The 72,089-nt window shown below is 37.8% G+C and overlaps 1 protein-coding gene and 1 long non-coding RNA gene across 2 annotated transcripts; one reads left to right on the top strand and one right to left on the bottom strand.

The window, feature by feature from the left end:
- The first annotated feature begins 27,081 nt into the window (after positions 1 to 27,081).
- LOC5573817 (protein Wnt-4) lies at positions 27,082 to 61,921 on the top strand. The gene is made up of 5 exons (XM_021847306.1): positions 27,082 to 27,583; positions 59,368 to 59,620; positions 60,491 to 60,748; positions 60,815 to 61,027; positions 61,233 to 61,921. Exons 1-5 carry the CDS (start codon positions 27,486 to 27,488, stop codon positions 61,467 to 61,469), a joined length of 1,059 nt encoding a protein of 352 aa, XP_021702998.1. The 5' UTR covers positions 27,082 to 27,485; the 3' UTR covers positions 61,470 to 61,921.
- On the bottom strand, positions 54,600 to 55,416 carry LOC110677005. Its single transcript, XR_002500894.1, has 2 exons — positions 55,187 to 55,416; positions 54,600 to 55,105 (listed from the first exon to the last, which is right to left on the bottom strand). It is a non-coding gene; the product is annotated as an uncharacterized LOC110677005 (long non-coding RNA).
- Positions 61,922 to 72,089: the final 10,168 nt, after the last annotated feature.

The raw sequence follows: 72,089 nt of genomic DNA, 5'->3' as shown, positions 1-72,089 counted from the left end.
ATGACGTCGTCCCAGTTGATCTTAGACGCCCATATGTTTTGCATTAGGATTCTATCGTGAATTAAATAGAACGTTATCAATCCTAATGGGTCGAAGAGACTAATAGCGACCCGTAATACTTCTCGTTTTGTGGGAACATGTCCTTCGGCCACAATGTTTTGCAGACTTTCTCGAAACTGCATGGAATACGTAAAGTTGTCACTTGAAGGGATCCAACTCATTCCTAGGACGGATTCCGCATATTCTTCGTTTCCTGCTGGAAACAGTTTCTCCATCGCCGTTGACTGGGATCCTACCGATTCAGCTAGTTCTGCTTTGTTGGACAGGAAATTCCGAATTTCAAATCCACCTCTTGCGTAAATTTCTTTCACCTCTCGGCCGACTGTAACCGCTTCTTCTATCGTCCCGAAACTGTCTAGATAATCCTCAACATAATGATGGCGAGTAATTGCTTCGGCAGCTCTAGGAAACTCACTTGCAAATTTCCGCGCGTTCTGGTTTTTTACATATTGGGCCGAACTTGGAAAACAGGTGGACCCAAATATTGCCACGTCCATTACAAATGTTGACGGTTCCAAATGTGGTCGATCTCGCCAGAGGAATCGTTGAAATTGTCGATCCATTTCCCGTATCTTGATGCGGTGAAACATTTCCTTGATATCAGCAGCCAAGGCATACTGAAACAGACGGAAATGGCTTAGTACTGACGGTAGCGACACCAGCATATCCGGTCCTTTCAGCAAAGAAGAATTGAATGAAACACCATTTACAGTGGTTCTCGCGTCCATAATCAGCCGAACCTTATTCTTCCTTGGATTGACCACTACTCCAAGTGGCAGATACCAACATTTCTCCGGGCTTGTTGTGGCAAGCTCATCCTCCGTAGCTTCATGTGCATACTGTTTCTCCACGTAATCTCGTATCGTTGTTCGCACACACTCGTAAAGCGGTTCATCCATCGAGAGCTTTCGCTCCAGGCCACAAAGCCGCCTATAGGCCATACCGTAACTGTTGAGCAGCTGTACGTAGTCCGTCTTCCAAATAAGACCGGTTTCAAATCCGGTAGAAATTCTCCGTGTGGTCGCTTCTAGTATTTCACGTGCACGACGATCTTCATCTGACTCTAACTGAGATATTGGCGATATTATGCCAGCATTATCCAAAACTACATAATTTCTGACCAATTGGTTTAACTCTTGATCTTGATTGGTCCATCCTCCAACATGAAACCCACAAGTAATCGGTCCTTCACCGTTCGGTGAGCACCCATAGATACTCCAACCTAGACGACATTTGGCTGCCATGGGATGCCCCCAATCGCCTTCTCGAATCTTCAACGGTATTGTGAGCTTCAAGTTGTCAAGACCAATGAGTAGCTTTGGCGCAAGCTTCTCGTAATCCTTAATCGGAAGCCCTCGAAGGTGGGAGTAAAGCTACTCATTGGTCTTGAGGAGTAATTCGTTAATTGTAGAACACGTCATTAGGAATACATGTAATGTCAAAAATAGGCAAGGTTTTTAGCCATTCAACGAATAGGTTAACTGCACTACTGAATTATATCAACTGATTTTTGTAGCATTTAAAGCGAAGCCTCTATCTTGAGATCGTCCTTCTTTAGAGCATTGGTAGTTCTTTATATTTGGTTTTTACGCCCTCAGAAAAAAAAATCAATGTTTTAGAGGCTAAGCTAAACGGTTTCATATAACTGATTTTTCAGCTGCGACAAAATTGTGACATCCAAGCCACGGGTAAAAATCAAACTACAGCATTATCACTAATAAAAGAAGACATACGTTCAGAGAGCATTATACGATTGATTAAAGCGAGATCACTCTATGGTGGCAAATTGTATACTCCTCATATTACTCCTACATGAAGCGATACGAATAAGTACTCAAATCTAAAAGTGTGGCTTGGAAGGCGCCGGTCGGAATTCGGAAGTGATTCAATTCTATTGTTTAGAGTCGAAGATGACACATTGGATTTATCGAGTCCAAATTTGAGTTTTTTTTTTGTGAAATTGTATTCTTCAAATTATGCCAAACGGCCGTTATGCCGAATGGCCATTATGCCAAATGGTCATTATGCCAAATGGCGTTATGCCAAACGGCATTATGCCAAATGGCATTATGCCAAATGGCATTATGCCAAATGGGGTAGAGCCCCAAATATGAAGCTTTCAAAAATTCCACTGACAAAATGAATCAAAAGCGCCAGCCAAGAATAGGATCCAACCCTACTTGTGCAAGTTCTATTTTAGCTCAAATTTCAAATGACTCATATTCCCAATTCCCAATAACATTCTCAAAGATTTTTTTTTCTCAATTTTTAATGTCGAGGACTTGTAATGTAAAATCACGAGACACTTCTTGTTGGGAACCACCCTACCCAATCTCTCCTCATAGTTGGTGCTGACAGGCATCGCTACCAAAATGTTTGCGTTTCAATATTTCCTCTAGTTCTTAATAAAAAATTGCGAGAATAACTAGCCTTATGCCTGCAAAATCATTCCATAACTAGAATAAAAGAAACCAGCCATGTGAACAGTTGTGTCGAGGAAGATATTTTACTGCCTTAACTAAATATAGTAACTTAATCGTTAAATTCAATAAAGTTCAGTCCGGAGTATGGTGTTTAAGTGCTAAATAGTCTAGTTTTTCTTGTGCTCAACCGAATCAACTCAAGCTGTCAGAGAATTGTCCCAATTCCAAAAGCCCAAGGCGACCCACGATCGACCAACCCGCCAAAAATTCGGAACGGCATCCTCAGCTATCGATCACTTCTGATTAACAGGTATGAGAATACGTACAAATTCTTATAAATAATTAGGTAGTCATTTGCTAAGTCAATAAGAATCCTTTAGGAATCTACCGATTGTGTTAGAATATTAATTTAGATATCCCACGAAATCCTGCAGATTATTGCAAAAAGTAAACAAAAGTTTAGTGCCTGATCGAAATTTCGCTAGGTTATAACTAAACTAATGTCAAAACAGCCAGGTATATTTCATTGACTCTAATAAAAACTCAAATAAAATCCACCTAGAACCTTTTGGGAGATTTATAAGACATAATAATGTCAGGAAATAACGGTAGCAGTAGCGGATTCGGTTCTAAGGGGGGTTTGGCAAAATTTGAAATACTTTTTGAGAAGATATTTTTGATAAAAAATTGAGTTGAAGAATTTGAGTAAGGTACCGTGGGGTAAGTGGATACAGAAAAATCAATAGTCAACTTCATTGTTATGTACAGCTAACCTGAATAACGTAATTCAATTTTTTTTTTCTGTGGATAGCAAATGAGACACTAATATTCTTCAAAACGTAATTTGTTTTGATTTTTCTGATTGTTATGTATTGAGTACCTATGAGGGACTTGAAATTTTGTGCCAAATGATCAATCTGTCTCACCATGGTGGGGTAAGCGGATCATCAACAAAAACAAATCTACTCTAAAAACAAAAAGTTTAGGTTGAAATTGCAATATTCACTTTTACAATTTACAAGTTTGCTTGTGTTAGTGTACGTATAGTACCAGTTTTGCAATATTGGTGTATTGATATTTAACTACTGCACTTCTGCACTTTAAAACCATGTCTTCAGCACACGGACGCCTAAATCGAAAGAGGACGATTATTGGCAATGGCCGTGCATTCCCAATTTTCCCACATGCCGTCATTCTTTCTTTATCTCGTATTAGCTCATTTCTCCAGCCATTTCTTATCATTGGTAGCGAAGAAATACATTCACAGCGGTACTGGACCCTATCACTACTGTGGTAATTCTACTGTTCTTACACAAGAAACGTGAAGGGTACGAAATTCAACATAAATACAAAACAAAAATCAACAATTTGTAACTAAACGGTTGAAAATCGAACATATATTCTTAACTAGTCGTAGACAAAAAACTGCCGCCATCTGCCAGTTCATGGGTTATCCAGGAGTTTACAAAATACTGTTTTTGTTCTGTTTTTACTAAGAGTATGATTAAATCAATCAATTTTGCTAGTTAATTATGTATATTAAATTTGTTATCATTTAGCTTTGAAAACATGAAAACATTTTTTTTTTCGTTCGGAAACATGGACAAAATTGATTTGTCTGTTTTTAATAAAGCGTCATGCAGCGCCATCCTCGTCAGTTTGCAAGTGCAAGTATTTTCGGAAGAAATGTGAAAAATGTCTCATTTAACACCTTTGCACAACAATTTTTTTGCTGGGACGTTCCTGTCGAAAGATAAAACTAATCAAGCTCATTTTTAACTTATCTAGATCAAATCCAAATGAGTCAAAATGTAGTACAAATTATTCCAAAATACTTTGTCGAAGACACATCCAAAGTACTAGAGGTTATGGCCGTCAAAACATTGATCTACCCCAGTGCGTGTGGGGGTAGGTGTTTTAAACAATCCTCGAATCCTATAGATACAGTGCCCCCAGATTCGTATCTTATTTCGATTGATTCCATCACACACTGTTATCCACTCGATCAAATAAGAAGTGTAACAGAAGTTGATAAACAGACTTTCATGATGTGTTGCATGATTGTTACCGAGCGCGATAAGTGAGAGATCTTCTCAATTTTCTCAGAAGTTAATCCCTGGCCAGAAGAATAAAAAGAAACTTCGCTCGTAAAAAAAATCTGTTGCTACTACTTGAGCAAAAACTGCTCTAGATTTTCTGATCGAGATTGTATCATAACGAATTTGAGTTTGGCTTGCTTGTTTCGCTTGATTATAATTATGTATTATACTCATCATTATCTACTGGACTATTTCTCATTTACAGAGATATTTTCACGTTTTCTCAGTTCAACTTGACAAAATAAAAGTTACACCATCCCATCCTATGAAGTTGATTCGTCAAATATCGCCTTAAAAACCCACGATATCGCATTTTCAAGTTGATTTTCTGCTCATGGCGATTCTGAAAACATCAAAACAACCTGAAAATCATACTAAAATTATGAAGAATTCTTATAAATCACTTACGCCTTTTGCCCACCTTTTGTTGTCTTGCATGTTATTTTGGGACCGATGAACATTTTCCACTTTTGACAACGAAAGATTTCTGGGAATAAGCTCCACCCTATTCTGGTATGAGTCTATGAAGATGGTGAAATCGAAAGTGTTGCAAAGGGATTCGTATATTCCCACACCCACCTGTTTTTTATTGCACTTGCTATCTTCAACTGATAAGGACTACCATATTCCTAGAAAACTCGCCAAAGGTTTTGAGGTTTAATTCATACCCATATTGGTATGTTCCACACCTCCGGAGAACCGGTTCCCTGAAGAAACATGTGACTTTGTTTTGTGTAAGTTACAAATTAGTCAAAAATGTCAATAAACAAACATTCCCATGACGGGAAACCATTCATCGTTCGTCAAACCAGAGTCCTACACCTTCGCGGTTGTGACAAGTGTTCGTTCGTTCACACTTGATGCATTTATGGTCGGTAAACAGTACCCGCGATGAAGGCAATGATCTCATTTCCCTTTAGTTAAATAGGTAGGTACACAGATATTATAGGCCGTCGTTGGTCGGTCGAAGCAAATGCCAAGCGTGACATTGAGAAACAGGAAGTGCTCACCTCGATTTGTTGGAACGGATGGATCCTAGAGTTTCGTGGAATTCTTTGCTTATGGATACAAGAATTATCGATGCGTTAGAGAGATTTTGTTCATGGTATTGATTTTTTTTTGTTTTAATTACATTACATTGATTTCTTATATCTAGGTGTTCTGTGTTATTAGACAACACTATCATCCTAATTTTATAAAACAAATTTAAGATTTTATTAACAACATAGGGAAAGTGTACCAGTTATGGCCATAGTGGTTCCCTATTTGGTCATATGTGCAGATTCGAAAACTTTCACATTTTTAATATTTTTGAATGTTTTAACATCAAGATACATCCTTTATCTTACTCCTAAAACACACAAAAAATTGCAAAATGTGAATAAATTCAAGTTATCATGTATGGCGAAATAGGGAACCACTATGGCCATAACTGGTACACCTACCCTACTACATTTCATTTGCCGTAGCAGTTCAGATTTTCACAAGAGAGTTGATTTCACCTGCTTATAAGAGAAAAAAATAACGTTTTCAATTTACTTAACCTAACTTAATCTAAACATATAACGCATTAATTGTGACAATAGAAGATTGTAACGATTGTTGCCTGAAATAATTTATTATTTTAATTGACATTTGTTCCAATGTTTCAGCATTGTATATTCTATATAACTCATTAGTACCACACCGGGGAGGAAGCTTCAAAATCATTTTCAAAATTTTACTTTGAATTTTCTGCAGAGCTCTCTTCCTGGTATTACAACTAGTCTTTCTTCCTGGTATTTCAAGCTAGTCCATATTGGTACAGCATACATCATGAGCCCTAGATATTTAACTTCATCTGACCAATTTATTGGAACCCCTCTCATCGTGACTACATGTCTACTTGAAGGTTTTAAATAAAAAGCTTTTGGTTTATATGGGAATATTGTTAGTTGAGTTTTGGAAGCATTAGGAGAAATCTTCCATTTTTGCAAGTATGAAGAAAAAATATCCAAACTTTTTTGCAATCGTCCTTTGGCGAAGAGGCCTGTGTCATCCGCAAACAAGGATTTTTGAAATCCCTGAGGTAACGCAGGTAAGTCAGATGTGAAAATATTGTATCATATTGGTCACAAAATGCTGCCTTGTGGAAAACCAGCTCTTACAGGAAGTCTTTCAGATCTGGAGTTCTGATAATTAACCTGAAGTGTACGATTTGACAGATAACTTTGAATTATTCTAACAGTGTGTGTTGGAAAACTAAAGTTTTTCATTTTACGATCAAACCTTCATGACAAACACTGTCGAATACTTTTTCTATGTCAAGAAGAGTAAGACCAATAGAATAGCCTTCAGATTTGTTGGAAGGGATCAAATTTGTTATACGTAAAAGTTTATGAGTGGTCGAATTTCCATGGTGGAATCTGAACTGTTCATTTGCAAAAATTGAATTTTCGTTGATGTGGGCCGCAGTTCAAAATGACCTTTTCAAAGTTCAAAGTATTGATCAAAATCTTGTTCATCAGACCATGTTTTGCCGTTACAATATTGTATGAAAAACAATCAATGCGTAATTTATTTTGTTCGGCTCTGTAGTTACGATGATGCTCCCATACAACTTTAAAAAGATCCCGTTCAATTTTATGGTATGATTCGCATGAATCAAAATCATAGCAAATTAAATAGAAATAGGGTGCTGACGTTTATTGCAGCAGTCGCTCACGACAACGATGGTCAGTCGTCGTATTTACCTTCCCATACCAGAAGACCTTACCCATGTCAAATATCCAGCTCGAACTTGGTCACAATTTCGCGCAAAGCCAATTCCAAAATTCTGCGCATTTTTCCATTTACTCGCTTAAACACGGGTTTCTTTTTATAGCATTCGCATCCTTACCACCCAAAACACCGTTTTCCGAATCATGTGGGACATTAAATTTTAATTGCCTTCGAACTCCCTAGCTACCGGTCGGAACGTGGACGAATGGATCACATCGCAGGTTAGTCCCCACTGGGATACGAAATAAACGTTTATGATTCTTTGTTCCCTACTACTGACTGGTCAGCCACGCGTCCCCTCCTTGGCTGAATTTGATTGTTGCTCCTGATCCAGATCTGCCGATGACAGCGGCTGCAAATTTGCAGCGAACATTATGATGACTGCTTACGTAATCAACTCAGCTGTTGAAAACTACGGCGACCGTTCTCAGGTCATTTGAAATGTCCATCCCCACTATCGGTGACCAAATAACGTCTAGAGTAGATAATGAAAAGCGCATAAAAACTCCAATTAAGCTTTTTCATTCTGGTCCGTTATGTTAACATTTAGTTTATCCCAATTTATCAGTCGTTTTTCGTTTTGTTTGACTTTTAACGCTGGAATCTCATCTCGCAAGGAACTTGCCTTGAAGGTACTGAGGCCCGTTCACAATTTCTCGGATATTAAGTCTATTGGTGCCGCAAAACAAAAAAAAAACACAAAATACAATCCATTCCGGAGAGACCAAGACGCGAACGTGTCAATATGTACTTGGTGATAAATATATATGAAGCCCTTCTGACCCTATCTCCACGAAACGAACGGCCCACACAAGTCCAGTTTTCTCAAAAAGCTGACAAAACCCAATGTTTAAATATGTTTTAGTTGAAAAACAAAATCAAACATTCATCTGCGATAAAAGATGGGCCCCAAAACAGGGTCTGCAACCCTAGAACATGTTTTATAACACCTGTCGTGGTGAAATATTGATAATGCGTAATTTTTACCTCAATTTTTTAAATCCGATCCACTGTGCGGCCTACAAATGCGTCCGTCTTGGGGGTGTTGGCCAGTTGGCGGCGGTGGTCTATAAAGCTATGTTGACACATTGAAAAGATTGACAACCTTTGTTGGTCGTGACAGACATTCCTCCGGACCGGATCCCCATGCATGTGAACACTATGAGATATGGCATGTGGCACCGTTGCGTTGTTGCACCCATCGGCCCAAGACACACGGAACGAATGGATTCCTGGAGTCGAATGCGTGGTCAATTAAATGCTTTGTTTTTCTACGCTGTCAAGTTCAGAGAGCGAACATCTTATGGTCCAATGGTAACGTTAAAAGTGATGATTTCGAGATGTTTCCCTGATGCTTTGGGAGATGACCATCTGTATTGAGAAGCCTAAGCGATTACAAGTTTTAAAGCAAATTTAATGGGCAGTTAAATTGTTGAAGGATATTACCATTCTCTCGTATTGTAATATTTAAAACTGTTTGAAACGCGTGATTCCTAGTGCCCTAGAGCTTTGTTTTAAATTTGTTTGAAATTATTGTTTATAACAATCCACTGTACTGTTTGTTGTAAGTAATACTTTGATACAACGATAGTACTACCTATTTCAATTTCTTTCCTATATCGTTCAATAAGTTATAAGTTTTAAATATTATGCAACATTGACCCACGCATAGAAAACGGACTAACACAGTTGGAAACTCGAATCATGGACCTATAAGTTCTTGTGCGTTTCTTGGGAAGTATCTGCATCAGAGCGCCCCAGAAAAAAAAGAAACAGTTTTGTATAACATTAAACTATCTAAATGATATAAAATTTCAAAAATATTAAATATTTTTTTTCGGAAACCTAAACTTTATATCCATTAAAAAAAATCGTGATATAAGATGGACAAACTATTGCCAAGGGGCTGCTGGAGTTTTTATTAAAAAAAACTATTTGTTCAGGAAAAACTCATGCAGGGAATTATTGGTGTTATTTCTGGCGGCATTGCAAAAGAAATCTGAATAATCATACATCGCTGAAAGAATTTCGTTCAGTAATCTTTGGAATTACCTATACTTATGTTCTGGATTTGTTCTGCAAACGGTCAATGCGTATTTTTACTGCCCAGCACGTGCTCATAACGGTTTTACTGTGATACTGACGTTTATGTTTCAATTCTTAGCTGGTGTCAACCACGCCACATCAAATTTCTCAGCATCTTGTGTCACACCAGAATGTCGCAAGCAATATCATAGCATCTCTCTCCTCTCTTGCAACAAGAGAAATAGGTGTAAAATGATTTAACTAGATGATGATCCTATTTGTACAGGCATCCCAATACAAAAGTAAACGTAAATAGTTAAAACAAATCCACATTCAAAACACAATTCAATTCAAAATTGATAGGAAGATATGTTTTGCATCAATGCAGAGCATTTTTTTATGGGTGTTGGAAATTTTCCCCATTTATTCATTTTACACTTGCCTCCCTGCAAGAGCTTTCGCATCCCTTGTGTAGCCATCATTTCTAAGGGTATGCGATATGCAGCTTTTTCATGTCGATACGAAACGAAACGATACACGAAATTCCTAGCATTGATGATGATGAAACAAAACGATATATAAAATTTTTCATGAAGCTTGATACGAAATCAGATTTGGCATGGAAACTCATATAGAATTCAACGGATATATTTTCCAACATTATTTGTCTTGATTTCATTTAATCAAGAAATTATCAATAATCAATGAAGATATGGAGGCCTTGTAAAACTACACTCCCTTGCAAAAGTTTGGGTTCACCCCCTAAAACATATAAAAAAGTGTTTTGTTCATATCTCTGTCATTACACGTCCAACTGAAACTCTCTATGGCACATTGGAAAATCGCAATCTTATATTCTTTGAAAACCACTCACGAAATTTTGGCGGAAGAATCTGAAAAATAATTCAAAATCAATAAAGCAGCCATTCAAGTAATCGTGCAAAAGTTTGGGATTTCAGATTTTTCAAACAAAATTTTGTAAGTAGTTTTCGATAATTATAAGATTACGATTACAGTGACACATTGATTTAAAATTTTGGTCGATCTAATGCTGAGAAAATTAACCATGTTTTTTCAGTGTGTTGTTTGAAAAATGTAACAACATTAAGTAAAAAATTTAGTAGAGAAAATTGAAAATAAAATGCTTTTGGAAGAAAAAAAACTACGAAGTAAGAATAGTTCATTGCCTTTAAAAGGCGCCATAAAGAGTTTGAATTGGACTTGTAAACACAGATATATAGACATTGACGTAGCTAGGATTTTTTCTGGAGGGGACCTAGGGAGGTCCTAGCAATATCTTTTTTAACAGAAGTTTGTCGGTAATGTAATGAAATTTTCACGATGTTCGTAATTTCAATATTCGCATGGATTTGTATTGTTTTAATTAACTCTCATACCATTGCATTTTAGCGATGTTTGTAAATTTCAACTTTTAATATGGACTACATTCATTCTTTGTTTAATCCAGTAAAATGAATACTTCACGAATTCTTCCAAGAAACTTACAAAGAATATTCCCTGTGATTCTTCCACGAATTTTCCAGGTATTCAACTATGTGCTTTTGAGAGATTTCACTGAGAATTCCCACTGAAAATAAATCCCAAGATTAGTAGTTATTAGTCAACCATATTTTCCTGCGGTTTCTTAGGCCTTCTGATCTTACCAGATTTTTATCGTAGAGTCTCAATCGAATTGTTTGAAAAATCTCTTAAATAATTCCACTAGAGAATTTCAAGAATTCAAAATACTCCAGAAAGGCCCAAAAAACACGTACACAAAACATGTTAATTCCAATTGTTAGTTTGATACGTCAAGTTCTTTCTTTATAATTTGTTTAGGATTTTCTCGAATTACTGAGGATGAATCCACGAAATAGTACCGAAAATTTAGGAGTCTCGCCGATATTGTCTTTCAAATCACCAAGCCAGGATTCTTTCCATAAATTCTTCAAAATGTTCACCAACAGTTTTTCCAACTTTGCTGTGAGGTTTTTCCTAAAGCTTCTCTTCAGATTCCATTAACATATTTTTCAGAAAATCTCTCGACAAAAAATTTCCAGGAATGTATGCGAAATTGAATGATTCTTGCATGTGTTACTCTAAGGATTCCTCTAATATTTTACACCAGGTTCTTTTAGGTTCTAGATTCTTTTATCTAAAAATACCTTAATATTTGTTAAGGGATTTCTTCACAAATAGCTTCACGAACCACTCCATAAAAATACTTGCTATCAAGTAGGCTGTTGAAAAATGAAATACGACATTCATGCCGGAAAATTCAAGGACTCAATTAAGAATTTCAGAAACTTTTTGACCAAACTCCTTACGATATAACAATAAACGCGAAACTATTAACGGTACTTTTAGAAGCATTGCCAAATATGTTTTATGGTAAATTTCGTTTTGTCAAACTTTCTGAATACTGGAGAATTTTTTGCAATACCTTTGAAAATTTGTTGAGGAGTACCTGATGAAATTTCAGATATTAGGAATAATTCGTATAAGAACGTACCTTCCTTAGCCGAGTGGTTAGAGTCCGTGGCTAAAAAGCAAAGCCATGCTGAAGGTGTCTGGATTCGATTCCCGGTCGGTCCAGGATCTTTTCGTAATGGAAATTTCCTTGACTTCCCTTAGCTTAGCTTAGCTTAGACTGACTACACATATCAATGGTTGCTATTCCGTGATTGACCGAAGTCAGTGAAAATGCACAAAGAATCAACTAGAAGATCGGCTGGGATTGACCATAATCTTCTTCAGTGTGCATAATTCAGTGCTTCTATTTATACATGGTCAATAACGGCACCGGCCACGTCCTTGCAGTCAGGTGGGATTGGGGGAAGGAATGTTAGTGTGTAACCTTTGCTATTTGGAGACCGTGTTTGCCTCTGCATCTCCACAAAGGTTACTGGGAGGGATGTTTGTTAATGGGAAGGATCGTTGGGTCACAGGATTCACTTTGATAAGCGATTAGACCATGATAAATAATTATTGGTGAGATATAAACATGTTTATATATAAATATAATATTTTCATTTGATATGAACAATATTTATGTAGAGAAAAAATATGCCGACACTTGACGTGACGAACCATTCAAAGTTTGTTGAATAAAATGAACCTTTCGCAAGTCTACAGTCGTAGTGTAGAACCACTCAAAGTTTTTTATAATTACAAAAATAAAGGTAAAAGGAAAAAGGTGTTTTGAAAAAAAAAAAAAAAGATATAAATAATTCATGAATCAGAGTTTATGTCGACACTCACAGTGACGAACGTTTCAAATTTTGTTGAAAAATCACATTTACGTCTCACCGTTGTAACGATTAAAGGTGCAATCATACATTTTTATAGATTAGAAACAGTAGCATGAAACGAGCTCACCAATTGATCCATCATCCTTAAGCAACAACAATCCACTGTCAGCTTCACTCGTTTGCTCGGCTATATAAAAGCACTCAGAGCAAATAGGCGCGCGACCCAAGAGGGAAAACAACTGACGACTGCTCGGGCTTTCTTGACGCACTGCCCAGGAGCAAGCGTCAAGGTCGAAGGATCAAACAAAACTTAAGGATCACGCCACTTTTTCACTCGACCGACGCGCGACATGTTTGATCCCACCCTCATCGCCGGCCCCGCAGGAGCAATCGTCAAGGTCGAAGGATGAAACACAACTCTGGAAATTTCCTTGACTTCCCTGGGCATAAAGTATCATCGTACCTGCCACATGATATACGAATGCGAAAAATGGCAACTTTGGCAAAGAAAGCTCTCGGTTAATAACTGTGGAAATGCTTATAAGAACACTAAGCTGAGAAGCCGGCTCTATCCCAGTGAGGACGTAATACCAAGAAGAAAAAGAAGTAGTATAAGAACTCTGCAATTTAGCATGAAGTCCTAGAATTTACCTTTTTCTTTAGATTATTTAAGGTATTTCTTTTTGGTGTATGATAATATTTTTGTATGAAGTTCCTCTAGAAAGTGTCGAAACAACGAAAGATAAGTTATATGTTTATAACCTTTTCTCCAGCGGTGAATGATTTCAGGTAATTAACACCTCTAATAAATAAAAAAAACAAGTAAAATGTTTATTTTGGATTCCCCAGAGCTCTGCCAGGAAGCCTCTAGGAATTCCGCTCTGGATTTACAAAAAAAATGAAGAATTGGAAGAACTGGAATAGAATCGAGTTAAGGAACAACGAGTTAGAGAGGTTTCGACTTACAGAGGTTTCAAAGCATGCTAGGTTGAAGGGACTGCGCATTCCATCGAGTTTGGGGAAATACAGAGATAAAGAATATCGAGTAAGGGAAAGTTGACTGTGCTTGTGGACGGTCCTGATGTAGTGGTTAGAACACACGCCTTTCACGCCAAGAAACTGGGATCGATTGTTTAAAGTAAAATTTTCCATATCAAAGAGTGGCATAAATAACTCTGCTACAAATCTGTTGGAAATTAGTCAAACTGGTTTTGTTATATTTGAAGGATATAAAACATTCGTTTACTTGGAAAAAAATAGTTTAGAGTTCAAGCAATAGGTTTATTCATGCGAAATTATTTTAAAAAATGAAGAAAAATCATAGAAAAAAATTATTGCTGGAATAAAGAAAAACTTTGAATGATTTTTTCTTGGACTTTTCCACAATATGTTAAATTTTTGCCATCCAAAATCCTTTAAAATATTGCTTATAAATTAAGCCATATTTTTCGTTTGAAAATCCCGCTAGCTAATATCTAAGAAATTGTTTTAGTAATTTTTGTCCATTTTGCAATCAATTTTGTCAACTATGGGGAAGGCACAAATTTTCGACCTACACGAATTCTGTGCCAATTTTCGGATTTTCATGCAAAGTAGGCCGATATCGTATGAATATGTATAGAACTAGTGATGGGTCGAAAATTGGTGCTCTACCCCTATTATATTAGTTTTAGTTGAAATATGGATTTTTATAGTAAATTTTTAAAAAGGAATACCTCATCACCTGACATCTTAAGCAGGGCATCCTTCAAAACATGGGAAACATAATGCAGTAAATATGGTGCTTTATGATAAAACATTCAAAACAACATTCTTCAGGAAATACGAATTTAAGTAATCGGATTTCCAGGTTATTGATACTCTTTTGTAACACGGTATTTTTTGCAACAGAGATATCGAATACTTACGCGTATTGCACACAACGCTGGTACCATCGGTAATCAATCGAGTGGCAGCCGGATGGTTAATCTAAGAACAACCACACTGATGTTGTGTAAGAGGTTTTTGCATAATTGTTGAACAAAATAAATTAAAAACTTTTTAGTAACTTTTTAATAAAAAAGTAACTACTGTAAAAAGTAGCAACTGAAGATTTTTCGTCACTAATAAGAGTCATGTAAATTGGTTCCGAAAATGTTGCTTTTCGTTAGAATCCTGTATATTTTTTTTCATTTTTTTATCATTCAAATTCTGGAAAGAGAGGCTGGCCAACCCCCCTGCTCCTCGCCATCCATTCGTGAAATCATCTTGCTCTCATCGTTTGCAACGTTTCCATTGAACGCGCACATCATTCTCGCTTCCTTCAATACAACCAAAGGCTGTATGTGGTCGCATCACATTCGACCCGATTCCAATGAAAGCTAAACTCACGCTATCGCACACGTCGAATGGAAGGCTCATCGTGTATAGGGCTGGGCGCTCACATTATACAGCACTGAAACAAAAGATGCGCTTCAATATTTAACGCTTTCCTTCAGATATGGTAGGTGCACAGTAGGCCGTCCCTTATTTTTGGTAAAAAAAAAATCAGGTAAAAATTTGAAGTCCGTACACGGACGCTAAATGGTCCCCCAACGACCCTAAAGGTATTATGTGTAAATGACCCCCTTGCGCCAAATCGAGCTCGCTGCTCTAGTGTACGCAACATGAGTACAAAAATCTAAGAGTAACAAATTAGTAATCAGCATAATAATTTTAAGAAAATTAATATTTTATACTGTGGACATCTTCATAACACTGCACGCTGACATAAAATTCAAAACTACAAAGAGATCGTTCAAATATTACGTAACGCAACCATGAGAGGGAGGGAGTATTCCATAGTGTTACGGTCCATGCAAAAAAAAAATCATTCATAAGCTGCACGGGGAGGAATGAAGGTGACTAAAATTGGTAAATTTTGCGTTACGTATTATTTGAATCATCCCAAGGAAAACAAACTTCTATGTTGATTATTAACGCGCGCAGGACAATTTGATACTGGTGGCTTTTCGTATTCACGTTGCGTGCACTAGAGCAGCGAGCTCGATTTGCGCACGGTGTCATCTGCGCCTAATACCTTCAGGGCCGTTGGGGGACTACTTAGAGTCCACGTACGGACTTCAAACTTTTACCTAATTTTTTTTTACCAAAACGAGCACTTTACAAATATGAACTTATAACATTTAGCAATTATTAATTATTATTGACCATTTTGCATGTGAATATCATTGGGCGATTTTGAATCGATGTTGTCATTCCGATTGATCGATTTTTCGAAACGATGTTTTGAGCACCTAAAATCGGGTGAATCGATTCTCTTCATTCAAGGTTTTATTTGATTCATTTTGTTGAAATCGATAAATATTTCTTAATTAGTTGGTGGAAAAGAAATCAAATTTTGAAAAAGTTTTGAAGTAGTCAATCTGGTTGATTGATTTTCAAAACTGACTTGGATGAAAAACGTTGAAATCGATGCAAATGCATTTGGTCTAATTTCAAACTTTATAAATTTCAATTTGCATTCGATTTCAATCGATTCAAAAACATCGATGTAAGCGATTCGATTAAATCGGTGAATCGATTCGACAGTTCAAATGTGAATCGATTCAGTAACATCGATGTTCAGAACAAATTAACCCAACGCTAGTGGCGATTCTCAAACGAAGGTACGAAGACACTCATTACGATAATTATGTTTAATTTGACATTACGATAATTATGTTGTTTCTTACGAATTCTTGGATGTCGGATGGATTTCAGCTATTTATAAAGTAATTCTAAATTTTATGTAAGAATTCGGACATTCCAGGTTCTCTAATTTCCATTGCAATTTGGGAATCCATATTGTCATTCTGGGTTTCCGATAGGCATTCTAGTTTTGTTATAACAATTCTGGGGTTCCAAAGTCTGTAAGAATCTGTTAATCTTCAGTGAGATTCCTGCAAATTCTGGTCCGAATCTTTGAAATTTTTGTAAACTTTAGATCCCTTTGATTTCCAGTTCCGTTGGGATTTCAGAGAAAATCTTCGATTATAGTATAAACGTTTGAATGTCTGAATGTAAAACAAATTCCTTAATTCAACCATTATTGTGAGAATTCCAGAGATACTACCAGGAAACCTACCGAAATAACGAGAATACCACAGAAATACTAAGAATCCCATATCCATCTTCGGAGTTCAAGATGCTGTTTAAAATCACAGAGGAAGCTCAAAATTATATTTCATCAAATTCTCAGTACTGGAATCTTTAAAATGCTAGGAACTTTCTTCTTCTTCTTGGCATGACGTCCTCACTGGAACAGAGCCTGCTTCTCAGCTTAGTGTTCTTATGAGCACTTCCACAGTTATTGACTGATAGCTTTCTTTGCCAATTTTGCCATTTTTGCATTCGTATATCGTGTGGCAGGTGCGATAATACTCTATGCCCAGGGAAGTCGAGGAAATTTTCATTATGAAAAGATCCTGGACCGACCGAGAATTGAACCCAGACACCTTCAGCATGGCTCTGCTTTGTAGCCGCGGACTCTAACCACTCGGCTAAGGAAGGCCCCAATGCTAGGAACTTTATTATTCCATAATTGCTGTAATCTCAAGACTCTCCATAGGATACAGATTTCTAACTAAAATTCCAAAAATCTCAGAAAAATCATTGTTGTCAAAACATCATAAAATTCACATGCGTTCACATGAAAGGGAATGTCAGATTTATCGCAAATTTACACTTCAAATCGTGTAAAACTACAAAACCTACATGAATTTGTGTTCATGATCGATTACACGATGTATAGCGGAAATGTAGTAATTTTCATATTTTCACATGATTTGTCGTGTACATGTTCGAAAGCTTTTTATTCATACCAAAAGTGTAGTGAGCTTTGTGGATTTTGTTTTTAAGTAGATGCTACATTAGACTGATGCAAATTTTGAAACTTTTGCTCCCCCATGCTTAAACGGAGTCAATTATGCTAAAAATCATTCTCTCAAAATTTAAAGTGATTTGGAAGAAATTTGGTTGTGCACACGCCATTTGCAGTTTATATGTAAATTACTATGAAAAGGCAAAGCTATTGTGTTCAGTCCTCTAAATGCTTGAAATAATAATCTATGGAAAAGTGAACAAACTCTTTTCATGTGATATCTTCCCAGCTACAACTTTGCCGAAGACCACATTTTGATGGAACGTAAGGATAATTTGTTGTTATTGATGACAATGTCTAAACCATGCTGAGATGATCATTCGATTACTTTCAGAGCAACACTGCTTTTCTGCTGTAGAACATAGTAATCTAGACAACTTTGATCTGCCCAAGTAACTAGATAGCACTTTAATTCGCCCTCCGTGCTAATAAAAGGCTATTATAGAGCTGATAAGCCCTACATTAGCCGTATAACAGCCCTATAAGGCCAAAAAGGCGAATTAGCGGGCTAGTGGTTACTTGGGTATTCTACCCACCTGGAAGCACCACTGTTGCCTGCCAGGCAGTTGGTCCAGCATGCAAAATGGATATCCAGTTTATGATTATGAATAGAAATTTATCCTGACGTCCAATCAAAATGTGGTCTTCGGCAAAGTTGTAGCTGAAAATATTTCACTCGAGAAGATTGTGCTCATTTTTCCTTAAAACATTATGACGAAGAGATAGAGGGTTGAACACAAAAGAATGGCGTTTTCCATAGTAATTTTCATATAAACTTCAATTAGTCTGTGCACAGTCAAATTTCTTCCGATTCATTTCAAACTTTGGGCGAATGCTATTTACCATAATATAAGCCTTTTAAGCATAAAGGAGCATAAATTTCAAAATTTGTATCACTCTAATGCTACATGCAGTCAAGTTCAACGATTTTTATTCATACCACCCACTGTCACGAATTCAGGTTAACAGACAGAGACCACTTTAGGAATCCTTCGTCAGCGATTATCAGGCTGGTTTTTGTGAGGACTGCTCGACAACGGAGCAGATGTTTACCTTGCGAATGATCTTAGATTAGTTCCGGGAGTATAACTTCCGGTAAGACTAGTAAGACTCACCACTGTTTTTTGATTTCGAGGCAGCATACGATTTAGTGAAAATAAATTGGCTGTCGCGGATAGGCTGCTACGCTGGATGGTTCGAATTCAAGTGTTCGTATCAGAGATGCATTTGAACGCTTTCTGTTCATGATATGTTCAAAACTTGTGCTCACGAGAGCCGTGTTCAAGTTCAAACAGTTTGCGATGTTTGATCACAGTGCGCTGTTCATCTCATGGCAACCGTTGCCGCCATTATTTGTTTGTCTATTATGTGGTGCACTGGACACAGAACCATTTCAATTCAACGTTGGATTCCTAGTAAGTAAAACATCATTGTTTGTAACAAGTAAAAAAATATTTTAGACTATCATTTCTATTTCAGCATTATACTTTTTAAAAAATGAATAACCCTTGAAAAGGACGAAATTACTGGTTGAACAATATCAATGTTTCAGACAGTATTTCTAAGCCTGAGAGCTTCGGGATGTCATGCGCTGTTTCCCTTGGCACCATGTATTCGGGTTAGTGGATTCTGTCTAGCCGCAAAATATAATAATTATTGTTTTGTTGATTTTATGAATAAAACGTATGCTATACATATTTGAAAATTGCCACCACCCGTTAAGAATTTTCCTTGTCATTTTTTGAACACTATCCGAATGTTGTTTTGTCCTGACATAAAAATTGACGTTCATCTCACTTTTTAATTAAACTACGATTTTCCCACACCGGTGCTGACCCTATGACTACCATCCGATTTTTAACATCGTGTGTTCAAAGGGCACAAGCTCAGTTTATGTGCGAATAGATATTAGAGTGTTCTGAAATTATTGACGCCTCATATGTGAGATTCCGGAGCATTTATCCCTGTTGTAATTTGACCCTGATCGTACTAGCCAATACAGTTCACCGGTCGTCACCCAATCATTGAATCCGTGGTGTACCAAAATCTTGGTAAATGGTATGGTCAAGCTCTAAGGTCGAAAAACGTAATTGCTAGCATGTCAAAAATTCTGGAGACCACAACTCCATGATCAATCTAGTCATCGTGTGTGTGTTCAAGAAAGTGAACATGAACACGAGTGCAATCAAAGGATCATTTGTGAACGCTCACAGAACATGAGCGTTCAAAATGCATCTCTGGTTCGTATTGCAGATGAGGTGTCAACCTCGCAGAGAGACGCACATTCGAATTTGCTATTCAAGATTGCACTCGAGGGTGCCAATAGAGATCTGGTGTGCAGGAAATGTCACTATCATCACACGGTCACATATAAGGCGCTTGCAGCAAACAAAAGTGTGACCACCGGCCCCCTTGGATTTTGCTGGGTAACGGTTTGAAATGGAAAACATGTTACGAAACGTTTCCCAGCAAAATCAAAGGGTTCCGTTGGGCACACTAAACAAAGGTTGCAAGTGCCCTATTCTCCATGGCTTTGCGGACAACATCAACCTTATGAAAATCGCAGGTCAGTGGAGAAGGCCTTCAGGCCTTTGAAGAGGGAGACAACGAGGATAGGTCTGACCATTTTCCGCGAGGTGAAAAGAGGAATTGCGGTTGCGAATAGAGCCTTTTATGTAAACAGATTAGGTCCCGCAACTTGCCTACGGAAACAAAATTCACCCTGATTGGGTTTTCCGGTGGCTCCCTACGGACACGAAGCATGCACGTTGAAAGAGACAGACCGGAAAGCATTCATGTATTTAGATAACATCTACATAGATAACACTGAATCAACAATTTCACGCCACAATACTCGGTTCGTGGCCGTATCTCTCCATCCTCCGTTCTGCCCCACGCTCGCCAAATCGATACGCACTTGATCCGCCCACCTAGCTCGCTGCGTTCCACGCCTTCTTGTACCGACCGGATCCAAAGCGAACACCATCTTTGCAGGGTTGCTGTCCGGCATTCTTGCAACATGCCCTGCCCATCGTATCCTTCCAGCTTTGGCCACCTTCTGGATACTGGGTTCGCCGTAGAGTTGGGCGAGCTCGTAGTTCATCCTTCGCCGCCACACACCGTTTTCCTGCACACCGCCGAAGATCGTCCTAAGCACCGGACGTTCGAAGACTCCAAATGCTTGCAAGTGCTCCTCGAGCATCGTCTACGTTTCATGCCCGTAGAGGACTACCGGCCTTATGAGCGTTTTGTACATGTTACAATTGGTGCGGACGTGAATCTTTTTCGCCTCCGTATTTCACGGCTAACGTTATTGTCAGCCGTCAGCAAGGATCCAAGGTAGACGAACTCGTCGACCACCTCGAACGTATCCCCGTCTATCGTAACACAGCTACCTAGGCAAGCCCTGTCGCGCTCGGCCCCACCAGCTAGCATGTACTTTGTCTTGGCCGCATTCACCACCAGTCCAACTTTTGCTGCCTCGCGTTTCAGGCGGGTGTACAGGTCTCCCACCTTTTCAAATGTTCGGCCGACGATTTCCATATCATCCGCGAAGCAAACAAATTAACTGGATCTCGTAAAAATCGTACCCCGGCTGTTAACCCCGGCTCTCCGCATAACACCTTCTAGCGCAATATTGAACAACAGGCACGAAAGTCCATCACCTTGCCGTAGTCCCCGGCGGGATCCAAACGAACTGGAGTGTTCGCCTGAAACCTTCACACAATTATGCACACCTTCCATCGTTGCTCTTATCAGTCTCGTGAGCTTCCCGGGAAAGCTGTTCTCGTCCATGATTTTCCATAGCTCTACGCGGTCGATACTGTCGTATGCCGCCTTGAAATCGATGAAAAGGTGATGCGTTGGGACCTGGTATTCACGACGTTTTTGGAGGATTTACCGTACAGTAAAAATCTGGTCCGTTGTCGATCGGCCGTCAACGAAACCAGCTTGATAACTTCCCACGAATTCGTTTACTACAGGTGACAGACGACGGAAGATGATCTGGGATAATACTTTCAAAACCGCATTTAGAATGGTGATCGCTCGAAAGTTCCCACAATCTAACTTGTCGCCTTTCTTGTAGATGGGGCATATTACCCCTTCCTTCCACTCCTCCGGTAGCTGTTCTGTTTCCCAGATTGTGCCTATCAGCTGGAGCAGACAAATGGCCAGCCTCTCCGGACCCATATTTATGAGTTCAGCTCCGATACAATCCTTACTAGCAGCTTTATTGTTCTTGAGCTGGCATCCTTAACCTCCCACAAAGTGGAGGCTGGTTGGTTTCCATCTTCCGCAGTACTGACGAAGGCATTTCCTCCGTAGTCCCGTCCTTCATTGCCTGTGCTATCAGCGCCATTCAGGTGCTCGTCGAAGTGCTGCTTCCACCTTTGGATCACCTCACGCTCGTCCGTCAGAATGCTCCCATCCTTATCCCTGCACATCTCGGCTCGCGGCACAAAGCCGTTGCGGGATGCGTTGAGCTTCTGATAGAACTTACGCGTTTCGTGAGACCGGCACAGCTGTTCCATCTCCTCGCACCCCGTCTCCTCCAGGCGACGTTTTTTCTCTCGAAAGAGGCGGGTCTGCTTATTCCGATGCCGATTCCGTTTATAGCGTTCCACGTTCTGCCGGGTCCCTTGCTGCAGCATGACCGCCCGCGCTGCATTCTTCTCCTCCAAAACCTCCTGGCACTCCTCGTCGAACCAATCGTTCCGTCGACTCCGTCCCACGTACCCGACGTTGCTCTCAGCTACATCGTTGAGGGCTGCTTTTACTATTCTCCAGCAGTCCTCAAGAGGGGCTTCGTCCAGCTCACCCTCTTCCGGTAATGCAGCCTCGAGGTGCTGCGCATATGCCGCTGCGACATCCGGTTGCTTGAGCCGCTCTAGGTCATACCAGAGTGGCCGTCGGTACCGTACGTTGTTGACGACGGAGAGTTTTGGGCGCAGTTAGACCATCACCAAATAGTGGTCAGAGTCGATGTTAGCGCCACGATAGGTCCTGACGTCGATAATGTCGGAGAAGTGCCGACCATCAATCAGAACGTGGTCGATTTGCGATTCTGTCTGCTGTGGTGATCTCCAGGTGTATCGGTATGGAAGGCTGTGCTGGAAGTAAGTGCTACAAATGGCCATATTCTTGGAGGCGGCAAAATCAATTAATCGTAGGCCGTTTTCGTTCGTCAGCCGGTGGGCGCTGATTTTTCCAATCGTCGGTTTGAATTCTTCCTCCTTGCCAACTTGAGCGTTTAGATCTCCTATGATGATTTTGACGTCGTGGCTTGGGCAGCTGTCGTACTCGCGTTCGAGCTGCGCGTAAAAAGCGTCTTTATCATCATCAGTACTTTCGGAGTGAGGGCTGTGCACGTTTATTATGCTGAAGTTGAAGAACCGGCCTTTGATCCTCAACTTGCACATTCTCTCATTGATCGGCCACCACCCGATCACGCGCCTCTGCATATCACCTATCACTATAAAAGCTGTTCCCAGCTCGTGTGTGTTGCCGCAGCTCTGGTAGATGGTATGGTTACCTCTTAACGTTTGCACCATTGATCCCTTCCAACATACTTCCTGAAACGCTACGATACCGAATCCGCGGTCCTTCAGCACGTCGGTGAGTATGCGTGTGCTCCTGATGAAGTTGAGAGATTTACAGTTCCACGTACCGAGCTTCCAATCGCTATTCCCTTTACGTTGCTGTGGTCTTCGCCGATTGTCCCGGTTCGTATTCTCTCGTTGATTATTCGTTGCTTGATTTTTTTACGGCTGTCTTGCAGAGCCTGACACCAACCCCCTAGATTTTTGGAGAACCATTCCCCCTAAATGTTCGGAGGACCGTAGTGCGTAGTTTAGCTTAGAGTCCTTCTCTGGCACTTGGACGATGATCAGCCGCCCCTGGCATGGGGAATAGACGCTGTTGTGATCCGCTCCTAACATGGAGTACAGACGCTCAAGGTTTGCAGAAGCAAAAGCATACCCCCCCTTCCCTGTCAGCATACGACCAAAGTTCTCACCGGGGGTTGGTTACCCGATCTTCCCTAAGGTTACTCGTACCCCGGCCAGTACCACGAGGAGGTAGGGGTAGGAGTTGCTGGGCAAGAGGCTAAGGACCGCACAGAGGAGTCTATTTTATTCCTTCAGGTACGCGAGGTACCAATGGTACGCCATGCCCAGCCATTTACCAACCAAAACCGGAAAGCCTTCGGCGATAATAAATCTTCGAGCTGTTTAGTCGAATACCTATAAGTAAATGAGAAACCGAATTTAGTACTATACCATTTAATTCCACTAGAGTTTATATCCTTCGACAGATACGCGTATTTCGACCACAACTGTAAGGCCGTCTTCAGTGTCGTGCACTAGACTCGACTTGTCGAGTGGAATTAAATGGTATAGTATTCCATTTAATTCCACTCGACAAGTCGAGTCTAGTGCACGACACTGAAGACGGCCTTACAGTTGTGATCGAAATACGCGTATCTGTCGAAGGATATAAACTCTAGTGGAATTAAATGGTTTAAATAGTACTAAATTTGGTTTCTCATTTACTTACTTAAGCCTTCGGTGTTTTCATAAAGTATTATTAAGTGCTGTGGACAATACCCGGTGGGAAACCAGGAAATGGCACAGGCGCATGAATCACGAGTTATATCAAGTGTATAAAGATGTGAATATTATAAAGCGTGTAAATAGGGCAGACTTCAGTGGGATGGTCACTTAGTGCTAATGTTGGAAGAAAGAATTGCGAAAATAATATTCAGCTATATATTGTTTTCCACCGAAATAAATCAGTGGAAAACCACAGAATTTCGTTTCGAACGCTATTTGACAGATTCATTCTAAGTATCGCATACCCTTAATCGAATAGCTCACGAGCGCGCCTTCATCATAGATCTTCAGTTACGCGCGATTCGAGCCTCCCATCGATTGTTCAGCACCGCTTCGACGTCGTCGCGTGCGATGTTTTCCCGCTCATGGCGTGCGTTTCGAACGAAAATTGCGCCGCATGTGTTGTGCCGTGGAATGGAATCGATGCACTAGCCGCATGCTTACTGACTGCTCGCTCACCCGCACAAGACGACGATGGCGGTCATCAGACGCTAACAAGCAACGGTCCAAGCGAGAACAGGTCGCCCCGCTGAAGACACGAGACGCTTTCCATTCGCGGTAGGATAGGTGGTAATCTGCTTCCGTCAGGTGTCTCGCGAGTGATTCCCACCGTTTTTTTTAGGAAACTGTGGGTGTTCCAGAGTGAAAATAAAAGTGAAATTAATTGCTGAACTTTGAACACTGAACCGGTTTTCTCCCATCGGGTTGGAGCGGGATGCAATATTCCTTTGGCTCTGCTGGTGCTTAAGAAGCTAATTTTCCGGCTCATTCGCTTGGCAGAAAAAGGGCCATTAGCATTTTCGCAAATTGTGGCGCAAAGATTTTCATCGGTTTTGTTGGAGAGAGAGGATATTGACTGTTTCCTATCCATTGAGAGCTGAATTGGAGTTTGGCGGAACAATTTCCATTCGACGAGTGCATTTCGTTCCGGTCGTGCGTGAGAAAGTCGATTTCCCGCCAATGATCATCGAGATAAAGTTACAGAAAATAATTAATAAGTTACACGAAGAATTTGGAGAACAAATTGTAGCAAATTAGTAACGTCTACACAATGCACTATGGTCCAGGAATCAGTTTTACGCGGAAAGATGCATTTTGAGCTTTAGAATGAAACATTAGACAAAAACGGTCTTCTACAAAGTTGTTTGTATTAGTTAAGCCCTTTGTTTGGTGTTATTGAAAATTAGGGTGGACCACATTTTCATAGAAATTGTGTAACTAACTTTCTTATTTGTAGAAATTATATTATACATGCTTCAGCAAAGTTGTAGACCATTCAATTTCAAGCAACTTTGCTAAAAAAAGTTTTTTTGTATCTCTTAAATTGACCGATTTAGAGCTTTTTTCCTGCAGTGACATAGGGTGGTCCGAACAAAACTGGTTTTCTGGCTCTAGAGTTTTCAATTCAAATTTCTCATCAAAGTAGTCTATGAAACACTTTTAGAGCTATGAAAAATGCGCAATTTGGTGAGTGAAGAAACTCGCTATCTTCTTCCGTTTAGGAGTTATTGTTGTTTTTCTCTCAAAAACATGCCTACTTTGATTGTAAATATCTCTGATTGGGGCAAACATAAAAAATATCTTTTGACGGCATTTAAAAGACAAAATGAAATTGTACATTATATCAAAAAATTACAGATGTGTTATTTTTGTAACTCTAATAAAATGCCTTGAAATTCAAATATTTTTTATCACAAAAACTTTGATAACTTTTGAATTAAAATAGATATCAACAATCTTTTTGCATGAAAATTTGCGTTTTGTCAAGTTCTAAAAGTCGTTCATAGACGACTTTGACGAGAAAATAATATTAAAAAAACTAGAGTTGAAAAACTTATTTTTGTTGGACCACTCTGCTATGATTAGGAAAAAATGCTCTAGATTGGTCAAATTTTGAGCTACAGAAAAACTTTTTTTGGCAAAGTTGATCAAAATTTCAAGCTCTACCGCTTTGCCTAAGAGCATATACCAGTATTTTTGCAAATAAAAAAAATTGATTATATGATATGTGTGATATTGTGGACCACCCTAGTTTCAAATGACACAGTATGAAAGCTTACATTTTTAGAAACAATTTTGTAGAAGACCATTTTTGTCTAAAATTTCATTTTCAGGCTCAAAATGCAAAATAATAAAAAAATACATACTATGAAAATCTTCAAAATAGTTTTAGAGCCCTATCTTTCTTATTTCAGATTACTCGTCAAAGTCGTCTATGAACGACTTTAAGAACATGACAAAACGCAAATTTTCATGCAAAAATATTGATGATATCTATTTTAGTTCAAAAGTTATTGAAGTTTTTCTGCTTGAAATCCTTTGTTTTTCAAGGCATTTTATTAGAGTTACAAAAATAACACATCTGTAATTTTTTGATATAATGTACAATTTCATTTTGTCTTTTGAATGCCGTCAAAAGATATTTTTTATGTTTGCCCCAATCAGAGATATTCACAATCAAAGTAGGCATGTTTTTGAGAGAAAAACAACAATAACTCCTAAACGAAAGGAGATAGCGAGTTTCTTCACTCACCAAATTACGCATTTTTTAAAGCTTTAAAAGTGTCTCATAGACTACTTTGATGAGAAATTTGAATTGAAAACTCTAGAGCCAGAAAACCAGTTTTGTTCGGACCACCCTATGCCACTGCAGGAAAAAAGCTCTAAATCGGTCAATTTAAGAGATACAAAAAAACTTTTTTTGGCAAAGTTGCTTTAAATTGAATGGTCTACAACTTTGCTGAAGCATGTATAATATAATTTCTACAAATAATAAAGTTAGTTACACAATTTCTATGAAAATGTGGTCCACCCTAATTTTCAATAACACCAAACAAAGGGCTTAACTAATACAAACAATTTTGTAGAAGACCGTTTTTGTCTAATGTTTCATTCTAAAGCTCAAAATGCATCTTTCCGCGTAAAACTGATTCCTGGACCACTGTGCAATGGTAGACGTAACCTGAAAATCCAATCCAAAGATTCTAATGACAAGAACTAAAAGTGAACAGTGACTCCGGTGTTATCCTTGCACATTATCCTCACGGCGCTGAAGCTGAATTTCCGTTCTGGTGCTACACATGAGCGCAGGGTGATATGAATTCCACAGCAATAATCATGCCATTACGCGATCATCGACAGCATGACAAAATCACCAAAGGAAGATTATTCGGCGCTGGTGTACGGTCGAGAATAGACAGTGTTTCGTCGTCGGTGCGTTGCTCTAGTAGTGATGGTGATAATCGCTGAATTTTGGGAACCGAAGGCATTAGTTTTCGATTTCGGAGTTCGGGGTGTTTTCAATGTTTGAAGAAGATATTTCGTAAGACAACAGTGCGACAGAAAGCAAATCGTCCATGGAAGGCCTTGGGAGGAAGATGATTGTGTATGGTGTGCTTCTGTTCAGTATTATTTGGTGCATTAGTGAGTGCAACGATATCATTATTTCCAATGGGTAAGTTGAAATTGACACTGTAGTATGCATTTAATAGGGACACCCAGTTAACAAAAATGTGATGAAATGAAGATCAAGCTATGTAAAATGTTCCAATATACGAATCCAGTTGAGCGAATTTTTATAAAATAATTGTAGGGATTTAAACTTCGCCAACGCAAATTTGCGTTAATAACACAACGTTACATAAATAACGTTTTTGCGTGTCTCATGGAACAAATTACATCTCTCTAGTAAATTTTGGATTAATGAATCTGATACCATTTTTTACCAGCACGTTACAATTTTTTTTTGTTATATAAAATAATGATCTAATGAGTGTTCACGTAAAATTTAAACACTGACTTTCCAAACTTTTGAGTGATCTAATCCAATTAAGTTAATAGAAATATTTTGATGCTTGAGACAAAAATACGTTCCGTAGTGTAATTGTTAATCCGGGACAGGATGCACCTAAATAAAGGTGATGCATGATGCATTTCAACAGTGGAGCAAGTTGCACCATCGTGTTAATTTCATTTATCGAAAAAATACGAATTTTATACGCTTTTCGCTTCCAAAACGATACAGATACCAAAGACTTCAAGTATCTAAACATTCACGATTCTAGTTTATTTTGGCCCCGACTAATTCAAGTGCGTGTTGCCTCAATCGAAAACTCTACAGAAAATGTATGTAAACCCGTGCATAATAAAATTGTTTCTGAAAACCAACTCATGGTATGTCATACCTGCCTGATAATTTCCAATACTTAAAACATAAATGAGGTACGAATGAGACCTACATAAGAAGTAGAATATCCCCAAATAATATTCTATGTATATTCTACTAACATCAAACTGATAATTATATCAGGTATTGTAGTACCAAAATAATACATGATGGATTTTCATATATAAGCGAAATGTTTCAATAGGAGTTCAATACCTCAAGCAATCCTAAATAGGTGCCGAAAATCTCAATGAAGAATTTTGAATTGTTTCAAACCTTTTTTTTCAATGGCACCAAATCGAGGTATTGATAACTGAACAATACATTGTTATGATATGGTACCAAAATATAGATTATTGCGAGTAATTCGTTTCTCCTCGAGAAGTAGGAATCATCATATCGCCAAATCATCTCTTCGACAGTTTACTCAGTCTTTAAACATCTGTTTAATGATTGAAGTTTTCTAAAGATTTCAAATACAGTTCCACTTTCGAAGCGACAATCTAAACGATCAAGAAAGTTACATCAGTTGTTTTATCCTTAGTTTTTTATTCAAAATGAGTTAATATTAAGGGTGTGAACAATTTACGACGTTCCATCAATCTGAGTAGTATTTTTCATTCGAAAGCTGTTAATATTACTGAAATTGATAAGATGCAATTTGTTCCGACAGTGCATATTATCCCACGCAGCCCTCCTTACACATAAAAATCACAAATATATTCAAACAATTTGAATGTTTGTGTTACATACCTTATAGTGTAAGGTCACCTTACTGATGGCGACCTTTGTGGAATAATCAATATTTCTGGAAAAAAAAAACTAAAGAAAGAAACTTGAGCAAACTAATGTCAAAACATTTACCCATTTTTAGTTATAACAGTTTTTAAATTGTTTTCCTTAACAAATTTCTGCCCCTCCGGTGGAGCAAGAATTGAAATGTAGTGAACAAAAATAACAATGGCATGAATACATTCTAACAGTGGTAAAGTTATGTTTTCAGAAAAATACACTCTAGGTACTAAGGAGAAGCCTAGTTACACCCTGGTATGAAAATATTAAAAATATATTATTTTGATTTCGTTCCGTGCGCTGAAAAATAGACCGATTTTTTTTGTCAAAAAACAGCAAATAGTTATAACTTTTCCGAATATCGATCGATTTTTATGTTATTCGGAGTAGAAGTTTCTTAGCAAAGAAACCACAACGATATTTTTAACATTTGTTTGTTGAGTTAAAAATCTAATCTAATCTAATCTTCAACAATCCTTATCCTAACTACTGAGATAATATTATACGCACTTATTTATCAAACTTACGCCCTTAACTCGATTATCTGTTAAAATGATCTTCAAATAATAAAGACCTTACTATAATTTAATCTTTGGAAACTAATTGAATTCCATCATTCCCATCTTTAATAACTTCTTCTTCTTCTTCTTCTTCTTCTTCTTCTTCTTCTTCTTCTTCTTCTTCTTCTTCTTCTTCTTCTTCTTCTTCTTCTTTTTCTTGGTATTACGTACTCACTGGAACAGAGCCTGCTTCTGAGCTTTGCGTTCTTATGAGCATTTCCACAGTTATTGATTGAGAGCTTTCTTTGCCAAAGATGCCATGTTTGCATTCGTATATCGTGTGGCAGGTACGATTATACTCTATGCTCAGGGAAGTAAAGGAAATTTCCATTACGAAAAGATCCTGAACCGACCGGGAATCGAACCCAGACACCTTGTTTCAATGTTTCAACATTGAATGTAACTCCTTGGTACTATACCAGGTACAGCATACAACACGGCTGGCCTGAAAATTTGTTTGAATATCAAAAGCTTGTTCTTAAGACAAAGTTTTGATTTTCTATCAATAAGGGGATAGAGATATTTTACATATTTATGTTGGGATCCCGGTATTACTTCCCCAATTGTCCATAATAAGTTCGGATTATGATACACGATTACGCAACATGTTCTATTTCAAACATCACTTTTATTCTAGCGATCAGATCACAACGATCGATCTGTCGCTCGCTTCGTACTTAACTATCTATTCTCTAGTTCAATACAATCGAGGAACAACAATTCAAACCGAAATCCAGTAGAGTCGTCTACAAATAATTTAAACCCAATTTTATTGATACAACATTTATTACATTTGGCTTGAATGCCCTTAATGTGATTTTTAAAAGTTAAATTCTTATCTAGTTAAGTATCTAGGGCTCATAGATACTTAACTTCATCTGATCAATGTATTGGAACCCCTCTCATCGTGACAACATGTCTACTTGAAGGTTTTGAATAGAGAGCTTTTGGTTTATGTAGGAATATTATTAGTTGAGTTTTGGAAGCATTAGGATAAATCTTCCATTTTTGCAAGTGTGAAGAAAAACTATCCAAACTTTTTTTGCAATCGTCCTTTGGCGGAGAGGCCTGTGTCATTCGCAAATAAGGATTTTTGACATGCCTGAGGTAACTCAGGTAAGTCAGATGTGAAAATATCGTATAATATTGGTCCCAAAATGCTGCCTTGAGGAACACAAGCTCTTACAGCAAGTCTTTCAGATCTGGAGTTCTAATAATTAACCTGAAGTGTACGATTTGACAGATAACTTTGAATTATTCTAACAATGTATGTTGATAAATTAAAGTTTTTTAAATTTACTATCAAACCTTCATGCCAAACACTTCTTCGTCTTCTTTCTGGCGTTACGTCCCAACTGGGACAAAGCCTGCGTCTCAGCTTAGTGTTCTTATGAGCACTTCCACAGTTATTAACTGAGAGCTTTCTATGTCAATTGACCATTTTTGCATGTGCATATCGTGTGGCAGGTACGAAGATACTCTATCCCCTGGGAAGTCGAGAAAATTTCCAACTCGAAAAGATCCTCGACCGGTGGGATTCGAACCTACGACCCTCAGCTTGGTCTTGCTGAATAGCTGCGCGTTTACCGGTACGGCTATCTGGGCCCCTGCGCGCTACGGCTATCTGGCCCAAGCAGCACATATTGTTACAAGTAGCTTACAGCAACGGCTACTTAACATATTCAATAGTTACAATATGATACATTTGCAACACGGAAAAATACTGCTATGTAACCGAAAAAGCGCAAAAAGTCGAGCCTTATGTAACTTGTTCGTTTGTTACATAAGAAGTTTACAAGCGACTGCTATGTAATTTGTTGATTACGCATGGGTTTTCCTGTGACAAAATAAATGAAACGATGTTGAAGTTGTTGTTATTTTCTGACAGTTTTGGAACCGAACAACCATTTTAGAATTGAGTGTCAATAAAAGTAATAAGTATGATTTTCGAACGCGTAATTATTCACTAGTACATAATAGATTTAACATGCCGATTTGGATTTGTGGTGAAATCAATGATTTTACTTGCTCAAAATTAACGCGCTCATAAAATAGATAATAATTTTATATTGAATAACACATGATACCTGGATTGTTGAGATATTATTCCATTAGAACTGTCACAAAAAAATGGAAATTGACACTGTTACTCAAATCAGCAGTGTTAAATTAATTGTTTGTGAAGATTGTGATTCCAGAATCACGTTTTTTCGTGTCCCGCAGTTGGATTTTCTGGGTTGCCTATCATAAATCGCCATTTAATTTCACCATGCTGCAGAAACACTTCCGACTAACTGTTTGAGGACAGCAAATCTAAAATGATGAAAACTATTAAAAAGCTGTTGGAGAGGCTGCAAATTGTAAATTCAACAATTTTAATTAATCACTGGAAAAATATCTATGAATACAATAACTAGTCATAAAATAGTAAAGTTCTTATATCAAAATTCACAATACGTATGAAAATTTTTGACATGTAGTATTGGTCACTGTCAGCAAGTTACTCGTTTGTTACATATTAGTTACCCAGAAATCCTATGTTATTTTGAAACTGCTGTGTAACTTTACTGAAACTGCCTATAAATCACACTGCTGTCAATAGGGGAAAGGGTATTAAAATGAACACCTAAAGGATATCGTCTTGCTTTTAATGGGAAAAACGATGAATTTGCGATAAATCATCATATAATGTGCAAAAATCCCCTAAGCCAATTGACTGGAACCTTACAAGAGTATGAAAATTAAATGCTCCGTCCAAGAAAGCACATGAATTGTGACGTGCTCAAATAGCTCGAAAGAAGGCAAATTCAAGCGTGTACTATAATAAGGGCGCAAGTCGCATGATCAATTTCTCTTCATCGATCCTCTCTTTTGTGAATAAAGGTGACAAGATGCGGGTTCAATTTTTCACTACAAGACGCTAGGAAGTAATGCAATCTTGCGTCCTGAGATGAAACAACGAATAGAATTTAGAAATTGATTAATTTGTGCCAATATTAGGGACTGAGGGTAACATGCCCATGATAAGGAAAATAGCGATTTAGATGTGAAAAACATGCTTTTTTGTTATAATCGGATATACAAATATGTTCGCTATCAAATAGTAGAAACAACATCCATTCATTTGAGTATTTCTAGGGTTAATAAATCAATTAAAAAAATTTGTTTGTTTCGGATGGAGAATAAAATAGAGTTAACACATGAATATATTCATGATTTTGAACGAAAAAACAGCTTTTAAAAATTATCGAGTTGATGACGGATCCTGCCTTCTTAAACGAATTCTCGTCATTCCGTGTCATCGACTCAAAGATTGGCGTTCCCCACAAAAGTAGTAAAGAGAACATTACAAATGTAATTATGTTCTGTAATATGTCTACTCGCAAAAATTGTCTTTCATTTATTAATTTGTTTATTAATTATAACTAGTTCTATCGCACAACATCAACAATGGAGATGTTAATTAACGCAGCGACACGAAATAAGACTAAGACAGCCAAATTTTCACATACTTTCATCGTCATTAAAATATTATGGAAATGTTCATTTTATGTTGGTGGTAAAACACATGAGCAAAACAAACATTTTTGATTTTTTTATCACAATCCTAAAAAAAACTTCTATGAATGATTACAATCTCTTCGAAAACAGTTCTAAAGGTTTCTGCTTGGACATTATATCATTACGATATTCTCCTCATTGAAAAACACTTCCGTACCTAAAATTACGTTCTGACTTCAATTTATCTCCGTTTCAACAAAAACACTTTTATTTATGCTCTAAAACATCCGTGCGTAACAAAAAAATATTGAATTTTGTTGTTCATTCGTAACAAGTTTGGTGTTCATATTACCATCATGTTCATTTTTTCACCCCTTCCCCTATTACAAATGGTAAACAAACTTCATGCTGTTACACACCTGTGACTTAGCAATCTGTATGTAACCTAGCGTGATATTTGTTTCTTTGCAACCACAGATTCAATTTCAATGTAACTTATTCATTTTGACAGCTCTAGGTTAAGTTACATACAAGTAAAAATGCAACACCTATGTAATGTAAACAAAGTGTAAGTTACAATGTAATAGTTTAGTAACCAAAATTGAAAATCATCAATAAGATATGCTACAAATTATCTGAAATGCAACGGCAATGTAATTTGTTTTATTTTTCATTGTTACCATTGCATTTGTTACCAGTGCTACTTGGGGGGCTATCTGCCAAACACTGTCGAATGCTTTTTCTATGTCTCGAAGAGCAAGACCAGTAGAATAACCTTCATATTTGTTGGAACAAAATTTGTTACACGTAAAAGTTGATGAGTGGTCGAATGTCCATGGCGGAATTCGAACTGTTCATTAGCAAAAATTGAATCTTCGTTGATGTGGGCCTTAATTCTGTTCAAAATGACCTTCTCAAAAAGTTTACTAATGGAGGAAAGCAAACTGATTGGACGATAGCTAGAAGCTTCTTTAGGATTTTTGTCTGGTTTTAAAATTGGAACAACCTCAGCATTTTTCCATTTGTCAGGAAAATATGCCAACTGAAAACATTTGTTAAATATATCAAATAAAAATGATAAGCTACCTTCTGGAAGTTTCTTGATGAGGATGTAGAAAATTCCATCATCGCCAGGAGCTTTCATATTATTGATTTTTTTAGTAATAGTTCTCACTTCTTCCAAATCAGTCTTCCAGGCATTTTCGAAAACGTTCTCTTGATTGAAAATATTTTCGAAGTCCTGAGGAACTTGGTTTTCAATTGGACTAGTAAGTACTAAATTATAATTGTGCGCCCTTCCAAACTGCAAAGCAAGTTTTTGAGCTTTTTTGCAATTAGTTAGTTTTTTTTTTATTAGTATAATTCCAAACATTACATTCATTATTTCTTAAATCTAGGTGTTCTGTGTTATTAGACAACACTATCATCCTAATTTGGTAACACAAATCTAAGATTTTATTAACATTTTGATAACAACATATTATATTTCATTTGCCGTAGCAGTTCAGTTTTTTTACAGGTGAGTTGATTTCACCTGCTTATAAAAGAAAAAAACGTTTTTAATATACTTAACCTAACTTAACCTAAACATATAACGCATTAATCGTGGCAATTGAAAATTGTAACGATTTTTGTCTGAAATTATTTATTATTTTATTTGACATTTGTTCCAATGTTTCAACATTGGATATTCTATGTAACTCATTGGTACTATACCAGGGAGGAAGCCTCAGAATCATTTTCGAAATTTTATTTTGAATTCTCTACAGAGCTTTCTTCCTGGTATTACAACAGCTAGTCCATATTGGTACAGCATACAACATGGCTGGCCTGAAAATTTGTTTGAATATCAAAAGCTTGTTCTTAAGACAAAGTTTTGATTTTCTATTAATAAGGGGATAGAGACATTTTACATATTTGTTACATTTGGCTTGAATGCCCTCAATGTGTAGTGGTTAGAACACACGCCTCTCACGCCGAGGACCTGGGATCGAATCCCATCCCGGAAGTAAAGCCGTTGGTCCCGAGATGAACTAGCCCAGGGCTAAAAATTTCGTTAATAAAGATAGGAAAAAAAATACATATTTGTTACATTTGGCTTGAATGCCCTCAATGTGATTTTTGAAAGTTAAATTCTTATCTAGCATGAGCCCTAGATACTTAACTTCATCTGACCAATTTATTGGAACCCCTCTCATCGTGACAACATGTCTACTTGAAGGTTTCAAATAAAGCGCTTTGGGTTTATGTGGGAATATTATTAGTTGAGTTTTGGAAATATTAGGAGAAATCTTCCATTTTTGCAAGTATGAAGAAAAAATATCCAAACTTTTTTGCAATCGACTACAGATGACAGGCGTCCTTTGGCGGAGAGGCCTGTGTCATCCGCAAACAAGGATTTTTGACATCCCTGAGGTAGCTCAGGTAAGTCAGATGTGAATATATTGTATAATATTGGTCCCAAAATGCTGCCTTGAGGAACACAAGCTCTTACAGGAAGTCTTTCAGATCTGGAGTTCTGATAATTAACCTGAAGTGTACGATTTGACAGATAACTTTGAATTATTCTAACAATGTATGTTGGAAAATTAAAGGTTTTTAATTTTACGATCAAACCTTCATGCCAAACACTGTCGAATGCTTTTTCTATGTCTAGAAGAGCAAGACCAGTAGAATAGCCTTCAGATTTATTGGAACGGATCAAATTTGTTACACGTAAAAGTTGATGAGTGGTCGAATGTCCATGGCGGAATCCGAACTGTTCATTGGCATACATTGAATTTTCGTTGATGTGGGCCTTAATTCTGTTCAAAATAACCTTTTCAAAAAGTTTACTGATGGAGGAAAGCAAACTGATTGAACGATAGCTAGAAGCTTCTGCAGGATTTTTGTCTGGTTTTAAAATTGGAACAACCTTAGCATTTTTCCATTTGTCAGGAAAATATGCTAATTGAAAACATTTGTTAAATATATCAACTAAAAATGATAAGCTACCTTGTAGAAGTTTCTTGATGAGGATGAAGAAAATTCCATCATCGCCAGGAGCTTTCATATTATTGAATTTTAAGGCATTTTAGAAAACGTTCCCTTGATTGAGAATATTTTCGAAGTCCTAAGTAACTTGTTTTTCAATTGGACTAGTAAGTCCTAAATTAAAATTGTGCGCGCTTCCAAACTGCATAGCAAGTTTTTGATCTATTTTGCAATTAGTTAGTAATAATTTGTTTTCCTTTTTCAATGCCGGTATTGGCTTCTAAGGCTTTTTCAAAATATTAGATAATTTCCAAAAGGGCTTAGAGCCAGGGTCCAATTGAGAAAATCGTGATTGAATTTATGTTTAATCTTTAAGACTCTGGTTCTCACATTTTTGGGCAATCATGTATTGCGTTTATGGGCCATCCTTAGCCTAGTGGTTAGAGTCCGCGGCTACACAGTAAAGCCATGCTGAAGGCGTCTGGGTTCGATTCCCGGTCGGTCCAGGATCTTTTCGTGATAGAAATTTCCCTGTGCATAGAGTATAATCGTACCTGTCACACGATATACGAACGCAAAAATGGCAACTTTAGCAAAGAAAGCTTTCAGTTAATAACTGTGGAAGTCCTAATTGAACACTAAGCTGAGAACCAGGTTCTGTCCCAGTGGAGACGTAATGCCAAGAAGAAGAAGACGGTACGCATAGTCTCGACTCATCAAATTATCAACACCCATCCATCAGTGGTACGGTAAGCGATTCATCCAAATGTTGACAAACGTACAGTTATTTGCTATGTTTGCCTACCGGGCAAAAATTGTATTTATGTACCCCTGTCGTTGATTCACCGGTAATGCTTTGTTTTCGCAATGAGTCAATTAGCTGCCGTCTCTGGTTCCATATTGCGATGAATTAATTAGCTAAACTGCATCTCGCAACAAGTATGTGCAGCCCGTTGCAGCTACATATCAGCATTCAATTGTACAAAAGTACTCATTGTGGCTTTTTTGCTGTTGGCAAATTGAGCAGTCCTTGCCATTCATTCGTCCTATGCATCCCATATGACATTCCGCTTTGGAACCGTGAATCATGAATGATTCAGTTGTATGGTTCTATCGCAAAAGGGGGTTGTCGTTCATACCCAGCCCAGAAGGGTTGCAATGAATATGCCTTTAGGTGAATAGCTCTACAGACTTTTGTCAATATTTATCCACCGTTAAAATACCTTTCACCCACTTGCTGACTCCTGAGCGAAGAGGATAATTTTACAAGTAACTTATTCTTAGGTCCCCTTGCGATCTTTGTACAACGAGCAGAGCTTGGTAAGACGTAAATTTGTTCACATCAGGGATTTCAGAATGACGTTTTTCTTCATACATACTTTATTTGTTGAAAAAAAAATGACATTTTCAATTAAAAACAAGAATTTTCCTCATACAGCAAATGCATATTACCGAATATGAGTGATGCATGACATTTAGCGATTTTAACGTAAATAGCACAGAAAACGTAAAAATTTAGTAATATTTTAGCTTTGTTATTTGAAATCCTAAAACTTTGGTGTCTTCGACAACATGTCGTATTTTTACACGTTCTAAGCCTTTACTGAAGACGCGAAAGCACTAAGGCGCGAAATAAAAAAAGTTTGCATCGCAAGGTTCTTTGATTCAAGTGAGGAAGCAAAGAGTGCCGCCTATCGTGATCAGTTGTTTCAAATTTGGAGTATTTAGGCAGGAGTTCTTAAACTCCATTAGAGGAATCAAGGTTTCCTTCCAAATCGCAAAGAAAGGAGACTGCGCGTATTGCCGAAAATTTTTGAAGATCGCGAACTTTTTCTCAAACATGTTGATGAGAAGAAGCACATTTTTTTTACTAATGACGACAAAACTGAACGTTTTTTCAAGGTCTTCTTGAAAGGTCTCTCAAGTAACTATAAGTCATCTGAATAGATCAAAAATGTAATAAATGATTAACTTGGTTTTCCCCAGTCCATGTTCTTCTTCTTTCTGGCGTTACGTCCCCACTGGGCCAGAGCCTGCTTCTCAGCTTAGTGTTCTTGTGAGCACTTCCACAGCTATTAACTGAGAGCTTACTATGCCAATGACCATTTTTGCATGCGTATATCGTGTGGCAGGTACGATGATACTTTATGCCCTGGGAAGTCGAGAAAATTTCCAACCCGAAAAGATCCTCGACCGGTGGGATTCGAACCCACGACCCTCAGCTTGGTCTAGCTGAATAGCTGCGCGTTTACCGCTACGGCTATCTGGGCCCCAAGTCCATGTAATCATTATGAAAAAGAAAATCTGGCATTCGTCGAAAAGGGCTTTCTCAAGAATATTATTTCGTTCACTTTAACAAAAATGCATGATTTGCGGAGATTCTTCTCACGCTAAGGACGTCTGTCGTATGAAGGATGATAAAATTCCTTGTTTGCAGATGACACAGGCCTCTCCGCGAAAGGACGAAGCCTGCGTGTCATCTGTAGTCGATTGCAAAAAAGTTTGGATATTTTTTCTTCGTACTTGCAATAATGGAATATTTCTCCTAATGCTTCCAAAACTCAACTAATAATATTCCCACACAAACCAAAAGCTCTTTATTTGAAACCTTCAAGTAGACATGTTTGTCACATGAAGATAAGTACCTAGGATTCATGCTATATGAAAATGTTGTAATACCAAGAAGAAAGCTCTTCAGAGAATTCAAAATAAAATTTTGAAAATAATTCTGAAGCTCCCTCCCAGGTTTAGTAGCAATGAGTTACATAGAATATCCAATATTGAATAATTGGAACAAATGTCAAATAAAATAATTAATCATTTCAGGCCAAAATCGTTTCAATCTTCTATTACCACGATTAATGCGTTACATACATAGGTTAAGTAAATTGAAAGCGTTTTTTTTTTTCTTTTTCTTTCTCTTATACGAAGGTGAAATCAACTCATCTGTAAAAAATGTGAACTGCTACGGCAAACGAAATGTAATATGTTGTTAACAAAATGTTAACAAAAGCTTAAATTTGTTTTACCAAATTAGGATGAACGTCGTCACTATCACAGAACACCTAGATGTAAGAAATGAATGAAATATTTGGAATGATACTAATAAAGAATTAAAAAAAGGAAAGAAAACTTTCGATTTTGATTAGTACAAACTTACCTTCTACCAAGCACATTGCATCAGTCACACAATTCTAAATCGGTAGGCATGCTAGCAAGACCCGCATCAATGGCTACCAGGTAGGTACGCTTCATTCCAGATTTTACGTTGTTTTTAAATATTTTCACTTGACTTGAGCTTATTATCCTTTTTCATGGGGTAGGGTAGACACATTACAATGAATGTGACTTTCTCCTACGTGCATACCTACCGTTGACTGTGGCAATAGAAGCATATGGAGCATATTAATGCAAATGGGGCTTGTGATTTCCGAGATTTGAACGATACGTGAATCCTTTCCAACCATCCAGCAGGCAGCCTCAATGGCAATCGTCGTTAGCGGAGAAACTTCGAGCTGCACGACTCTCACAATTGTCATCTAGGTTAAATGAAACAAAAACAAAAATATTTCTATTGGAGTCACTTGTTGATATGAAACCCCCCATCTTCTCATGAAGAACCACATTATCCGAGTGCACGGAGCACCATTATAATAGAATTCTTGGTCCAACTCAGACAGAAACCATAAAATAAATCGCGGCAATTTTTCGGTTCTTTTTGCAAATATGAGAACTGTAACCTCGGGCAGCGAAAAACAGCTCGCGAGGGAGTCACTGAACAATGTGCGGTTCTAACTATGGAATGTACACGGTGAGCTTCGGTCCTGTCACCACCCTGAATCCGGCTAATTAAGAGCATTCCAAACGAGGATACACACCGGTGTCGTTAAAGAGGGATTATCATTCCTCAAACCGGGCAAAAATCAATTTAAATTCCTCCAAATCGTTGTCATTACTATATTAAATATTCATAAATTAATTAAAATATTTGCCATACATGTCACCACACTTTTTTTTTGGCTTGGTCTGTCGATGACGAAGCGATACAGTTTAAGCTTACATGGGCGGTTTCAAGGAGAGGAACGTCCCATTGTTTAGTTTTGTTTTATTTTTATCTGACTGATTGTTACCATAAGCAGCAGACAGTTTTCCAACGGCAAACCTTACATTATTGTCAAGCATACGCTTTTTTTAATTTATAAAAAGGCGATATTTAAAAGTTTTTTTATTAGGACTACTTCCAAAAGTTCATGACAACTTAATATAAGTTAATTAGAATTGACCTGTTTTCAATTCGAATGTAAGTAATCAAAACAGGAAATCCAGAGCTTCCATAAGAAATAATTAGGACAATCTTTCACAATAATTATCTGGCTACTTGGTATACTATAGTTTCGGAAACGTTTATGATTCTTAAGTTTTTTTTTTCTTGCTGAATGTGACAAGAGATACATGATTATGTTGTTTTAGCTGTTATTCATATTTGCAAATTGGTGTGATCTGAATAGGATGGTTTGGAATGCTAAGAAGTGCGCAGTAGTTTGCTTCTCTAGAAGTCAGAACCCAGTTTTCTACGATTACAGTTTGTATGGCGAAAAGTTAAGCAGAGAAAGCTGTATGAAAGATCTTGGTGTTATACTGGACTCCAACATGTTGCCTGAAAGTACATGTATCCTACATAACTGAAAAGGCGTCCAGGAATCTTGGGCTCATCTTTCGGATAGGGAAGGAATTTAGAGACGTGTATTGACTGAAATCCCTGTATTGCGCTATGGTCCGTTCAGTGCTAGGATATGGATCAGCTGTTTGGAACCCTTGCTATCTGAACGGATCTGATAGGATTGAAAGAGTTCAACGCAGATTTATTCGTTGGTCTTTGCGGAATCTAGCGTGGCAAAACCGTTTTGAACTCCCACCCTACAAAGATCGCTGCCAGTTAATTGGATTGGACACTTTAAGGTGCCGAAGAAGCGTTACGTGTGCTCTGTGTATTTCTGATGTATTGTCGGCGCGTATAGATTGTCCTGCTATTCTGAGATATCTACCGTTTCAAGCGAGAATCCGAAATTTGCGAAACCATTCACTTTTTAGGATTCAGTTCCGCCGCACAAACTACAGTGCAAATCTTGGAATCACCGGTCTGCTGAGAATTTTCAACCGCGTAGCTTCCGTTTTCGATTTCCACTACTCTAGAGCTACTTTAAAGCAATTATTTGTCACGACATTTAAACGATTTATGTAAACCTAGATTAAGTTTTATCATTGGGACTACCTAAATAAACCATTTTAGTATTGCAATCTTTGAGTAAATGAAAATGCTAGTTTTATTTCACTTTTATCCGTCCGTTAAGGAACTTTCCCAAATTTCACTAATGGCGGGAGATATAAATAGAAGCCGTATTCTAGACCGCTCCGTCCGAAACATGTTACCAGGTTTTATTTTACTCATGTTGATCTGTTAGATGGCCAGTCAGTTGTGGCAGGCCAGATCTCCTAATAGCATCCTTGACCAGTATGTTCAAAAGTATGCCTCTTTGCTTCAATCCGAAGATAACACCTCGTCTGCAATCCAAAAACCCGAATTAGAATAATCCAGCGCTGCATACAGCATGTCATTAGTTTTGCCGGAAAATCATGTTCGGCATTATCTGCCATAGCTTATTTCTTTTCAGTGGATCGTATATTGACTTGAAATCAATAAATATTTGCCTGCAAATGCATTACCCAGTATTTATCTAATGTAATTTGCAAGGTAAACATCTGGTCCATTATCGTGCGGAAAGGCGCTAATTTAATTTTAAACAAAGGTAGGGGAACCTGGTCCAATTCGGACCCTGTTCTAATTCGGACCATCAAGCATTTCTCAATACTGGCGCTACTGTAAAGATCGTGGGTACCGTTTTTCTGCTCACCGTTTGGCTTAGATCAAACACAATAAATTTGACACCTTTCAGTTATTACGTTTCCTTATTATATTAGTTTATTGTTTTGAAGTGCTCAGGTGTACTATCGGTTGGCGTTATTTCCAAGCTTCTATAAGCGACAATAATTCTCCAATCTCTCTGTGTTATTTCATAATCGAATCACCCTAGCCTAAGCTTTCATCTGACCATATGGTTTTGATATGTCTATGCACCGTTTGTGCTCAACGAGTTCAAATCTCAAAATGGGTGTTGGTCCAATCCGGACCTTTTGATATGGTTCAATACGGACCTCTTGATTTTCAACGTGTACTCAGTCTATTCTAAGAGTTCCACCCCGTGAAAATCTTCCCGACTCGATCGAAAATCACAGAAGTTGTAATATTGATTAATAGTGCCTTTGTTTCTGTTGCGGTCAAGAAAATGGCTTCGCAAAAAATCTAAGAAATGAGGTAGATTACCAAAAACTAAAGGAATCAATAAATCAGCTACTTGAAAAGCATCTCCATCAATACCACAGCCAAGCTTTATCCAAAATAGTTTGGCAATACGCTATTAAAAACGTTTACGAGTACTATATAAGAACAATTCAGTCAACTATCCCTCATCCGATTTACTGTGTTTTTGTTCACAAGCTTGAAGGAAAGCGCAGTCCCTTCAATATAGTGTACTTTAATCCATAAATATAAGTAGGTACTTCTCAAAACTTGAATTTCCGAGACTTCGAGTCTGTTTGTTGTCTGTTTCAGTTTCCCATACATGTTCATCTTTTCAACCCGATATTTCATAGCAAAGTTTTAATGTGTGGAAAATTTTACAATATTCAACAAATTTTACAATATGTATTTTGTCAAAATAAATAAAAAAAAAGCTCTAAAATTTGAAATTATGTGTACTTTATCTCGATAGCTCCCATACACGATAATCTGTTCAAAATCGAGTCAGGAAGAGTTGACTGTACCCAATTTTGAACAAGTTTCTTATATATTTTTTAATGAAATTCATATTTCATTTGAGCTTGTTCTGACTCGAATTAGTTTGAAATTTCTCACACATTGAGTTTATTTTTTATGCTTGCGCTTGCAGAAAAAGTTCAATAAGCTTTAATACCAAACAAATCTGAGTTATATTTTGTTACTAACATTGCAAATAACGATGAAATATAGGGTGGTCCGAATTAGAACATGGTGGGTCCGAATTGGAACAGGGTTGGTCGAATTCGGACCTTTTGGAGAAGTTGGTTCAAACATGTCTAGCTATGTTCTGGTAGGAGCTATCACAAAACTCTCTGAGAGAAAAATGTGCGCGCTTAATTGCGCTTTCACGAAAACATAAAACTTTTCATGCCGTTCATCGTGCTGAAAAGATATGGCCAAAAAACTGTTACTAGGCCCGAATTGGACCATGTTCCCCTAATTATTTCATATTTATAAGGTTTAATCACCGCATGACTTTATTGTTATGAAAATTTATTAGCTTTATTCGGTGAATGCGATACCTATACTCAGGTGAAAGGAAGTATCGAAAGTAATAAAATGACAAGATGGATTGAATCGCAAGCGAGTGACGAGAGAAATAAATAGAAGTTGAAAATTTGTTTATATTTTCATAATAATAAAGTCATGCGGTGGTTAAACCTTAGAAATTTAGAATACAATTGGCACAGAAATCTGACTTCAGGATCACTTGGGCAAATTAGAGGTATGCGAGATTAGGCGCGAAAAATCCAATAAGTAACGTCACTTTCGTATCAATCTCCGAAAGTATGCCAACGATCGATAGAACTGTTATATACGCGGAACAATATAGTTAACAGTTTGTTCGAAAGTTGTATTGAGGAAATCCAGATAATTTATGATGGTGTTAGGTCATTAAACCAAAGCACGTTATGTCGAAGTTTGTTAGACTGAATGGATTATTAGAAAGATAAGGTTGGACCGAAAAATTAAAAACCTTACTAAAACCTAAAATTTATCCTTATTTTGTTATAGGTTTCCTCTCTTCGTAATGAACTTTGGTGACATAGCACTGATAATAATATATAGGCGTAAAATCAAGCTGAAAAAAGGAAAGGGCCCAACACCAAATTAATATTTCAAAACCCAAATAAGGATTTGCTAGTATAAATGTGTACTTTCAAGAAGTGCAGTCAGAATTTCATTTACATGTTGGGTATTGGAGCCGATGTTTAGGCTTCTGAAGATATTTTGGACATCCTCACCGGTGGTCCAAATCACTGATTTGGTCCAAATTTTTGGACCATGTTAAAAATTGGAGCTTGCACCGGTGTTGCAAATAATGTTCTAATTTTAATTTATACCAGTTCTCTGGTCTTTTTTTTTTTGGAACAGGTTAACTGCCTGGTCCATTTTTGATTGGATTTGGACCAAGATTTGAACTGTTCCAAATCTGGTTTGACACATGTTTGTTTACCAGTTCGGATTTTTATCCCTGAAACAGTCAAGCTGGTGTGAAGCTTGAAAGTCTACGAAGTAAAAAAGGGTGATTAAATAAGGAAGGTGCTACAAGAATAACGCCATGGATTTGTTCTAAGAATCCTTTTGGGTATGTATTCTCGTGCAGAATTTATTCCTTTTAGGATTTCCTCCAGAAAGTCCTTTTAGGATTTCCTCCAGGAAATCCTCCATGGATTTCTTTCAGGAGTTCCTTCAGAAATTCCTTCGATGATTAACTTCAGAAATTTCTCCGGGGATTTTCTCCAAGATTTCGTATAAGAATCCCTTCGGGTATTTGAGAAATTTATTCCCGATATTCCTTCAGTTTTTTTTTTCAGAAAATTCATCCGGGGATTTTCTGCAGAAATCGTTCGAGGATTTTCTCAGAAAATTCACCCGAGGTTTGCACCAGGAATTTTTCCACAAAATTTTCTGGATTTTGTCCAAAAAACTCTTCCGGGATTTTTTTTTCCAGGAATTGCTCTGGAGATTTCTTCGACGATAAACATTTTTGCTGAATAAATGTTGAACAAATAACTTTCAAGCAAAGTTCAGCTGATTTAACTGTTATTCAGAAATTAATTATACTGGAGACCAGAAACATCTCCGAGGATTTCCTCCAGAAACTCTTCCGGGGATTTCCTTCTGGAAATTCTTTTTGAACGAAATCCTCTAGCGATTTCGTTCAGAAGTTCTTTTCGGGTTACTCCAGAAATTTATGCGTGGATTTCTTACAGCAATTTCTACTGGATTCGGGGATTTCATCCAGAAATTCCGCTTGAGATTTTTATCAGGAATTGCTCCATAAATTCCTCCGCGGAATTCTTTCTGGAATTTTTCATGGGATTTGCACCGGGAATTCTTGCGAGGATTTCTTACAAAAGTTCTCCAGGATTCCCTCCAGGAATTCCACCGGGAATTTGCTCCATGAATTCATTCAGGGATATCCTTCAGGAATTCCTCTTAAGATTTCCAACAGGAATTTCTACAGATATTTCTCCGGGATTTTCCTACAGAATTTTCTCATGGGATTTCCACCACGGGGTCTTCCACGGATTGCCTCCAAAAATTTTTGCAGAGATTTCTTACAGCAATTCCTTCGAGATTCTCTCTAGGAGTTCTTCCGGAGATTTGCTCCAGAAATTCCTCCGGTATTTTTTCAATTCATACAGGGATTTCTTCCAGAGTTCTTCCAAAAGCTCCTCAATGAATTTCTTTCGAGTCTCTCCAGGAAATCCTGCCAAGTTCCTCTAGAAATTCCTCCAGAGTTCCTTCACGAATTCTTTAAGATTTTTTGCCGGAAGTTAAATTTAAGTACTTCTGAGCCCACCGAGAATTGCTTCAGAGATGAATTCAACCGTAGTTACTACGGAAATCCCTTCGGAGCTCCACCGAGAATTCCGATGGGTATCCATCATGGATTATCCAAGAATTCTTCAGAGTTCTAGTATTACTTCGGAAATCCTCGGAATTTCCAGTAGGGATTCTTCACGAGTTTCTTCAAAAAAAAATCCTACATTCCCTCCGAGAGTTCTTCGAAAAATTTCTCCAGGGTTACTCAGGGAATTTCTCTAGAGTTCCTCGTGTATTTCCTCCAGGAATTCTAACCGGGAGAGTTCTACCAGAAATTTATCTAAAGTTCCTCAAGCGATTGCTCTGGCTGTAATCTAGTAATGCCTGGAAAGTTCTCTCGGAGCTCCATCGGGAATTCCTTCGAATGTCCTCGATAGCTTCTCTAGAGATTTCTCCGGGGTTCCTCAAGCAATAACCCTGGATTTCTTTCAGAAACGCATCGGAGGTTTCTCCAAGAATGGCTCCATAGTTCCTCCAGGAATTCCTTTGAAGTTTCTCCAGGATTTTCTATAGAGTTTCACCAGAAATTCCTTCAAAGTTCTTCCGGAAATTCCTTCGGAGTTTCACCGGTTGTTCCTTCTGAGTTGCTTCAGAAATTCCTCCGGAGTTCTTTCAGAAATTCTTCTGGTTTTTAGCATTTCCTCCGAAGTTCTTCAAGAGTTCTACCGGCAATCCTTTTGGATATCCTTTATAGTTGCTTTTGAGAATTTCTATTGGTTTTTCAGGAATTCCTTCAAAGTTCCACCAGGATTTTTTTACCGGATTTCCCCCATGACTACCTCTGCAATTCTTCCGGAGTTCCTTCAACAATTTCTCCGGAGTTCCTCCAGAAATTGATCCTTAAGAGTTTCTTCAAGAATTTATTCAGAGTTCCTCCGAGAATTCCTTCAGTGGAACCTCGTGCATTCCACCAAGAATATTTTCAGAGCTCCTACAGCAATTTCTACGGAGTTCCTTCATGAATTCAGACATCCACTGGGATATCCTAAAGAGCTCTACTGGGAATTCTTTCAGAGCTCCTGCAAGAATTTCTTCAGAGTAACTCCGAGCATTCCTCAAAGATTTCCTCCAAGATTTGCTTCAGTTTTTAGTTTTTTAAGGAATTTCTTCGGTGTTTCTCTAAAAGTTCCTCCAGGAATAGGGTGACCATATCCAGGAGATTCAAAATCATGACATTATGCAATTTTCACAATTTTCTCCTGTGTAAATTCCAATTTGTCTATAATTCGAAACATAATATTTAAATACTAAAGTAGCATTAGTTCTATTCTTAACATTTTGAACATTTGGCGGTGTTTTAGTCTATTTACAGGAACCTGTCCTGTAATTGATAATTCTCATTGAATCTCAGGGAGACTTTCGGGTTCGGCACCTTGCGACTATTATCGGCAACCAAATTTCAAACGCCAAATACACAGTATTTTACTATCAAAACACACCAATGAAAACATTCTGATGATTCTTCGTTCTGTCAGCTACCCGCTAACGAGATTTCCGAGACGGAACAAACAATTTCGCCAAAGATGTCAGCAATTCAAATGAACACGCCTCAAAATGCGGCTGATTTGGAGCTGCCGAAGTGATTCGTTTGCAGCTGTTATGCGAAAGCTACCGAACAGAATGAGGCTGCCGAACAGAATGCGGCTGCCGACAATAGTCACACTGACAAGAGAGCGTTGTAAAAACGTTTCCAAAAAGCTTTTAACAAGCCTGTCGGTGTGAATCGATAAAGGATTGATCAGCGCATAATTGTAAACAAACAAACACGTAATTTGTCTGCTGATGTCCGAAAAAAAATGACAAGAGAAGCGCGGCATCGACTTAAACAAGCTTAAGAATGTCAAAAATATTTTCAATCTTCTTCTTCTTCATTCTGGCGTTACGTCCCACTGGGACAGAGCCTGCTTCTCAGCTTAGTGTTCTTATGAGCACTTCCACAGTTATTAATTGAGAGCTTACTTTGCCAATGACCATTTTTGCATGTGTATATCCGTGTGGCAGGTACGAAGATACTCTATGCCCTGGAAAGTCGAGAAAATTTCCAACCCGAAAAGATCCTCGACCGGTGGGATTCGAACCCACGACCCTCAGCTTGGTCTTGCTGAATAGCTGCGCGTTTACCGCTACGGCTATCTGGGCCCCCCCCAAATATATTCAATGGAATCTGAAAAATAACTAAACAAAATCCACTTAGTCTTTTCAGAGATTTATTAAAAATCATTCAAACAAATTCCGCTTGGATTCTTTGAATCATGGTTTCACCAAGAATCTGCTAAGAATATTTAAAGAAGTTTTACAAAGAAGCTTTCGTTAAGTTTTCACTGAGATCTCGTGATAATTCGCCGAACATCTCGCTATAAATCTCCAAAAGAAAATTAACCAAAATGTATAGGAGAGATCTGGCAAAGATCTTCAATGGAAGTTTAAACCGACAGTGTTTTCCACACTATTCTGAGCGACATTCGTTAAGGATCTTCCCAGAAACGATATGATAGTCGGTCGTGCTCTCCTGGTTTCATTTTGTAGTTTCGGTCATGGTTTTATCAACATTAACTCCACTGAAATCAATCAAATGGTCGCAGTGATAATACGTTCAACACATAAAAAAAAATCCACTGAAATTGCAAATGGAGAACAAACATCTTCAATGATGGTAACAATCCTACAAGCTTTCTCATTTGGTAGTCCTTTGAGTTTGAAAAAAAAATGCCAAAATAATGTGAGAATCTCTTTTATTCTGATAGCGATAGAATTCTGTAAAAATACATAAAAATGATAGCTTGTGTTTTAGTACGAGCCCAAAAGATTCTATTGACAACATCAGAATCGTCAAACGTCGACTGTACCTGAAGGTGTTGTGATACAGTATGAAACGCATCCCAAACTTTCTATACAGCTAAAATCGCTTTCTGAACCACAAAACACAACATGAATTTTGCCATGCCATATGAACATAATAGCTGTTTTTGGGTATTAGGATAGCTATTCCTAATTCAAAATATCTCAGGCATCTCACATTGTTCGTCAAGCAGGAAAAATCAGGACAAAACTTGAAATGTGAAAAATAAATCAGGACACCTCAAAAGAAGCTCAAAATCAGGACATGTCCTGCTAAATCAGGACGGATGGTAACCCTATCCAGGAATTCTTTCATTTCTATAGTTCCTTCAGGAATTTCTTCAGAGATTCTCAAAAAACCATTCAGCAGTTCCTCCAGCATATTCTTCGGAGTTTCACATGGATTTTCTTTAGAGTTCTTCCGGTAATTCCTACAGATTTCCTCAGGAAATTCTTTTGCATCTCCACCGGTAATTCTTTCAAATTTCCACCATTGTTCTTCCAGGAATTTTATCGGAGTTCCTCCAGTAAATCCTCAGCAATATTCCGGAGTCTCCTAGGGATTCTTCAAGAGCTACTCCGAGAATTTTCCTAGATCCTCCGATAAATCCACCAGAGGTCCTCCAGGAATTTTTCAAAAGTCCTAGAATTTATCCAGAATTCCTTCAGAGTTTCTCCAGGAACTCCTTTTTCTCCCGAAACAGATCGGAAAAAGTTCATGAAAGTACTGTTTCATCAATATCGTGCAGCCCCCTTCTAACTAACTGAATTACACCACCTATGGCCACCAGTGGTTAAGAATGCTACTATTATTATTGCCGCTTGTGGTTTTTTTTTGCGGTGATATCTCTGGAATTGTTCTGGTTTTAAAATACCACCGCTTGTGTGCGTACCGAATTCGCACCTCCTACGCCATCAGTTTCGTCCATTGAGGGAAAAAAGTACAGAATGCACCAATGATTGTTCAATTATTTCTCGGCCAACATATGTACTGATTAACTGTGAAAGTCCTCCAATCTATAAAATCACAAATTGGGAAACTTTCAATTAGGGCTAGACTGTTTGTTTGTTTACCATCGAAATTACGTGCTTCAAATTCCAAAAAAAAAACATACAAACATACTGACTGACAAAATCCACTTTCGCGTTCACCATCAATCGGACAATGAGTCAACACCCGCTCCGCCCTATCAACAACAGATCCAGATCGGCTAAAATGTGTGTCGAGGATAAATATTTGATTTTTCGGAATTTTATTTATTAACGAAAATGGAAATGGCTATAAATTTTAATTTGATTTCACGTTATCGCTTCGAATAAGGGGGAATCCATGGAATGCGAGCGCCAATTCGTTCCACCGCAATCAACCTCAATGACCACGACGCGTTGGTGGCGGTGGCGGAGGATGACAGCGACACGGAGTGTCTGAAACTGTTATTAACGGGAAAAATGTCCAAGATGTTTGTACCTACCATTCGAAAGACACAGTACATATTTAAGCATCTACTCCGTGTATTTTAAAATGCTCCAACGAGAGAATCCAAAGTCATATTGATTTGATAGTTTTGAAAGGATATGTACATGTTTCAAAATGTTTTCTACCAATGCACTATTATCAATTTATGAACCAACCAAGCAACCAGTTCGTATTTAGTTTTAGAATATTTCATCTAAAGACAACATAGATAGAGAACTTAAAAAAAAACTACTCGCATTTCATGATGAAGTTTTGTATCTTACATTGTAGAAAGCCAGTGTTTTGTTACAGTCCAAGCAAACGGGTTCCATGATTCGATACTAGAAGTATGGACCAATGCATGGGTTCACTATCTGACGTTTGAGCGGTGCCGTGTTATTACGTGACCATGGTAACGAGTGAATTCGGCACCGCTCAAACGTCATATTAGTGAACTCGTGCATTGGTCCATAGAATTTTATTTTAATGAAGAGATGAATGCCTTTCAAATGATGGAAACCCAAATTCTTGGACACTTTTTTCGTTAACAACGGTTTCAGACACACCGTGAGAAAGTGACCACTGTGGGTGTGATTTGAAGAGGCGCGGATCAATCGTTGCACACATATGTGTTTAAAAGACAATGCGGCCAGCAGCGGTGTGGTGGGATGTTAATTAGTATAATTGATGCCAAGTAGGCAGCACGCTTGAGTTCCGCGGTAGATACCTACCGGAATGTAATCTCTGTGACTGAGAGACCACTGAAGTTGTGGGAAACTGTGTGAATTAGGCAAACAGTGAGTGTTTGCGATGGTTCAATATTTGGGAGATAATTCAGATCGCTGTTTGGTAGAGTCAGAGTAATGTATTCCGGTTGATGTTTGCATGCCGAGGTTTATCTAAACCGTAATTGTTTTGGTAGATTGATTCGATCATGAAACATGCTTTAATGGTAATTTTTGAAGCGGTGACTAAGCTGGGAAGCAGGCTTAATATCATTTCAAACTTCAAAGAATAGATAATTTTTTCATACATTTATTTAGTTAACATCTAAACAGATTGAATCAACAATTTCACGCCACAAGACTCGGTTCGTGGCCGCATCTCTCCATCCTCGGTTCTGCCCCACACTCGCTAAATCGATATGCACTTGATCCGCCCTCCTAGCTTGCTGCGCTCCACGTCTTCTTATACCAACCGGATCCGAAGCGAACACCATCTTTGCAGCTTTGGCCACATTCTGGAAAAAGGGTTCGCGGAAAAGTTGGGCGAGCTCGTGGTTCATCCTTCGCCGCCACACACCGTTTTCCTATCTTTTTTCGAAGAGCTTGCAGACCTCCTCGAGCATCGTGCGGGTATGAATCTTTTTGACCGCAGCTTCTTGTATGAACTAATCTACGATGACGTCACGCTGCAACTTCCAGCGGAAAGAAAACCTTTACTGCGGGCCGTGTTTACAAAAAATGAACGATTTCGTTGTGCATTCATCTACTTCGTGTTCATCCGGTGAACATTCGTTGTCCGGATGTTGGTCCGGATGCCATTTAAATAAACATTGCCCGCATTTAGAGCAGAAAAGAAAAAGAAAGTCGAGGATAAAAGAAGACCGTGGATAAGTCCATAGGCCCGACCAGTCTTGGGAACTGTGACCACAATTCACCACAGTTCATCGATTCTGCCATTCAACCAAAACACAAAGCAGCAGCAGCATCAATACCATCAGGCGTTGCGCTGCCAACGGTTCACACACTGCTTGACTGTTATTGTCTCTCCACTATGACCGTTTTCGGGCAGCCATTCCAAGGTGAATGATTGAAAAAAGTGTTAAATCATTCAATCACTAATATTTCGCTAGTGTTTTCAACTAATTGAAATCTATTAGCTCTAACAGAAAGAGCACAATCATTCCGTTGCGATACATATAAACAAGTTCAATTTCATGCTACCTTTATCGAGCAAAAATGCAAAACCCCGAAAACCGCAAAAATCGTATCACAACTGTGCTCGAGTCATTTCGCATTCGGGGTTGAAAAACGTTAGGAAGAAGAAGATTACAGTTTTAAAGAGCCGTGACATTTTTTGGTTTTGAACGGTCATGGTTTGCTTTGGATTTTGATGGTCGTGTAGAAAGATGTAAATGTAGAGGCGGTAAATGTTTGCTCCAGTGCTTTTCTCATCACTGGGCCCGACATCCACTGATGATGCGCCTCCGTCACGTTATTGTCAGCCGTCGACCACCTCGAATGTATCACCTTCTTTCGTGGCTCCACCAGCATGTACTTTGTCTTGGTCGCATTCACCACCAGTCCCACTTTTGCTGCCTCGCGTTTCAGGAGGGTATTCAGGTCTACCACCTTTACAAATGTTCGGCCGCAGAGCAAACAAATCGACTGGATCTCGTAAAAATCATATCCCGGCTCTCCGCCTAACACCTTTTAGCGGCCCAGGTAACCAATGAGCACTTGAAACAGCATCCGTTCAGCATTATATATGCCTATACGGCAGTACATTTAATGCTCATTAACCGTATAGCTGCATGGCGTGCTGTCTCAAAGCAGGTTTTGGCGAAATAACGGGCTGCTTCAGTGCTATACCTTCAGGAACGTTTCAAAACGTTCTGTCAAAAAAGCGTAACGCCTCCAAAAAGGCAAATCAAAACAAAAATATTTTCTACCTCCTCCCTCTATCGCTTCCCGCAGTTGCCATTGATTTTTTTTATGCTCTTCGATGGTGTGTTGCATGTTTTTTTGCTTATTTTATTGCTGATTGGGGCTCGAACTGATGATCCGGTGATTGCTGATGCTGAGTGAAGCGCCTGACGCTGCAGTGTACGCTACAGATGATGTAGTAATGATCATTGATTTTATGCATTAATTAAGATACGTTCTGTTCAAATGTTCATTCGTTGAGCTACAAGCAGATTACGAAAACCTTTGATGTTCGATATGCGATATGGATATTCAATGATCCCTACATTGAATGTCCATGAGGGAACAAGTTTCAAATATTAAATTCAAAGAAAATTTGTTGTATTGAAATCATATTCATTTCCTAAGGCCAATCCAGCCAGCGACATAATTCATTGTGACACCAGCCAGCATACAGCTCCCAATGAAATAGGAAATTAGCACGTTTACGCTGGCTAATTTATGCCGCAATGCTTTTCATGCCGCAATGCTTTTTATGCTTTTAAAATGTTTTTTCCTATCCAAAATCGACTCCATCATATGCCAACCATTAGGTACGGGTGCAAGTGAGATAGAATACAATGTCAAGCATGTAACATACAGCCTGTGCTACTCTATCGTTGCATTTGGACAGCAACAAAATAGCATTTCCATTGCTGAATGCCGAAAATATCATTTGCAGTCGTAATGCCTATTAACAACTAAGAGATTTTAATTAGCAAAGCTTATGCTGATTCAAGGCAGCTAAGCAACCAAAGTGCTTGAATAAAACAGCAAGCAGATTAAATGCTGTTAGCAGTCTATTACGCGACTTATTGCAATGCTTATTGGTTACCTGGGGCATTTTGAGAATTTTAGTTCACCATCATAATAACGTAACTTAAATTTATTCACTGAACTCAATTCACTGCACGGTGTCTTTTTCATGTAACTTTATAACAAAAAAAATCGGCATGTCTCAAATTTGGACCAATGAAAGACAAGACCTTCCTCTTTCATTTGCTGCTAAAATGAAAATAATCCATCGGGGGGTCTAGTGCAATTTTTTTTTTAATTTTGTTGTTTGTGATATCATTTTAAATGCACCGTAAATTAATAAATTTTGATGAAATGAACTGTTGAAACGGATTTACATGAAAATGTTGCAAAAATCTAGTGTCAATATCTTGTAGATTATATTCTAGAAAGCTCTAGACCTAAAAATTTACAAGCCGAAGCGCAAATTAAAATTTTCGAGTTGCCTCTCTTTTGCTTTCATCCATTGTTGAAATTTGCATTCCTTTCCAAACTAAGCATGTCAAACAACCTGTTTTCAATTTTTATTTGTAACTCAAGAGCAATATTCATCTCTCTGACTTGGTTTAGGAACAAACGATCGAAACGGTGGTCATAAGGACAATAAGTCGAAAGACAAAAAGAAGACAAGACAAATGTTCGAAAATGCAAAAGGTCAAAAGACAGCGTCCATTTATTACGTAACGCTAAAATTGGAAATTTGTGATCACCTCCCCCCCCCCTCCGTAACGCTTTTTGTATGAAAATTTTTAAATTTTTGTATGAGCCGTAACGCTTGAGCCTACCCCCCTCTCCCCCTAGATGGTTACATAATTTATGGATGCCGCCAAAGGACCAAAGGTTTAAAGTGATTTGCATTATGTGAAATTAAATAGTTTTTGAAAGAAGATTTTTTACCTTTTATCCCCTCTTTATTCCTGTTCGATCTTTTGCCCTTTCGACCTTATCATAGGTCCTTATGTCATAGATTCTACACGGAGAGAACGAAGTACTCAAATTTGAGTTCTTCCTACCCAACTCGGCACCTTTGTGCGTTACCCCAAATTTGAGTAAATAGCCTAGTACTCAAATTTGGGTTACCGCACCGAATTCTACCAGTAGGTAATTTTTACCTAATGCTGCCTTGAGTGAAAATACTCAAAAATAGGTATTTTTTATCGATGTGAAATGTAAACGAAACAATAGTTTAAAAATCCAATGATGTCATGTTTTTGCGATAAATGAAAATAAATAAAACTCAATTTGAACGATAAAGCAGATAAAACCTTTTATTTTAATTAAACACGGTATCAGTGCTATATTGTAAGGATACATTACAACATACAACCCGCTCCTGGTGCCGAAAATCGTGTACGGTGGGTGGCAGGAACGGCGAAAAGAAACTCGACAGCTATCTGCAGTTTAGTAAATTTATCGGGAACAGACTATCCTTGATTCCAAAAATCGTGCATCAACAACAATCTATTAATAACTGAATTCCTGTAAAATGAAAAAGACCGCTTAACTTAATACTTTTCTGTACACCGAACTTTTCGGTAGAAGTAAGTTGAGGACATTTACCTTCACAAAATCCGGAAAATTCACTGCTGCTAGGAGTTTTGTATAAACCGACGTCAGGAACAGTATTAACGTACTAATCATAGTTTACTAAACAAAATTTCACTAACTTATGGATTTTTCGTCCAACTTTGAATAAAGAAAGCAGAGCATGACGCTTACGCCTTACACCGCTGATGACTGGTCTGTAATGAACAGCGTTGACATTTCAAAATGGATGCCGCATTTTTTCATCCAAAATTAAGTTAAAACTACTCAACGTGCAGTATGCACTCTGAATGCCGCACGTTGAGTTATTTTTACTCAACCGTGTGTTTTTTAGGTGTTCGGCGGTTCGATGAAATATTTACATAACAACTTGTATGATTAATCGGTTAGAATGCAAAGTTTAGGCTTTTTAAACACGTTTAGTGACCAATGTTGTTTACAATGAACACCAGCAGTAATATGTTTGAATGGAATTATCTTAGATTCATCAACTAGTTTCGTCTCAGAAAGTACGTAAGTTCAAATCTTAAAACTTTGTGGCAAAGAGCGCTAAAAGTTGAACAAGTTTTCTTTTACTCAAATTTGGGTTTTCATTGAACAACCCAAAAGTTGGGTTGAATATACGTATTTGACAGAATGAAAATCACCCATTTCCTCAGTTCGACTGCCTTTACTTAATTTTGAGTTTAAAAAAACTTATTTTTGAGTAATTCGTTTTCTCCGTGTAGAGAATAAGTCATTTTACGAAGCCTGGTCAAATGACAGGAGACCTGGGATTTTTCAATCATCGGCGTCAGTTTTCGCGATGATGATGGTTGATGACTGTGCGCATTTCTAGCGTAGCTTTTCATCCAGGCGAAAACTTAAATGGAGAAAAATTATTAAAATATTTCTGATCACAAAAGTGCTTTTTTATGTGCAATATGGGTAACAAAGAGGTAGCTGATACAATAACTAGGTGTAATGTTGCAGTAACGAACATTTTTGGATCTCATTTTAGTCATTTTCTCCATGTCCTCGTTTGGTAAGATGAGGCGTTATTGAAAATCACGCTGGATTTAATCCCAGGTCTCCTGTCAATTGACGCCGTTGCGGCGATCAGCTGTTCCGAAACGTCTCGTAAAATGGCTCATTGACAAGTTCACATTTGTGCCAACAAACAGAATTGCTGACAAATATTCTCAGATTAGCCAGTCTAGGGCTGAAAATCTCATAAATAAAGATAAGAATATATATAACAATGTTGACGAATATACACTTGATGGTTAAATTGATGGTAGAAAAAGTACAAATGAATTCATACAAACATCGATAGGTTTCATTCATAACAAATCTATCTGTGAAAGATTGATCGTGTGATCGTAATATTTTGCTTAGAGATCTCAATAAGTGCTGTAATGTTCAGTTTTAACATAGTTTCATTAGAGTTGTACGGAATTCTATAGTAATTCATAAAACAAATACATTCAATCACTTTTGAAAATGTTACTCAGTAACTTTACGATTTTGCTAGTTTAGTAATGAAATCATACGAAGCTTTAACAAAAATATCAGGTCAATTACATAAGTCTCCGATTACACCAAAAAAGGAGCCAAAAACGGTGATTAAGGATCTTGTTTGCTATTTATATCCAGCAGATCTCAAGTACTATGTTTCGTATAGCTTTGTTGTGTTCAAAACTTCTAAAAGCGCCAGCTCGAAAGACTTTTGATGCTAATCTTCCATCAAAAGACGTTCGAGTTGGCGCTATTATTGAATTAAAAGAGTCACTGGTATTCAAAATCATGAAGCTTGAGCCGTCGCATGCCTTGTTTTGGTGCTGAAACTTAGTGGTTCCATATTACGGGTTTTCCGGTGGTCATTTCGGTACCCAAAAGGACCAGAATAACCATCAATTCATTTTTTTGGCAAAATACATTCAAACATAATAAATCGTTATGAGTTGGACACAAGTCATTTGGTTTTTTGGCATCAATCCGAGTAATTTCATCGAATTGCCCAGATTGGGTACCTTCCGGGTCTTCAGGAACCGGTTCTGCATGGACCATAAATGACCGAGTTTTTCAAGGGATGTGCACCGGTAATTGGTTCCTTATTACAGAGTAATTTTATGACAAAATATCCATCAACCGAATAGTACCGATGTCAATTACATACACAAAACTGCGATGGAAACTTATTTTTCGGATGTTCCGGGTTTCCGGAACCGGGTATATGATTTGAGAAACTAAATGATTTGAGAATCTCTATTTACATTCCACGTAAATACCTATTCAACAATATGAGGACGGTTCAGATTACTGGTTTAGTTTCAAAACTACAGGTTGTCAAAGTAAGGGTATCTAAAGGGACTTTTTTTCAGATGTAGCAGGTTCCCGGTGGCCACAGTGACGCAATTCCGGATCTCCGGGAGGGTTTCTGAAACTAGACGTGTGTGCCCTTCATTTAAGCCCAACAGAACTAAGTTCGGTCAACACACTGATTTTTTCGAGCTGTTTGAATTTTTGGGTCAGAAAACGACCCTAAGTCACAATTTGTAACTTTTATTTCATGGAAGCTCCCTAAGGGGCCATTCAAAACTTTTGTTTCCGCAAAAATAAATGTTTCCACAAAAAAATACCTAATTGTCAGAAAACGTCAAATTGCCAGGTTATTTTAATGCCGGTATTGATTTGAATTTTGAAATGGGTCGAAAACGACCCAAGGTCCTTACTAAGGTAAAGTACCGTGCTGCATCACTATCCGGACGCTTAAGAGGCACCAAATGTCCCAGCTCTATTTTCACTACTTTTTTGTCTCATCTTACTATAGTGTGGTTTTCATACAGTTATTTAGGGTCATATCTTCCTGTAAACGACGAAAATGTTAGCAAAAAATGCAAAAATAGGATCTAGATTGCGGAAACACTGAAGCATGTCCTGTCCTTAAATCCGGACACATGAATCGATATGCCGGTCACTTATGAATCAAAATCCGGACAGCTTTAATGAAATAGGCCAAAACTATACGGAACACATTAAAATCAGCTTGTATTCTATAGAAAATGATTTTTCGGAAAACGTAGTACATGCGTTTGCCGTATAATATATTATAAAAACACAACTTTATATGTAATTTGACTTTTTACCTCAATTCCTTGCTTGCGGCTTGATTCGAAAACTGTATTGTTAAACTACTGAAATGAAAATGGTTTTTATCGGCTTTTCTGTGCACAACTATAGACTTATCACTGTTTATATATATTTTCAGCTTAAACTTCCATGTTTCCACAAATATGCTTGATAAAGATTCGTTTGCACTGCAGATATATAACAATATAATTCTACGTCCGGCTATAGAACCACTGGCTCACAAAGCCGGACAGCATCTTGTTGCTCTTGAAATAACTAATTTACACAATTAATCACTACTATCGCCCACTTAACTGTACAATCTACCATCACATTGACAATTTTCAACAAAACAAGTAGAAAAACTAACATTTGTTCACACTTTTGCGAATGATCCAATACCGGTAAGACAGTCGAAAACTACATAGCTAAAATTTGCACGCCGCAGGAAAAGTGCCGAACTGAAGTATCGAATTTGTTTTTATTTTTATTATTTTTTTGCACAGCTTACTAGATTGCAGATAATCGTAAAATGATAAAGTAATATTAAATCTAAGGATTTATGAAAATATAACCAGATTTTTATGGATTTTAATCGTAAAATTCATGAATACTGATTGGGTGTCCGGATATTGGTACCGTCCGGATTTTGATTCATCACGGTAATATCCCAAACTCCTTAAAAAAATTGAAAAAAAAAATTGTTCTAGATCCCCCGACCGATTATTTTCGGTTTGGTCGCAAATGAAAGAGGAATACCATGGCTTTCTTGTGTCAAAATATGAGACATGCCGAATTTTTTGTTTTGAAATTGCTCTACGAAACACATCGTGACTGAACCCTGAATCTAGACTTCTGCAATGTTTCTGTAAATATAAAACTATCAAATCTAAGTCATTGAATTGGTGAATACAATATTTGGCTGCGTTCTTACAACTAAACTTGTTTCATCCAAAAGCTTGTACTTCTACAAGCTTTTGAACTTTACTACTACACCGCAAAGCTCCAGATGAATTTCACCACTAACCAACTCACCTTATTCTATGTTTTCTTCCGTTTCTCCCACCCTATACTCACCACTGTAGCAACAAAGAAACATCGCTTCCGGAGAAGAACACCGTGATGGCCGTTTTCAGCCCGATGACGAAATCGCCTGGTCCCTGCCGCTTCCTGTCGGGGACTCGTCGGCAAAACCATCAGTGTCGCCGCGACACAGGTCTTCCGGATGCCATCAAGGAGGCACGCCGACTCGCCGTCACGCACTGCGAGGAGCAGTTTCGCTATGACCGTTGGAACTGTTCGATTGAAACGCGAGGAAAACGGAACATATTCAAGAAGGTATGGAACGGTTATTTATTCTTCTGATTAAGAGTCTCATACTCTACCACGAAACCCACTTTGAATTGATGCATAACTTGTCGTAAAGTTTTGTCATCCTGGTTGTTACGCTTATGAATAATGATGATTATTATGACTCCAGGAATCATTATTTGTCGTTATGATTGGGTAAGTGTACCAGTTTTGGCCACCCTAAGGAAAAATATTGTTTATACATAAAGCAAACGAGCTTTGGTTACTGTCAATACATCAAACGAAAGCTTTCAATCCATGCTCAGCAGGGAAAATATATAAAAACTAATCAGAAACTTTGTTTTTGCTTCAAAAAAGGGGGTGACGAATACTGGACCACTTGCACCGGTATTCGCCACGTTTTAATTTCGGTTCCTGAATTCGCCACTTACGTTGTTTTCTTATGGAGGGTGGCGAATCAGGAACACCATGGCGAAAAATAGGTGCAAAGGAGCAACAGTTTTAAGGAAAATATTTTTTTTTCTGTTATTTTCTGAGAAAATTTTGCGGTTTACGAGAATGTTTACGTATCATCTCAAAGCAATTTAGCGAACACTAAACAATTGGCAACCATATATGTCGTAAAACGGTACCTAATCTGGAGTGGCGAATAACTGGTACATGGCGAATTCCGGTACACTTTCCCTATCACGATTTATCCAATTCATGAAGTCCTTCTTCTTTCTGGCGTTCCGTGTCAACTTTGACAGAGCCTGCTTCTCAGCTGAGTGTTATTATGAGCACTTCTACAGTTATTAATTGATAGCTTCTTATGCCAATTGACCATTTTTGCTCAATAGTTTAGAAAACTATGATGTAGCGCACTTTTAAAGATATTTGGATCCCTTATTCTTGTAGGTCTACCGCGAAACGGCATTCGTGCATGCGCTAACTGCGGCCGCTATCACTTACTCGGTGGCACGTGCTTGCGCCGAAGGAAAGATGGCCAAGTGTCAGTGTGCGTCGGAAAAGCGCCCGGAAGCGACACGGTTGGCGTGGAAATGGGGCGGTTGCAGTGATAACATCAAGCACGGAAAACGTGTCACGCGAAACTTTCTGGAACTTCAACCAGCCGATGGCGACCCTGTGGCGGAAATGCTGCGACATGATAGCGAGGTATACGCGCCATGATTACGGGATTCAATAATGAAAAAGCTCGTTGTTCAATTGGATAATTTGCAGGTTGGCATACAAGCCGTAACATCTACTATGAACGATCGCTGCAAGTGCCATGGCGTTTCGGGTTCGTGCTCGCTGAAAACGTGTTGGAGGAAGCTGGGGGATTTCAACGCAACTGCCGCCATGCTAAGAACCAAATATCATCATGCCATTCGGAAGATTCCGATCAATAATAAGACGTCCAGGAGGGCGATTCCGAAGGAGTTCCGGGAAAGGGTGTGTATGTTTGAATAACACAGGGTCGAGTTTTTTCGTTTCCTACTCTTTAAAAGAAATTTTACATTTCATTGATTTAAATTAAAATGTTTGAATCACTGTGCTTCACAAGGTAAACAATTCTGTTCGTGATCTCTACATATTTTTTTAATTCTTTGTATATTTAGGATTGTTTTACATAACTTTTTTTCTTATCTACTTCTAGGAAGGTTCGTACGACCAGCTGTTCTACTTCGAGACATCGCCCACGTTCTGCTCGGTGACACGAGGTAGACGATGCCTGCATCCGGACAATTGTGCCACCCTGTGTTGCGGCCGAGGCTACACTACAAAAGTGGTCAAAACCATCGAAAAGTGTCGCTGCCGGTTCACGAACGGCCGCTGCTGTCAAATAGTATGTGATTACTGCGAGAAGTACGAGGATAGATATTACTGTAAATAAAACATCGAAACTCACTTCAAGAAAATATTACAAACTTCACTTACTCCATACTAATTATAATGAAACTATTTATTACAACTACATTGTAAGGCTCTAAGAACGACTTACGGTTAGAAGCGTAGACAACATTTGATGTGCTTTAATTTTAGCTTGAACAAACAAATTTACATGACACATTTTAACGTATTACGTTGCATTTAATATTAATCTGAACCAGTCTTACAAGTTGTCATCAAAGTTAATCTCTTTGTCTCTTTGTTGGATTTATGCAATAAAACAAGTACCTAGATCTAGAATACATAGGAGCAACGTAGAAGTGCTATAATTCGAATCATACTTTTTCTAGCATTAAGACGAAATTCATCACCAAATTTCACATACACGCTCGTTGAATGTAATGTAAACTAGTTGTCCCATTCTTTGAAACCAATAAATTTTCATGTCTGTAGATAGTTTGACTTTTTTTTATTTTGCATAGGCAAAAAGATAGTCGATAGCAATCGATAACATTTGATGTTATTATAGCCGATAAACAATTACTAGTTCGTTAATGCCGCTGTTGTCACTTAATTGTATTATTATGTGCTTTCCATTATTCTGCAAGTGCAAAATCGTAGGGGGAAAGCACGAACTTTTGGCGCAGTATTAGTTTTCGGCCTATCCATACAATTTTGGCCACAATATCAATAAGTGTGTAATACAGCAGACTTCAGTGGGCTGGTCACTTAGCGCGAATGTCGGAAGAAATAATTACGAAAATAATATTCAGCAGTGAACCGGGGAGATATCGGCGACTTCGTGGAATGCTTAAACTTTCGGGGAAATTGAACAATACGACCGGCAACGGCGTGCTGCTACGCTATAGCCAATAAAGTACCAATGTAGGTAGTACCTTCTGAATGGTACCCAAAGCAAACATGATAATTGTCAAGTATTTAATTTAACCAATACTTATCTCTAAACCCCATTAGTAAGTAAAGATAATTGTCATAAAATAATCTATCAAGCTTCCATCCCCCCAATCAATCATCGAGCCCTCTGGCAGTACATGGTAGGTGTCCAATTTACTGAAAGGGGGCTCTACGCAGCACTACGAGAAATACCCACCCCACGAGCAAATTACGCATTGCATGCACTTTTTTGGAGCGCCACCGTTTCTGGCGATGAACGAGTCAACGAAAGGTCGCATGTGTCGTTTTATCATTCTGCACAAATCAGCCTCCTAGGTATCTACTGCATCTACATTCACTTTGCAACTTTTCCATGCTCTGTCCATTCGACTGGTGTACAGTGGGAAAATATAGACCCAAAGCAGCGCTGCCCTAAAATTAGATTTATTTAAGATAGCGGCTACTGAAATCTCAAATAGGTACATTCCCACAACCTCCTGGTTTTATTGGGTTTTTATTCAGGCTATATATACTAGTCACACGTTAATCATTTAATTTTGCCACGGTTTCGATCCAAGCTCAACGATTTTTGTTGATTGTAGTTTTAAATCACTCTATGAAACATTTGAAATAAAATATTTAAGCAGTGGAAAAATTAATGCCTCATGATCTGAACATTGGTTCAATTTTGATATCTTGGAAATTTCACTGCTATGTGATACGTATACCAGAAAGCATAGGACAAAACCAATGACTCTTGGCCATATTTTTTGATACTTTTTTATTGGTTTTACCAGTTAAATTGGATTGTTTCTTTTTTTGCACTTCATTCTGGAAAAATGGATTTTAATCTCTTGATTCAGGTCTGTGAAACGTATTGCATGCGGTTTCGTTTACTCTTTTCATATACATGACCCTTTGACTATTCTACCAACTTGTAGTTTTCATAGGCTGAAAATTTCATTTGATGCATTATTTCAAATCTTATTTTCAAACGGAGTATGAATAACGGGTTAAATTTGAATTGTAGAAAGTTTTGATTAATGCTTATGATCTTTCCATTAACTTTTTTCACTATTGGATAGAAGAAACCGAATATCCTTCAACCTGTAACTTCTCAATCGTTCGATCAATTTTGATGAGATATTCAGGAAGTGTCCTTGCAGGGTTCCTATCGGAACCGTTATCCGGTGACCACGTTCCCGAAATAACCTCAATAGTATTTAAACTGAAACAGAAAATATATTCTCTTGAATAGATCAATTTTTCTTTGATGTGTGCATGTTTCTGATGAGATTTCTTGCATTTCTCCCATAATTTCCATTTCAAAATAGCCTAGTTGCTCAAACACAATCCAACCAATCTAGAACCATCTCCAAATTCCAAATGTTTAGTAAATGAAATCAAATATGAAACCTTTTTTTATTGTTTCTGAAAATCTTATCTACATCGATCTAACGTTGAAGTAACTATAGAATTTTCAAACTTTGATGTTGACACCTTGTATACTGTAAAATTAAGGTTGATGTTTTTTTTAGTTATTGCGAAACGACTTAAATTTTAAACACATTTTTACTGAATCACAGAAAATATTTTCGCAGAATATGGAACATAAATATTAAAAAACTTAACAAATTTGTCGCAAAATATCCTGTGCAAGATTTTCCTCGAAAAAACATAGGTCGTGATTTTACTTGGAGATATTGGTCATAATTCTAACATAATCTTTATCAGGATTCACAAACTGCTTTTCAGAAATTATATTGAATTCGAATGTAGTTTTAAAAGTTCTTGGCTGGAATGCTGGATAATTTCCTCAATTTTTTAAACGTTGAATTTCAAATGGATTCGGAACTCAAAACAGTGTTTTGATATTTTGCTTCGGGTGATTTGTTTGTAATGCTTATTCATTGCTGAACAATATTCTCATAAATAAGATGAATAGGAACATTCGGAAACATACAACAAGTGTTGATTCTACTATGTTTTATTCATTCCAGTGCATGATGCAGAACATTGACATAAATTTAGATGTGAAGAGCATCTTTTCAGCTCCATAATGGTATTAAAATTAGCGTACAATGTGTGCTTTTTATAAAGTGGGTATAAAATACCAAAAATCAATACCAAAAAGTTCTATGAATAACATCTTCAAAATAACAGACTTTTGTATATTAACACAGAGTGCATAACAAAAAAGATGTTTATGATGTAAACCATACTGCCCATAACTACATATCAGTCACATTCGACATTTTTGACAATTTAGAGTTAATACCGTGGAGAGTCATCAAATGATGTATACTTTCGATCAACCTAACCTAACTTTGATTTTGTTCTAGAAAATACGAAAAAAATACCAAGTTGTGTTGTCACATTGATGATTGTAACCGCATATTAACTGTTAAGTTACATTGAGATTATGCATGAGCCTCGTTATGTGGTAGCAAAGAAATTTCTATTAGAATTATTTTCTGACTATTCACCCAATATACGATATGTGCTGTAAAAATTGTCAGCCTCAAATAAGCTTTCTTGAGTTCCTGGTAATTTTTGGAAATTTTAGTTTCTTCCCATACTGTCATTAAATACACACTTGGTGTTCCACTTACTCAATGCCTTTTTTTTGTCGAATGTTACAAATATGCAGTTATGAGCAGCTTTTTTATGAAATGGTATTTAATAAAAAAAAAAAAGATTTGTAAATTTTTAAGGGATTGACAATTTTTCTCATATTTGATAGCAAATAAAATCGATAAATTACCTTAGAATCAGCAAATTATGTTCAAGTCAAAAATAAGTGAAGTTATTATAGCTCAAATTAATAAACTCATTGCGCGTGATAAAGATGGATAAATTATGGATGAAATTATGATTATCACATTACGGTCAAATTATTTCACATGCGTATGAAAGATACAAACAAGCACATACACGTCCATGCACAACACATGCTCATTTTCCCATACAAATAAACATACACGCACATAGCCGCAGTAGTCCCATTCTCCTCTTTAATTTTACTTCAGGTTCGTTAGTATCAATTGGTAAAATTTGCACCAAAATGGTAATATTTTGTCATAATAAAAACCATAGAAGGTTCAGCAAGATTACCAAGGTATTTCCATATTATTCCCATAGAACTCTTTAAGGTTTCCCACAGAACTCCAATAGGAATCTAACAGGATTCCCTAAATATTTCTTCACAATTCCCACACACTTCCTAAAGATTTCGCACAAAGTTTTCAGAGATTCTCTAAGGAATACTATTGCCAGAATCCTTTCCGAAATCCCAGGATCCACACTGGAATCCAAAGCTCTACAAAAGCTCCCAGAATCCACACTGGAATCACAGTATCCGCACTGGAACCCCAGGATCCACATTATATATTGGAAACTTGGGATCCACACTGGAAACCCAGGATACACTCCGGAATCCCAGGAAAAACACTGGAATCCCATGATTTTTATAGTAAGTCAAGGATCTACACTAAAATATCAAAATCCACCCTAGAATATCTGGATCTACGTTGAAATCTCAGGATCAATATTCAAACCCAAGCATCTACACTGAAATCCCAAGATCCAGCATTCACACTGTTATCCCAGGATAAACGCTGGAATTCCAGGATCCACACTAGATATTCAGCATTCACACTGGAAACCCAGGATCATCACTTATATATCAAAATCCAAAATGAAATCCCTGAATCCACATTGGAATCCCAGCATTCATACTGAAGTCCACGGATCCCCACTGGAATCCCAGGATCTACAACGGATTTCCAGGATCCTCACTGGAATCCTAAAATCCACACTGGAAAACCAGGATCCAAACTGTAATACCAAGATCCACACCGGAAACCCAGAATTCAGGCTACAATCCCAGGATCCATATCAAAATTGTAGGATCTACACTGGAATCCAAGGAACCACAATGGAACGCCTGGATTCTAGCATCCACGCTGAAAAACCAGAATTAACACTGAAATCCCAGTTTTCATTCTGGAATCTCAGCATCCATACTATAATTCCACAGTCAATACTGAAATCCCAGGATCCACACTAGGATGCCAAGATTTACACTAAACACGAGGATCCCTACTGGACTGCCATGATCCATGCTGTAACACTAGGATCCACACTGAAACCCTAGAATCCTCACTGCAATCCCGGCATCTACACTGGAATCCCAGAATTAAAACTGGATTCCCAGGATTCATACTGAAATCCTCAGATCCGGACTTAAATATCAGTATCCAGTAGTACTATACTAGTACTAGTATACAATCCACACTGAAATCGAAGGATCTAAACAAAAAATCCCAGCAATCACACTGGAATCCAAGGGTTCATAATGAAATCCCAGGATCCACATTGGAATACCAGGTTTTTTACCAGTGTTCGGACCACAGTTAGAAACTAAAATTTTCTCAGCAGCGTTTAAATTGTTCAACAGCTTGAAACTAACTATATTTAATTATTATACTTAAATTTTAGGATGTTTCAATAGCACTTACATTATATAGTTTTTCGATTCAATTCAAGTTGCTTTGTTGCTGTAGGAACCCTTGTTGAATTCTCGCTTCGATCTAGAAAATATATTCTTCTTACAATTCCTTTGATATTTAGTTAATTCTACTTACATAAATTCAATAAACTGACACTTTTCAATTATTCCTATAAACTATCTACACTTTAATCGTTTTCAATCCCGAAATATCTACTATACATTATTCTTTTCTACGTTTGTTCAAATTCATACTTTCCTTCATTCCACTTTTCCTGACAACGTTCATCGTGACTGGCAGCTCGTTACCATTTGGGCTACCACTGCATATATACTCGCTTAGAGTGGTGCGTACAACCGGAACACGAGGTTTCACACTGGAATCTTAATCCACACTAGAATACCAGGTTCCTCATGGGAATCTAAAGATCAAATCTGGAAATCTGGATTTCCTTCGAAACACACTGAAATCTTGCAATTCACGTTACAATTCCAGGATCCACTTCGAAATCTTAAGAACCACGCTCCAATCCCTGGATTTACACTGGAATACACGCTGAAATTCCTAGAAACATACTTTAATCCCAAGATTTACACTGTTATCAGTGTAAATGGAAATACCAGAATCCAAGCAGGAATCTCAGGATCCACACTGTTATTCCAAGATCAACACTGGAATCCCAGGATCTTAACGAAAATCCTAATTTTCACAGTGGGATTCATAATGGAATCCCAAGTTCAACACTAAAATTGATCGATCCACAATAAAATCTTGCGATCCACACTACTTTCCAAGAATCCACACTATAATCAAAGGCTCCACACTGAAATACCACTGAAATACACACTGGAATATTAGAATTCATTCTGAAATCTAGGATTCATACTAGAGTCCTAGAATCCGCACTGGCTTTCAGGATCCATTTTAAAATCGTTTATTTTTCTATGTCAACTTCACATTTTTTTTTTCACTGCTCAGCTTGCCTTGACCAAGCCATAGAAATTGTAGTCTATGCAAACAATATCAATGGGGGTGATTCAAATATTTATGGCATGCTAGCGTAAAAAACTGGATATGAGCCTATACATGCTATAAAACGTTTGGATTGTACTGTGCTCCCTGTTTTCAAGCTGCTTGTGAGAGAGAGCGAGACAACACCAACACATAGGCCTTTTCATGTGACAGATCCGTCTATGCATTTGTTTACATCGGTGGAGGACCGGTGCTAACACGGGCCTGTCAGTTTCATAGAAGAACTGTCAAAGTGCTTCCCGATCAGCTGATTTGAGACGTCATTTGAATAGGCCTATACGCACAGTAAAAGTCAAAAAAAAACAATAGAATTTATGGCACGTACAGAGGCTCATTACCGTTTTCAAAAATTTCAAAGCACGTCTAGTTTTTTTTAAAGATATTGCCTGTTAAAATTTACGATTTCGACCAACTTACATGCAAGTTTACCAGTTTGTATGGCAATTAAAATACTTAATTTCCTTCTCTTACATCTTGAGGCATAATAAGAAATACGTCTACAGTATTTGTCATTATACGTTACGTGTTACGTTGTGTAAGTATAAATTTCAAAGTATTTAGAACACAGGTTCCCAAACATTTCTTATACGCGACCCCCCTAGTCGTCTGGTTTGTTTTTCACGACCCACCATAGAAAAATGATAAGAAATTAGCTCTATTTTTTTTCAATGCCATAGTTTTAATTTTCTAAATAAATAGAAATGGATAGCAACTTTTGACCGGGCATAACTTCAGAACGGATCATCCGATTTTCATCGGGTTTGTTTTCGTATGCTTTATTTTCACACACGGAGTGTTATTCCATGAAACTTCCATGTGTGCAGTCAAATGTATGAGTGCGATTCTACCCAATTACCCCGAATCCCATTAACCCTAATGGCATTACCCCGAAATCCAAAGCCTCGAACGACCCATAACCCCGAATGACATTACCCCGAATTCCAATATCATTGAGAAATGTCATCAATGTCATCATGTCAACATACTTGTAAATTCGGGAAAATAGCATTCGGGGTGATGGAATACGGGGTAATGGTACATTCGGGGTAATGGAATTCTGGGAAATGGCATTCGGGGAAATGGGATTCGGGGTAATGGGGTAGAATCGTGTTGCAGGTACGATTATACTCTATGCCCAGGGAAGTCAAGGAAATTTCCATTACGAAAATATCCTGGACCGACCGGGAATCGAACCCATACACCTTTGTTTAATTGTAATCCAATAGTTATAACATAGAAACACTCTCAAAGCATTTTAGGGTAAACCTCATAACAGTATGATATTTGTACAATATTCATCCAATCCTGTTAATTTTAAGGCTGAAAATAAGTGCAACATAGAGAGCTACAAATAGAAGAAAAAAGTTCACAAAAGTTTTGAATTGATTTTCCAAAAACAAGATTTAAACTTCTATCGAACTTTTAATATAAAATAAAATCTCGGTAGCATTCATTTACTCAGATAAGTTTCCAAATAATAAGACTATTAAATTTTAATGAATATTCGTTTTCTTTTTTATATAAAATTGCAGTCTAAATGACAATGATAAATGTATCAAAGTGCGTGAACCGATTCAATCCTTATTGTTTTGCCATGAAATGTGGGGGTTTTCAAGAACCGCAATTAGTCGCTTAAATTAGATGCCGTTTCGGATCCATATTTTCCCACTGTGCATTGGATGGATGCTGCAAAAAAAAAAAAACAGTAAACTTGAAACTTGTCCTACCCACAAATGTCCTACGGTGTCCTCTGCGCGGCATTGCCGACGACTATTCCAATCACTACAATCCAGGTCACTTGTGCACGTTCTGTTCGTTAATGTTCTCCACAGCATCGACAGTTTCGTTTGTGGAGCGCTAGCCGACGGAGAGTTGTGTTGGTTCTTATGGCACACATCAGTTGAACGTTTCTATGTTTTATGCAGTCTTCCATAGATAGTCGAAACCCACAACCTAGAGCATAGCTTTGATGTTGTGGGTGAACACGAGCCGGGAGTCGTTCTATTTTGTTTATTTTTATGCGCAAGAGAACGGAGTAGTTGGGAGCGTGAAACGCTGAACAGAGCGGGAGAATTCAATGCCCGACTCTCACTGTTGATAACACGTTTTTTTATCTACATAGGAAGATACAGGTGAGTGTGTTTTGGGATTTATATTTTTCGCATTTTCCAGATTTTCTGTTCCGCTCAGGGGGAAGGTGAAAACAATATAGTAACGTTTTCCGACTGAGAAAAATTTTCGGTTCATTTGGCGATCGATAATAAGACATATGTTTGAGGAGATATGACACTTGTTTGAGGTATTTCTTTGAAGTCTAACAATTTTTTGTATAGGTTGAAAATGGTTTCTAGTTGAGTGTTTTCTTCGGAATCCCTTACATTTATTCGGGGTTTCTGCTGCACATCATTTGATATTCTTCATACTAGAAGCATGATGAATTTTTGTTTCTACTAAGATAATGACAAAAATATAACTTTATTATGGACATTTAAGCAACATTGCATAACTGAAAAAAACTCAGGCAAAGTTTGGCAAAATAGGAGAGTTTCGATGCTTACTGGTTACCCGAAGGCTTGTTCACATTTCACCATCTATTTCCCTTGCGTCCCATGCGCACCATCATATTTCCCAAAATCTTCTAAAGACTCTCTTTACTTTAAAGCCACAAAAAATGGTAATACTATTACACAAAAGTATACTAAACATATTTTGATATTACTTAGGGATTGTTAAAGAAATTCATCCAGGGAAATCTCCGAGAATTTCTCCATAATTAACTTCAAAAATAATTACCAAAAATCCTTTCCGAGATTTTTTTTGGGAGTGGTTCCTGAAAAGGAAACTCATCAATCTGACGATTTTATACACCGTGTTTTGCGGGATTGACGTAATTTGTATGAATAATCGAGTTAATACGTGAACTTTCATGCGGCTTCTGGTTGTCTGGGAAGCTAATGGTCGTGAATTCAAATCCCACCGGTAGAGGACCATTTCGTTAAGGAAATTTTCTCAGTTTTCCAGGACATATAGTATCTTCGTACCTGCCATACGATATACACATGTGAGAATGGCAAATTGGCAAAGAAGGCTCTCTATTCATTACTGTGGAAGTGCTTATAAGAATACTGAGAAGCAGGCTCTGTCCCAGTTAGGACGTAACGTCAGAAAGGAGAAGACAAATCCTTTCATAAATCTGCAGAAAAACCAGTGATCAGGTCAAAAAGATTTCCATTCTAGTTTCTTTAAGATTTCCCTGAAATTTCCTTCAAAGACTTTTAAGGAGATTTCTCTGAGTATCCATTTGAGTTTTTTTTTCATATATCTCTATAATTTACTATATTTATGCAGAAGTCCTGCAGATACTCTTCTAGGATTTCCAGTATCTCTATCTTGTATTTTCAGGGGTACTTCAATCATGATTTAAAAAGCTTTTCGAAATCTTCTTGATAGGTCTACAGTTTTCTTCGGGAATACACACATCCATTCGGTATCCATCCGGAAATTATTATGAAGATTCCTCAAGTGATTCTCCCTGGAATTCTACGTGAAAGTTTTAGAATGATTTTAATAAGAAATCCTTCAGAATTCATTCAATGAAATCGCTGTTTAACGATCCAACAATGTGATAACTCCGCAAATTCCCTCAGAACTTCTTACAGGATTTTCTTAAAAGATTCTGTAAGACATTTTTCTATTTATTTCTTCAGTTATTACTAACTTATAGTAATAACTGGAGATATATTCCTCCAGAAATTTTACAAAGGTTAATTCTGGAGTTGAAGAATTTAGTGAAGAATGTTTTCCGGGAAATTATACAAGAATTCCTCTTAAAGCTCACATGTCTTTTTACAGCAATACTTCGTGTCAAGAATTACCCTACAGACTATCACAATACAGTAAGATTCCGTCAGTGTTTCAAAATCCAAATAAAATCCTTAAAAGCCGATCGAACCATATGCAGAGAGTGTAACAGTTCGGGAACCATAAAGGTTTACCCAAATCAAAGAGTGCTCCACGGAAGCCCAAGCAACGTTTCGTCGGTTCCAATTTTTTCTCTCTGTTAGCACGCGATCTGCTGGGTAGTGTCTTGTTTCTGTTCTATGTTCCCGTGAAGTGAGCAATAGAATCAAGGGTAATCGTGACCGGTTTACGCTGTGCAAGTGCGAAAAGATATTCGAGTTCAACCG

Source organism: Aedes aegypti, chromosome 2 (genome assembly GCF_002204515.2).
Source record: "Aedes aegypti strain LVP_AGWG chromosome 2, AaegL5.0 Primary Assembly, whole genome shotgun sequence".
NCBI classification, from domain to species: Eukaryota; Metazoa; Arthropoda; class Insecta; order Diptera; family Culicidae; genus Aedes; species Aedes aegypti.
The sequence above is the reverse complement of the archived record's forward strand: the minus strand, read 5'-3'. Positions and strand labels throughout refer to the sequence as shown.

What these genes read in the sequence shown, in the direction of transcription:
- LOC5573817 (XM_021847306.1), top strand. Translation starts at nt 27,486, where the DNA reads ATGGAAGGCCTTGGGAGGAAGATGATTGTGTATGGTGTGCTTCTGTTC. An exon ending in GATATCATTATTTCCAATGG is followed by an intron (nt 27,584 to 59,367) that starts GTAAGTTGAAAT and finishes TCACCACTGTAG; the next exon opens with CAACAAAGAAACATCGCTTC. An exon ending in AACGGAACATATTCAAGAAG is followed by an intron (nt 59,621 to 60,490) that starts GTATGGAACGGT and finishes TTATTCTTGTAG; the next exon opens with GTCTACCGCGAAACGGCATT.